The sequence below is a fragment of the Lissotriton vulgaris genome, chromosome 1_1, assembly GCF_964263255.1.
Source record: "Lissotriton vulgaris chromosome 1_1, aLisVul1.2, whole genome shotgun sequence".
Classification (NCBI taxonomy): Eukaryota; Metazoa; Chordata; class Amphibia; order Caudata; family Salamandridae; genus Lissotriton; species Lissotriton vulgaris.
Window position 1 is genome coordinate 257,169,567 of NC_141685.1, and position 72,089 is coordinate 257,241,655.

The 72,089-nt window shown below is 45.4% G+C and overlaps 4 non-coding genes across 4 annotated transcripts; 2 read left to right on the forward strand and 2 right to left on the reverse strand.

Annotated features, from left to right (window-relative positions):
- Nucleotides 1–12,954: 12,954 nt before the first annotated feature.
- Nucleotides 12,955–13,027, reverse strand: TRNAK-UUU (transfer RNA lysine (anticodon UUU)). Its single transcript has one exon. It is a non-coding gene; the product is annotated as a tRNA-Lys (tRNA).
- Nucleotides 13,028–37,689: 24,662 nt separating this feature from the next.
- TRNAQ-CUG (transfer RNA glutamine (anticodon CUG)) lies at nucleotides 37,690–37,761 on the forward strand. Its single transcript has one exon. It is a non-coding gene; the product is annotated as a tRNA-Gln (tRNA).
- Nucleotides 37,762–38,342: 581 nt separating this feature from the next.
- Nucleotides 38,343–38,415, forward strand: TRNAT-UGU (transfer RNA threonine (anticodon UGU)). Its single transcript has one exon. It is a non-coding gene; the product is annotated as a tRNA-Thr (tRNA).
- A 255-nt stretch (nucleotides 38,416–38,670) lies between these two features.
- On the reverse strand, nucleotides 38,671–38,743 carry TRNAV-UAC (transfer RNA valine (anticodon UAC)). Its single transcript has one exon. It is a non-coding gene; the product is annotated as a tRNA-Val (tRNA).
- Between the last annotated feature and the right edge of the window lie 33,346 nt (nucleotides 38,744–72,089).

A 72,089-nucleotide genomic window follows, 5' to 3' on the forward strand; every position in this document is an offset into this window, starting at 1 on the left:
TTCAATTTGGGGTCAAAAAAGGCCTCTGCCAAGTCACAATTTCTGAAATGTTTGCTTAAGTTAAACAAAACTTAAAAATTCTGCGTTTTGGCTTAGGCTGCAAAATATGTTTGTTATATATTTGGGGGCTCCCAAGAACATGAATTCCCAAAGACAAGGCAGTGCACGCATCTGCACCAAATGTTGACAGCTTCCAGGATAGTGTCAATGGTTTCGATACCTTCAGGTGAATCTAAACATGAAGCTTGGCGTATCATCCTTTTACACTCATAGCAGCCTCTACAATTTGACGTGTCTGTGCGAAGTTCGACCCTCCTTGCTGTGAGGCAAAGGCTTCTGGTTCATCCATTGGTAAAGCCTAGATAAGATGGCTGCCACAGGTTGCTTCATTAGAATAGCATAATTTAGTTGTCACACTTCCAAGCCAGAGAGCAATGCCATCTCTTGGAATACCCTGATGCTTCCTGCAACTTTATGAGGGTAAAGTGTGGCAAGGTGCTTGCTGTGTTCTCCCCACAGCAGAGTCCTTGTGAATTCTCACTCACCCGATGTTTTAAGTTGCAGCCTATTCTGTGTGAGCTTGCAGTTAGGTCTATAAGCTGCAATGGGTGGCTTTTTAGGATTCGTCTGAAAAAAACACATGCTTGTAAGCAAAATCGATTGATCACAAAAAAGAAAAGCTTAAAATGGACTTAGATCCCGCCCATTTGTTACCATTAGTTGGCTTCCACGTCACTCGAATTTTCTTGCTTCTGATTGGTCAGCACCTCCTGCTCATTTCTGCTTCCTCTTGGTGCTTCCAGAGTTTTCCCTGCCGCGGAAAATAGACCAAGTCCATCTTCCTGTCTGTAGCCAGTGTTCTTCCACTGCCTGCATGTTCCTTTGGGTACTTTTTTTATTTACTTTTTTACAAGCACTCTGTAGGAGTTCATGTGTCTCCAGTCCCTTCCTCCATTCTTGGTGCTCCCTCCTTCCCTGCATCTCCCTAGTTTTGTTTCCCCATACCGCCTCCCAATGTCTGTTATTGCAGCCCCCTCCCCCACACCTCACTTGTGTTGCTTTTCTCCCTGCTCCCCTGTTTTTCAACATATTGCACAGTCGCTCTTGCAAGAAAAAAGTGCTCCTCAAGGTTGACAAAGAGTTAAGTAGCCTCCTGGCCCACGGAGGTTAGTTTCCTACTTCTTGACTTTGGTCGAAGTGGGAGTGAGAGGGGGGAGAGGCTATTTTCATCTCCTTCCATGTAGACCAACATGCTGGGTACCCCATCTTTAAAGATCTGCCATGCCCGCATGTGCCTAAATCCTTCTACGAGGGGCCAAGGCTGGACTACACTATGCAAGCAAGTCCTGTACCTTAGGCAAAGCCAAAATAATCCATGGGGCTTGCTAACCTGGAAGCTCCCAAACAGGAATTCCACAGATGCAGCAAGGTGTCAGCTCACACTGTATCCTAAGAAAGAGCACGAGGCAGTGCTTCATATTTACTAATGGGTGGATAAGAGGAGCATTTGACATGGACCAATAAAAATATTCCCGGTTGTTATCCAGGGTAGGAATATAAATTAATGTTCTACACCCGGCATACAGGAGGAAGGTTGTGGCTCTTGCTTCTCCCTACCATTTCTTTGCAGTTAACAGATGCCACCCATTGTTCAAATACACATTACATTTAACAAAAACTGCCCTAGTGTCAATGACTGATAGCATAAAACGTTTTCTCGATCAAGGACACTCTGCCACTTTGGTCTTATTAGATCTATCGGCAGCCTTCAACACTGTGTCTCATTCCTTCTTGAGGAGTATCCTTCGCATTAAGGGTGATGCAATGAGGTGCTTCAATGGATTACCACCTTTTGCCTCCAGTAGATCCCAGTCTATTAGTTTGCCTCATTCTTGAACTTTGGTGTACCTCAAGGACTGTCCTTGAGTGCCATTATCTATTGCTTATCTATCCCAGTTGCTAATCTTAATTGATCTTTTGTACTGAATACTATTGTGTACACTGATGATATCCAAGCCATAGTTTCTATTTCCAATAACCCAGATTTGGTTCAGTCAAGTCTCCATTTATGCCTGTGCGCTGAGGCTTTCTGGATGCAACAGAATTGTCTCTAGCTTACAAAGGACAAGACCGAAGAGCTCTTGTTTGGCAACCTGCTCCCTGTCTGGCCTGCTCCTTGATGGCCTCTGAATTAGGTCACTCTCTGGTCCCTATTTTATCTGCAAAAAACCTTGGCGTCATGGTATTTCTTTCACCCTTCAGATTATGTATGTAGCCAATACCTGCTTCAATCTTCTTAGCATGCTAAGGAAGACCGTAGCATTACTCCCCTTATCTGCGCATAAAACAGTTGTACGTTCACTTGTGACTTCCCCCATAGATTGCTGCAACTCAATCCATCTAGGCCTTCCTAAATGCATCTTACATTGTATTTAGATCATTCAAAACTCTGCAGCAAGACTCATTCTAAACCTACCAGTTTCTGTTCCTATCAGTTCTCGCCTTCGGGAACTTCACTGGTTGCTCTTCAGACAACAACGAGAGTTAAAGGCTATTTGCCTGGTCCATTGAGCAGTATACAAATCTGGCCCCAGTAGCCAAAAGATTGCCCCTCTCTAGCTCTCTTCGGTCCTGGTCTTCCAAACAGCTTTTGCTACCCTGTATTTAGTAGACGTGTTAAGAGGCCACACTCTTTCATTTCTTGTTTCTAACCTTTGGAAGGATTCTCCCCCTTTGCCTGCACCCCCACTCAACAAATCCATATCTAGCCCCTCAGTATTTAGGAAGGAACAGAATATCTTCCTTATTAAATAGTGAGTTCATTTTTCCTATGTGGTGTTCTGTATTTAACCTTTTGTGCAGGGTTTTAGTATCCAGGTAATGATGTAAGGGATTTCGAATGTGGGTTGGTTGCTATTTTGGAAAATGGATTTCTGTCATCAAGGCAGTTGGATCTGGCATTGATGTGGATGGGGCCTCTGCTGCTGAGCCTCTTAATAAACCAGTAGTTATCACTACTTCTGGAGCCTCTGTCTTCTTCTGAGATAAGGACCCACCTTTACAGCTGCACTCTTTCATTTCTTGTTTCTAAGCTTTGGAAGGATTCTCCTCCTTTGCCCGCACCCCCACCTCCACCCAACAAATCCATAACTGGCCCCTCTGTATTAGGAAGAAACCGAATATCTTCCTTTTTAAACAGTGAGTTCATTTTCCTTTGTATTCTGCTGTTAATTGCCCCCCCCCCATTTAGCCCCAGGCATGCCCCGATGGGGTAATCATTTTGCTTTACAAAATTATTAACATGATGTTTCTGAGGATTGCCCTTTACACTAACCTAAATTCCTACACAATGCGTGTGTGAGTAGAGGACAGCTAGAGGTCACTTGTGTACATTGGGTAGTTTAGAACAATGGGCTGAGATCAGAAGCAGTGCCCAGAGCCAGTGCTTGGAGTGTTGTGGGTACAGGACCTCAAAGGCCAGCTAGTGGCAGGGAACTGGAGGGTTTGCTGTCCAGAAACCCTCCTAGGAGTCAAACACTGCCCCAAGAAGGAACTTCCTTGTCTCAGATAAAACAGAGGGTGGGCACAGCAGGCACCCTTCTACCAACAGTTAGCAGAAAGGAAGGGTAATGAACCTCGTGCCGTGGAGGTCCTAGGAACCTATATAGGACCTGCGCGTATAGACAACATTGACTGAGATTGGTGTCCGGACTGATTCTAGACACCCCCTCCAGGTATGTTAGCCTGTATAGCAGCTACTTCACAGTGCCACTAGAAATCCCTCTTACCAAAGACAGAATAGTTCTTGGAAACTATCAAACATGACAACTCTGATCTCTCAGGATCGTGGAAACAGTGTGATAATTTTTGCTCAGTCATTCGTGCTCACTTTGTCTCAGAAAGATACACAGAATAAATGGTGGGGAAGTTTTCCAATAAGTATTTATTAAACCAGCGTCATTCCAGCGTAAAATAGGTGTGCTGAAACAACCATCAGACAGAAGCAGATATAAATGATCGTAAGCACCAATAGAGTAAAAGGATGGTAGATTTCTACCAATGTGCTAAAACAATAAATACAGGCAAGTATATAAAATACATCACAGTAATAAAAGCGTACTCCTATGATGCAAGCCTAACTAGATGTACCTAGCATGTATGAAGCTGTAGAAGCCAAGAATCCCTCTAGGATAAAGTCAACCCCATTACCTGAAGTGAGATAATGTGGGTCTTGAGATGGACACCCCGTAAGGGATGTCAGACCACTGTGAGCTTGAGTGTCTGCAGGAACCTCAGCGTCTTGCGAAAGTGTGTCAGCATAGAAGTCTTTTTCTCCTCTCTCGCCTCAGCACAGATATGGTGTTTATATACCCAATGGGGTCCCCCCAGGGTATGTACCTTGCTGTTTCATGTCGGACTAGGATGATGGAAGGAATGACCCTTATACATTGTTATTATGCAGGAGATGGTGTCCTTCCAAGAATGCTCACGCATAATGAATGAGGCTAGTTTTCAGAGAAAAACCCCATGTCATTTAAGCATTACCGCAACTAGGTAAAAGGTCAGTATTAAAACCGTTATGTAGAGTAGTGGCAGGAGAAATATAGGTGAAAGGTCGGGTTGCTACCTGAGCCGATATTGGGCACCTGCATGAAACATAACACGCTGAGCTTCAGTTGGCCAGGTAGTTCACAATATGTTAAGAATAAATTACAAGGTGCAGAAGTCTTTGTGCAGATGCTGTTTGATCCCACTCAATAAATGAAATCATGAAAAATTCTTTGAATTTCCAGCTTAATCCATAAAATATTTCATCAATTTCTCTTCACTGGTACTAGGAGGCTGTTGCAACCTTAGCTTCTGACCTGCATGAAGTCACAGTTGGAAGAGAAGAAAGCCCAAAAAGCTGTCAAACTCTGTCATTGACTTTGTTTCACCCTGATTTTCTGTGCTCCACCGAGGGCACAATGGAGAGAAAAAAGGAGCAAAAATTCAGAAATAAAGATAAAAAATGTATCAGAATTAATATTCCCTAGCAAGAGGGGAGGTATGAGGTTTATGATAAATCTGAAACAATGTCACAGAAGGTAATGAACAGTCTTCTGGTGGATACCCTTTGCCCCAGATGCCTCATCATGAACCACACCTATACACTAATCATGCAAAGAGGCGGGGCTGCGGCAAACCCAGTTAATTATGAACCACTAAACTATGCAGGACTGCATGTCCCAAGGGTGACTCAATGCGAAGCTTCACATCAAGGCAGTAGTGCCTTGAACAGGTCTGAAAAGTTGTCAGATTAGCTGCCTGACACAATTTAAGGACAGGCACTCACCTGCGAAGTGGTATATTGACCCCAATACAATCTGGCAGCGCCTTGCATGCTAGCAGGCAAAGGTTTTTGATAAATACAGAGGCTTGTCTAAAAAGTGACTACTTGCAGTTGGTTTTGACTTTCTTGAAGTCACAAAACAACAAAGAAAACTCATCATTAACTATAAACCCATTATCAAACTGCTAGTAAAAGCGACAGCTCCCTTAGGTTCGATGTACTAATCCACTCCTGATGGACGGATTAGGAGAATACAAATGCAAACCTTTCTTCCCCTTCCATCCCTCTACAACCCTTCTCATTCCAAATAACTGACTAATATCCACCACTCAAATTACTTTCATATTTCACCATACTAATTCACCACTAATCCTTTATGGGTTTACGGACTAGCGTGCTACTCGCCAAACAAAGCGCTTCAACACCCCATAAGGGGTAACAAGCGCTATATAAATACAAACCTTTTTTTCCTCTTCTAGCCTTCTGCTTGCCTTTCAAATCCAAATAACTGACTAACCTATGCACCACTTAAATTACTTTCATATTACTCTATACTAATTCAACACTAATCCTTTATGGGTCCCGGAGTAGCGCGCTACTCGCCAAAAAAGCAATTTGACGCCTCGGGGTAGTAAGCGCTATATAAATGCAATTACAATACAATACAATACAAAAGCCAGAAGTTACATCTTTTGGTGAGAGAAGAGAGTCTGAAAAGAACTTAGGAAGAAAAGTGGGCTTTGCTCCTAGTTGCACCCCACTGTGTTAAAAGGAGGAGTGCAAACGGTAAGAGCGATACCTCTTTTAATGCAAGTTGTAACATTGAGAAGCAATGCTCATGTTCGAATAAAGACCCACCACAAAAGGCAAGAATGAATGAAAATGCCAAGTCTGCACTGCCAATGGTGGTGCTGAGAAGATGTTCTGCAGACTCCTAAGAGACTTGCTAAAGACAGGCATTTGAAATAGAGAGTCTTGATTGGGTGAGCAACTGAGGGCAAAATGGTTTCTAGAGCAGGTCACAGAACCAGCTCTCCTGCCTTTTCTTCTGTCAACCTTTATTCCTGCATGCTTCTCCCGTTTTGCCCCTCTTTGACCATTGTCTTCTCTTCTACCAGCCTTTGTTCACGCTCATTTCCCTGTTGCCTTCTTGACACATCTCGATCTTCCGCCCAATCCATGCCCACCGCCACCCCTTCCTTCGCCCAAGTACCACTTAATGGAGGCCACAGTGCGACTCCATTGAGCAGGTCCAAGAACCAGCTCATCCGCGTGCTGCCAGCCTGGATGCTGCATCGCTCTTCCGCCCAGGCTGCTGTTAACCTCCGACTTCCTCCAGCCCATTTTCTCCTGATTGCCTTTCTGTGACCCTTGCCTTTCTCTTCTGTTAGCCTTTGTTCCCGCTCTTTATTTCCTGTTTTGCCATTCTTTGAGCCTTACCTTTCATTCTTTCAGCTTTTGCTCCTTTTTGTTTCTCCTGTTTGGACTCTGTTCGACCTTTGCCTTCTTTTCTGTCAGCCTTTTTTCCTGCTCTTTACTGCTTCTTGACCTGTAACGCACCTTTTCCTGCCTCAAAACATTCACCACCACTAGAGCCCCTCCATCCTCCCAGGACCTACTTAATGGAGGCTGCAGCGCGGGCATGCTGCTGATGTGCCAAAGGAAAACCCATCGGCACCCGTCCGTGGCAGGACCGCACCCAGCGCCAGGACGCAAGGCTCCTTGCCCTCCCACAAATACGACATAGTCAACCTTCACGGCCTGAACACCAGACGCCACCGCGAACCCTGCTGCCATGGCGCAACGCACTCTGCGGTAGGACCGTTCTCCTGCTCCAGCTGCACCTTCTTCTGTACCAGCACGCCTGCAAACACTTTGCAGAGCACCATGTCAACCTCTCACCACAACTCCTGAAGTGACCAACCGACTCCCCTGCTTATTCCTCAACACACGCTCTATGTGCGAGCACTCCACAGAGTTATGGGACATCATCACCACCCTCGCATCCAACATCGACTTCCTCAGTGAAACCTGGCTCCACCCCTGACATGGCGCCTCCCCTGATATTGCCATAGCAATCCCCGACAGATACAAATTCTAGCACCAGGAACGGACCAACAAACTGGGAGGAAGAATAGCCATCATCCGCAGAGAGGCCATACAGCGCACCACTACCACCGACAACACCACCACCATTTTAAGTTCCACACAGACAACAAGGTAACCATCAGAGGCACCCCAAGTCCGCGAACCAGCTTCTTCAACACCATCGCAGATTTCATGGCCCCCCTAGCCTTGTACTCCAATGACTACATCTTCCTCAGTGTCCTAAATTTCCATATTGATGACAGCAACAACAACCCTGCTCACCTCTTTGATAGTATGAGCAGCCTCAGACTGACCCAAATTGCCCACAACCTCCCGCACACCACAGGTCACTTACTGGACCCCATTTTTACCTTCACCAACCGCGTCATATATAGTCACATCACAGAACTTACGTGGACCGTTCACTCCATCGTCCACTTCAGCATCTCCAGCCCTCATGCTGCCACCCCAAAAATTGCCAGCGCACCCCACCACAGCCGGAGCACAATTTCAAAAACCAGTTGGCCTGACACTCTCAACACCTTCAACCCAGCTGTCGCCACCAACCTGGAACAGGGTATTAAGAGCTTCAACACCCGGTTCACCTACTGAGATGACAGCATCACCCCCATGAAGAGCAATAAACAAAGAAAATTCAGTCAAAATGGCCAGCTGGTACATCCACAAACTAAAAATAGCGAAGCGTGACAGCAAATAGCTAAAGAGGAGATGGCGCGCCAGCAGGACACCTCTGACAGAGCAGCCTTTGAGACCTCCCTTAACATCTACCACCACCTATTGAGGAAAACAAAGTAGACAGTCCTAGACGCACACCTTGAAACCAGTACCAACAACAGCAAGGTCATTTTCAACATTTTTAGGGAGTTCTCCAACCCGGCTGCCCCCGGAAACAACATCACACCCTCGCAAAAGCTGTGCGATAACCCCGATGATTTTTTCCACAATAAAATCGCAACCAAATACAGAAACTTTGAACCTCAGCTTCCACCCATGGACTTCCTCAACAGACACACTCCCACCGCAACTGACACGAACCACAGACTAACCAACTCCCCACCCAGGACCCCACCTCCATCATGAAATCCATTCACTCATGACTCCCCACAGATCCATGCCCACATCACATCTTCAACTCAATCCACCTTGCAACATTTCCTGACACCTGTAAACAAACCAAAGTCAGACCACTACTCAAAAACCATCGGATGAACCCAGTGGACTAAAAAATGGAGACATTCAGGCAGTATGAAGAGCACTGCACTAGCACGGCACCAAGACCAGCATAACCCAGGGGGGCCCAGCACAGCAACAGTAGTTCATGCTCGCTAGAGGTTTGCTGCCGCCTACAAGAGAAAATAAATGACTTTTCATTGAGGTAGAAAGTAAAGACTAGCTAATAGTGCTCCACATGCCCCTGGTTGCTGCATATTGTTTGGAGGGGAGAGACTGCAATCCCCTGCGGAGGGAGAGCCCTAAGAAACACAAAGCTGCCACAGCCAAGCATAGTACAAGCCAACGTAGTGAAGCAAAGCCAAGCCAAGGTGGTGAAGCCACTGAACCACAGGCTACAGCGCCTATGGGAAAGTGGAGCAAGGCTGCCCCACCTCCAGAGGGAGCAAAAACATTTGCACCTAGACTAAACTCCCGAAAGGTCCTGTTCATCAGCCAGCAAGTACCGCTGCCACTGCAGGTTGCCAGAGGAGGGTCGATGTGGATTGGCGCCACCTGCAGAGAGAGACTGTCTACCAACCCCTGAAAAGAGAGAGCCCCCAAAGGATTAGAAAGAAAGTTGATGAACGAGGTTGCACCAGTCGGCCACCCCAGAACCGAATGGCCATTGTTGGCCCGTCATTGCACATGTCGTACGGAGTGACTGACCCTGCCAAGCATGCCTGCACGTAAGCAGGACCAAGTGCCACAATGGCGTAATTATGAGGTGAGCAAACACATGTAGATGATGGACGGAGGGCCGAAACTTTTCAGACACTCACCGACCTGGGTTGAATCCATTATCATTCTTTAGCTCACTTTGCCACCTCTGTTCAGACCCAGCTATATGCAAATCAGTCATGACCCTGTGCCTCATGGGAACAGTCCAGCCCAAACTGCCAAGCCAGGTCTTTCCTGAACTGGAAACAAGCATCCTGGGACCGGTTTCTGGGTAACACCCTTCATCAGCCAGGCTAGCTTGAATCCAGTGGCAAAGTGAGCAAGGGACCTACGTCTGGGGATACCCTGCCAACTTAGCACGAACAAAGCAAACACAAAGAGATAATGGACGGAGCGCTGAAACTTTTCAGACACTCACCCGCAGTCACAGATCTGGGTTGAATCCATCATTGTTCTTTAGCTCACTTTGCAATCTCAGTTCAGACCCAGCTATATGCAAATCAGTCTTGACCCTGTGCCTCAATGGAACAGTCCAGCTCGAACTGCCAAGCCAGGTCTTTCCTGAACTGGAAACAAGCATCCTGGGACCGGTTTCTGGGTAACACCCTTCATCAGGCAGGCTAGCTTGAATTCAGTGGCAAAGTGAGGAAGGGACCCACATCTGGGGATACCCTGCCAACTTAGGGCAAACAAAGAAAACACAAGGAGATGATGGACGGAGCGCTGAAACTTTTCAGACACTCACCCCCAATCACAGATCTGGATACAAATTTTGAGTTGCAAACACTACGCCCTTGAGGTGAAAAGAGGTGAAGGAAGAAAGGTGACCATCTATTCAGGGAGCAGTGCACCAAGAAGATCCCAGAGGAACGGACAGCACCTGTAAAAGGTCCATGAGGAAGTGAAAGAGCCAAGTCCTTTTGACAGGACTGGGCCTGAGAGAGGCCACAATGGAAGTAGAGAAGCAGTCCTATGACCAGGACGTGACCAGGGAGGTCCCTTTGGAGAGAACATCACAGCGAGAAGCCTGGGGAGAAGAGAGGAGATGAGAGGAGAGTGGCACGAGGCCATGTTGTGAAAGAGTCAAGGAGAAGAAAGTGACACAATGTCACATCGCAAGAAAACATTGAGGAGCAGAAGAGTGTGACAAGGCCACATTGCCATATCGCGAAGATGATGAAAGAAGTGGAGAGAAAGGCATACGACAGACCCGTCATATGGAAGATCACTGATTGTCATTGGTGTTTGTCATCATTCTCCAGTGCATCACCGGAACCACATAAAGAGCAATGCAGATCTAGCGTGGAGTCTTATGCCTGCGAAACACCCGGACAGTAACAAGGCCTCCCTGGCGCTGTGGGAGACTGGCCACCCAAAAACCATCTGTTAGACCCCAGTGAACCTGAGTCCAGCTGAAAACAGCACAGTCCACCATTGTACCATTTACCCTTAGGGTTGGACGAACAACTTGGACGTGGCCCTAGTGGGAGTTACCGGGAGACCCTTCTATCTGCCTAAATGAGGACCTGCACATCCCATGCAGTCCCGTGGCAACCCTGGGGACAGGGCATTGAGGGAATTCTGGTGTGAGGGAATCCTGGCATGAGAGATGCTCCTGCAGCCGCTCCACGGCAGCCACAGAGAGTCACTGAGGTTGTGGAGGGAGACTGGCCACCAAAAGACCATCTGGTAGATGACCGTGCACCGGAGTCCTGATGGCAAGAGCACACAGACCCTGAGACAACCACCCTGAGTGGATGAACGAGCGACTTGGATGTAGTCCTTTTAGTGGTTCCTCAGCTACCCCTGTGCGTGGCCTATGAGAAAGTCCACACAGTCCTGTGCAGCGAAAATGGACTCAAGGAAATTCCCATGTGAGAGAATCCTTGTATGAGAGAGAAGTCTGAAGCTACTTCACCAACGGGTACCGGGAAGCATCGATGCCTCAAAGGAAGACTCCAAACCATTGCGCTGTCTTCCTCAGTCTTTCTGACAGGGCTCGAGTCGGGGGTCCACGAGGGTGGACGGCGTCCCCCTACTCTTTTCACAGGGTGGACGCCGTCCCCCCTTCCAAGAACTTGGGCCCCACGTGTCGTGGATGGAAAAGGAAACCGTTCGTGTAAGCAGTATTGTCCTAATTTCAGTAAAATGAAAAGGCGTTCATTTGCCGGCCTGTGAATTAAAACACAAATCGGCGAAGGACTGGGTTAATTGCGTAGCATTCACGGCGATTCTTTGCTATCTAGTGTGTGTTAGAATTTGATTTAGCCACTGGGCAGCTTCCTCTAGTAATGCAGAGTCCCCAGCTTTCCCAGAGTCTTGCGTGAGTAGTTCCCTCACTCCAGGTTTTTTTACTTTGTATACAATGTCTTTATTTGCACATTTTCTAATGGGATAAGCAGGACTACAAGTTCCAGAATACAGAGTAAAAACTTGGACTGGTAGGAAACGTTCGAGGACTGCTTTTCATGACGTCATGAGGTCATTTGCATATTGTCAGTCCCCCCACTTCTTTTTATAGGACTTGTGCCCTGCTTTCTGAGTTTGCCATTCATGGAGCCTAGGCGCCTTCAAACAAGTCTCTGCAGTGGACTCCGCCATCGCTCCTGATGCACTCCTCCGTTTGAACTATGTGAATTACTACAACACCGTAAGGCGGAATCAAACAACACCGCGTAGAGGGACTGTGACCCTGTGAACATGGGATCGAGAGAATTCCAGGACTCCGTCCACGCCGCATTCGTGCCAGAGTCATCAGGTGAAACCAAGGGTGCAGGCCATTATGCCGGAGCTCCCAGCTGCACCTATTTGCCAATCCTGTACTGTCCTGCGGACTGCCTGAAGAGACTCAGTGGAGTATTGTTTTGTTGTTTGTTCACTCCCAGGTCCAGGTTAGACTTGTTTGTTTCTTGTCAATAAAGTTTGGGAGGGATGTAGTGTCCTGTGGTACAAATTCTAGTGTTCAGGAAATGTATGGCGTCAGCAGCCACTCCCTGAGAGCTGGCTTCCACGCTCACCCCACACCCATCCATCACAGGTTGACCCTGCCAATAAAAGGGGCGTGCACGTGCCCCGAGCCCGTTGTATGAACAGTAACTGGGTGTCAGCGTGATCCTTTGTTCTGCACATGGCGCCTAGGGCCCAAGCTACCACAGATGGCAACCTTGTATATCAAGTGTAGTGAGTAATATATTCCCTGTGAAATCAGAAGCCAGGGTTACAACATCAGGAACTGAAACTCAGATGAGCACGTTGTAAAATGTATATGCACCGTGCTTTAAACGTGACTATTTCAGCCAAGGCCACACACAATATTCGAAAAAGGCTGGCTAACAATTAGAGAATCGCTTTTTTCAGTTCAGCTTTTTATCCATTCTACTTCCTACCATGTTGCCGAGTGCTTAAAAGCGTTGTCTGCAGCGCCCTCGTGTGGTCCTCTTCATATTGACAAGTACAGGGGCGCCAGAGGTTTGTTACAGCGGCCTGCACAATGGCAGGCAAGGCAATCCAAATAATTACAAAATACAGTTTACACCATGTAGAGACCATTTATTTATTTATAATAAAATGTAATCTCTTTTAAATTTTATTTTAGAAGGAAAATGTAATGGAAAAAAATGTACCGCCCGAACAGGGACTTGAACCCTGGACCCTCAGATTAAAAGTCTGATGCTCTACCGACTGAGCTATCCGGGCTTCTGAAAGAAGAGGTGTCATACACAGTCTATGTGGTTAAAAGGAGCAGTATTCAATGTAAAATAAGTCATCTCACGGTGTTTGCTGAAACATTCATCATTACAGGCGGCGCAGACAACAGATGAGCCTGACTGGACAAAGCATTTAATTAAATAAACTAGCGCAGTCCTCCCTTTCCCCCATAGGCTACCCTTAGTGTTTAATAAATAGTGCTTCTGAAGTTCAATACTAACGAAAATAGTAGAAGGCAGCCCCACTGTTGTGGGAAGGGCCGACTAAGAGTCACGTGGGCCTCAGTGGCTTCCTGCACAGGTCGGTGCCAGTCAGCAGCACAGCAGACGCTGAAGGTCACCTGTAGGACGCAGAGGCAATGAACGAGTGACTGTCCTTTCCACATAGTCACCTCTCAAACCGCTGGATGTGTCTTTGTTTGTGTTCATTTTCCATAAAGCCCTAAAAGTTCCAAAACTTCCAGCTAGCCCTCGTCGCCAATCAGCCCCTTGTAACCAATCCCGATGAGTTTAACCAAATGCTGGGGCCAGCAAACACTTGCATATAATTTAAAAAGAGAACATTGAAGTCCCTGCAAGAAATTGTGTTTGTCTAAAAAACCAGGACTGGGGGGTCCCAAGTACGTGAGACCGGCTGGAAACTAATGTTTGAGGTTTGCCTTCCCATCACACCCACGGTCAGAATGTATAGGACAGCAGTATAACCTGTTCTGGGGTGGCCGAAATCGTGCCAGTTTCAGAATATCTACCGAAGATAGATTTGCACACAACTAATCTAGTTATGACCTACATATTCATTGGTTATCTTTGCAACTTTACATGGCTCTGCCAATTGGGTGACAACAGTGTACATCTCTACCCCTACCAACAGGACCAATGGGGTGCTCAGCTTCCATGTGAAGCATCTGTATTCTCTTGCTTGCAGCAGGAGACAACTAACAAGGTAGTAGCTATTTGGTAAAATCCTGTGGTACAGTAACTACAAACCAGCAGCAACAATATTTAGGATTGCCAGAACCGGGAACACAATGTATTTATGTATGTGTTTTTATGTAGCGCGTGCTTTACCCGAAGGTGTCAGAGCGCTTTACAATAGAACCGGTGACATTACTTAAAGACTTCAGCGAACATGAATTATAAACAAGCATTTACAATGCAATGGTTTTGCCTTTGTTAAAGTTAGAGCTATTGGCATTGCTCTTGACATTATTTTTATTTATGTTTTTTTTAACATAAATAAATGGCATTGTCATTTACAATGCCAATAGCTTAATCTCTCGCAAATGCCACACACAAACACCCACAGAGAGCCCCCCCACACACACACACAGCGCCCCCCCACACAACCACACAGCGCCCTCCACACATACACCCACACAGAGCCCCCCCCACACAGAGCAGAAGTATGCTACATTTAATGCGAGTCACAGGGCTTTAGATCTCATCCACAGAGGATACCAGACCCTTCTGGTGTGGATTAGTTATCATTCTGCGCAGTCTGTATTCGATCCATCAATCTCGGCGTCACTGGAGAGCGCGAGATACCCGGAAAAATAAACTGCGCGCGCATGACGCAGCCCCCACCTCCCAATCCTGACAGGAGCCGTTCAACACCCCCTTCGTACGCTGCGCTAGCCTCCGCAAGAGGCTGATGTGGCGTAAAACAATGCAGCATTGCAGCTCTGGTGACCCATAATAACCTCCTGGCTTGCAGGCTAGCGAGGCAGCTCAGCGGGTCAATGCGCCCACTTAAAAGAGGTTGGCGCAACCGGCATGCGAAAAATTCCAGGCCCAAGGGCCGACTCACTCATTATTTTTAATGTAGATGAAATAAGTAAACGCCTGATCAGTTTTACTGCTCGAGAGTTTGATTTTGGACTTGCTTTACAAAACCGGGGAAAGTGCGTCTATATTTATGATCGCTATTTATTGGCCGAAAAATTTTGTTTTGCTAATAAATCTGAAGCCATTTGACAGAAATATATAATTTTACAACAAACACAACCAAACTGTTGTTGTATATGCAGTCAAAGCGACCACGAGTACGGTTACTACGCTTCAGAGCGCTGTGGAGGCAGGGTCAGAGACAAGGACCAAAAAAAAAAAAACTTTTTAAACATATTCATCAAAGCGCAGATTGCTACAATTCCAATCCAACCCACATAATTCCAGTACACACCACATGCATACACTCCATAACACAATGCTAAAAGACATTGCAATTTACAATGCCATTAGCTCTTACTCAAATAAATCCGAGACCTATTGCATTTCCAATGCTTGTTATTCATGTACTGCAGAAGCAGTTAACCTTCTCTTGACAAAGCTCATTCACCCCTAAATCAAGGACACTAGGAGTTGTTCAATGTATCCATTGTGTTGGTGGAAAAACAATCACGTATAAAGGAAAGTCTTAGGAGTCACAGGGTGGGGGTGAAGGGCAGAAAAACGGAGGCGGGGTGATATATAAAAATATTTGTACACAGACAACCCAAAAAAGGATCACGAGGAAAAATTGTTGAGTTAAGATGGTGCTGCAACTAAACCACCGCTACACAAAAGGCAAACAGAACCGATTAACATAAGTAATCAGGAAACTGTAGCAGAAAACACGGACAAAAACTCTAAACAATTTTAAAGAGCAGTTTAGCTAAGAAATGGCACTTAAGTGAGGCACACTGATATATCCGCGGTAAACACAAGTACAATAACCGAGAATATGAAAATATATTTTTTTTAAACCCAGCAATAGAAGCTAAAGAATTGAAGCACTGAACATACAAAGTAAACTGTCGTAGTAGGTGAATGCACAACAATACACAGTGGGCAAAACTGGACTGCAAACCACAGGAAGACTGTCACAGATTGGGACGTCCTCCAGGATGTGAACAGGAGATACCACGCCACCAACAGAGATAAGAACACCACTTCGCCGAGGACACAAAGCAAAACGCACTTTAATAAAAAGCTGCCAACAACAACATTACTGTTTAAGCCGGATTTGTTTATTTTTATCTGTGTGCCTGCCAAAAAAGCTGCATTTCTAGCGCGACTACCACGCCCCGGGTAAAATTATTCCCTATTCTGCTTAAAATAACGTTTCCCATTCAGTGAAGTAATTTTCGGGGGGGGGGGGGGGGGCGGTGGCCCCTCCACGCTGAATGTGTCCTTTTATCCATTTCAAAGTTCAGATAAATGTACTAATAAACACGGTGACTCAAAGTGGAGCATTTCCTGAATAACAGTGAAAAACGCAGGCAACGCCTGATGACAGATCTCAAGTGGTCACGTCAGGTGTGGATTCGTTTCCAGGGACTGTTTACCTGGGAATTCTGGAACGTGTGGTTGTGTATTTATTGCCATGGCGAAATGCACGTGTACAACAAGACGTTTGGCTTTTCCTGGCAAAAAAATGTAGTTTTCCAACAACAACTATAACTGACATAGAAACGACTGCATGAGCTTCTGACGCCTGGCAACTTGCGATCTTCGAGTGCTGACTCACAACTGATACACACTTACTGGTGATAGCAGCGGTGCGTGTGCTACAGACCAGATTTCCTGGAACACGCCATTCTTTCCCAGGACCATGAACCTTTAGCCCTGTACAAGAAACAGCAGCTTCAATTTTCATTAAAAAGAAATAATTTCTTTCAGAGTGAAGGGCAATTCAACATCACGCAAAGAGGAGGTCTCTCGTTAACTGATAGAGCTATGTGTGTCTATATCCTCGAGCCACAATCAAAACAGCAACACGAGGGTCCGACTGAACACCAACCCCCATCCCCACAACATTAATAGACAAGAGCTGGATTGTAATCAAAAGTACTTGCAATGCCTGTTGCTCAGCAAAAACTCGCTCCGGGACCACGGTTGACACGAAGAAAACAGACAACAGCACAAGGCAAATTAGCTGTAACCCTGTTACTGCTGCCTGGTGTTTCAGGCAAGGAGTTTGTTTACACTACAGCATGTGATCTAAACTTGAACGCCGTACACTTTACGGAAACGTTACCGGTTTCCAGGGAAGAAGAAGTGAAAGCGCGATAAACAGGCTTCTAAAACAGGCACACGCATTCATTGTTTGCCCTTTTTTCAGATTCAAGTGAAGTAAGTAAAGTTCAGACTTGGTTTTGGAGATGTCTGGCTACGTACACACGGAGACACTTAGGCGGCACCAGCCATTTGTTCATTTGTAGTGGACCAAGGATGGAGAGGATTGCTGTTTACTGGTCACCAGCGGGAGGGGGGCGGGAACGGGGACGGGAGACGCTGCGAGCAGGAGAGGGGGTGGGAACAACGGAGACCAGGGGGAGGGGAGTCTGCGGGGAGCGGGCCTGGCTGAGACAACAGGAAAGCACGGTCACCAGCGGGAGGGGGGCGGGAACGGGGACGGGAGACGCTGCGAGCAGGAGAGGGGGTGGGAACAGCGGGAAATTAAAGCAAGCACTCACCTGGACTTCTTCCGGGTGCCTTCAATGCCGGACCGGATTCGGGGGCGTTCCCGGCTTTCGGCTGACGTCGCGTGACGTCGGCAAAAGCCAAAGAATCTCGGGAACGCCCCCGTGTCTGGTCCGGCATTGACGGACAGGCCCCTCATCCAATGGCTAGGCTCCATTTATGGAGCCAGCCAATGAATGACGAGGGCCGACCCAAAGCCACACTACAGTTCTCATTAGGTTTTTGCTGCGCAAAAAAGATGCGCAGAGCGCATCTTTTTGGCGAGGCAAAACCTAAAAATGGGAAACAGATATGTGCATCTAAACGCAAAAAAAAACGTTACAATGGTGTGTACGAGAGATGTGCACAATTTAAACTAACAGCGTAGATATAATCAGGGCACAAGTCCTAAACAAACATTTACAATGCAATGGTCTCGGCATTATTAAAGGTAGAGCTATTGGCATTGCTTATGATTTTTTTTAAATCATAAATAAATGGCATTGTTATTTACATTGCAATAGCTTAATCGTTAAATAAATGGCATTGTCATTTACAATGCCAATAGCTTAATCGCTCGCCCGCAAGCACAGCCAGGGGGCAGGCAAGCAAGCACAGGCAGGGGAGCAAGCACATAACAGAAGCTGAATCCACAGCTATTCAGTGGAAGAGCTCAACATACAACAAGCAGGGAAACAGAGGCACAAAAACGGCAGGCACGATCACCGGATCACAAGCAGGGAGACAGAGGCACGAAAACGGCAGGCACAATCACCAGATCACAAGCAGGGAAACAGAGGCACGAAAACGGCGGGCACAATCACCGGATCACAAGCAGGGAAACAGAGGGATGAAAACGGCGGGCACAATCACCGGATCACAATCAGGGAAACAGAGGCACGAAAACGGCGGGCACAATCACTGGATCATAAGCAGGGAAACAGAGGGACGAAAATGGCGGGCACAATCACCGGATCACAATTTGGCTCAGGAACCAAAAAACTCAAAATAAAAAAACAGACAAGTCTGTAACACAGATTAGATTGAATTTGACATATGCCATGCGCAAAAACTCAAGACCAGTCACCTATTAAGCGATCCATCAGAATTCCAAAAAGACAAAAAAAGCAAGTACAATTCAAACGTTTTGGATGAAAACAAAAAGGCCCTTTATCTCCCCCAGTGTAGCAACCAGAATTGGTAACAGATAATGCAGCTTATACTCAGTTGAGATGACCAGTACGTTTGCAACATCCGACCATTTATCCCACTCAATCCACACTGCACCACTCCTAGCAGCACAACATAACATGACTACCACACTCTTTACTTCTACAGGCCCTGGAAAGGTTGCTGACACACACCACATCCACCCAAAATTATCAGTCCTGCAAACCCTCAATCACGTTTATTATTGTACTGAGATTCTACAAAGAGACAGGAAGCAGAGTATGCTGTAATACATAAAACGGAGTCCTGCAAGCCACTGGTTTACAGTATTGAAAATCAATGTATCAGTAAAGACAGTCACTGCATCTACCAGTACCTTGTACTGCAAAACCACAGAAAAACATAGCGTGACAGTAAACAAGCATTTATGCATACTTCACACCATGGTAAGAAAGCATGCATTAACACATACACTCATGCACACACACAGCAGTCCATACGTTTATGCAGACTCACACCATGATAAGAAAGCATGCATTCACACATACACCCATGCACACACACATAGCCGTCCATGCAGTTATGCAGACACACACACACCATGGTTAGAAAACACGCATTGACACAGACACCCATGGGGACACACACAAAGCCGTCCATGCGTTTATGCAGAGTCACGTCATGGTAAGAAAGTCTGCATTCACACATGCACCCATGCGCACACACATACAGCGGCACGCAGGCACGCACTTACACACACACACACATCCATCCGTTTCTGCATACACACACACCCAGAGCCACACACAACCGCTCACCCACAGGCGGCACCGGAGAGGGAAAGACACTAAAAGTACATTGGCTAACACCCGCAGGCCACCGTACCGAGGGCGAGGGGGGGCATAAGGGGGGAAGAGAGGTGACGCGGAGGAGAGTATTGACGGAGCAGGGATGAGGGGAGCCTGGCAGGGAAGGTGAGCTATGGCAGACTCTGGGGTGGGAGCTGTGGGGGGTGGGATGGGTGCCGGCTCTCCCGCTGTGCTGCTGATGGATTCCAGTGGTGTCTCCCGTAGGAGAGCGGCCCCGGCTCCGCCGAGGGATCTCCCTGCTACCTGTTGGGGGTTCGGTGGGAAGGCGACTTAGAGGGTTAAGGGTGGGGGGGTCTTGTGACTCCTGGCGGGGTCTCCTGCTTGGGTAGGGTCGCGGGCACCTCTGCGGGGATAGACGGGTTCCCCAGTGCTGGCGGGGGCAGTGCAGGGGGCTAGTTCCCGTCCCTGTGAGGGGCTGTACCTGTTGCTTCCTTGGCTGATGGCGTGAGGGAGGAGAGGTGACACAGAGGCACGGGTGTGTGGGGGAGGTGGGGGTCTGTGAGGATTGACGGAGCAGGGATGAGGGGAGCCTGGCAGGGAAGGTGAGCCATGGCAGACTAAGAGTATTCCGTCTGTGCGTCTTGCACCTGAACATAACAATTACATTACATTACAGTTCTCTTTACTTCAATAAAAATTGATTGAACTAAAAAAATATGTTTGTGCCTAAATTAATAATTGGTTACATTTGCATTGAATGAAATATTTAACAAGATGCCAATGCAAACGGCCCTGTAAAAACATGCAGGCGATCAGTAGCTCAGACACGAAGCTTTTCACATACAGATTTAGCATGCTGCACGTTTGTAATGCTGGTTCCTGTAGTAGCATCTCGCGGAGTGCTGGCACATTCAATCGAGAAGTGTGCGATTTCTGACCTCTCTAGCACAGGCATGGCGGCACCGGTGAAGGAGATGGTGGGACAGGTGGTGCTGCCCGGGTATGTATTGGTGCTTCCCTCGTCCGGCCGAGAGCCGGGTGTTGCGCTTGGGCTGCAGCTGAATTCTGTGGCGGCGAATGCAAGGGTGCGAACAGCTGAAGCCTCCAGATTATTATCACTGTGGCGAGTGAGAGGGGGGCAGGCGAGAAGACGGGAGGGGGAGAGGGGAGAGGACGGTGAACCAGCGTTCACCGAGAAAAAAAATGGCGGCCGCAAGCTTCCGAACATTTTTGGATTCGGGGGCGTGTTCGGCGTTCTAAAAAGGGGTGTGGCTAAAAAGTGGAAAGAACAGCACGAACACGCCTCTGAATCCGAAAGAGACTGAGCTTCTTTCGAGGGACGCCACTCTCCTCCAATGGCTTGCCTCCGAGACCTAAAAAACAAGTGCACAGCTCACACAGCTTTCACAGCCCACACAGCTCTCACAGCCCACACACCTCTCACAGCCCACACACCTCTCACAGCCCACACACCTCTCACAGCCCACACACCTCTCACAGCCCACACACCTCTCACAGCCCACACCTCTCACAGCCCACACATTTCACAGCCCACACAGCCTACACAGCTCTCACAGCCCACAGCTCTCACAGCCCACACAGCTCTCACAGCCACACAGCTCTCACAGCCTAAAAACGAAAGGAGAAATCTGCTGCAAAATGTTCATTTAAGTCGTGAACCCCCACGTAAATAGTGCTAAATGTACAGTTGCACTGTTATTCATCAATAAAATACTCCTGAATGCTTGCAAATTGGAAGAGTCTGTAAGACACAATAACCAATTAAAAATTAACAAGTTCGATTTATCCTTTTCCAACGGCTGCGGGACGCCGATCGAGATCACTGGCGCGGCGCCCGCAGGTTGAAGTCACAGACCGGATTCGATCGTTTTTCGGAAGAAACACGTGTAAACCAACGGCTGTGAGACGCCGCTAAAGACCCTAAGAGACGGAGTTATCCTTGGCGTCTTACAGGTTGAAGTTACGGCTCGCATTCCTTTTATTCTCGGAACCGACACACATATACCAACGGCTGCGAGACGCCAGTAAAATACCACATACTGTGACCTATTTGGCTCTTGACAGGTTGAAGCCACGGCTCGCCTTTCTATTGTTTTCGCATGTTTTAACTACACCGGCACTACAGAGGATTTCTGAGTGGTGATCGCTTTGATACCGACACACAGTCGAATATATATGACTAAAACTTTTAACCAGGCGACTTAGAGTACTGCTAAGAAAACAGATGTCGGACTTTATCCAGAACCAATAGAGAACACCTATCTCGTGTTCACTAGATTGAATGTGGCTCCTGATGAAGGCGTTCTGTTAACGCCGAAACGCGCGTCGATAATTTTTATTGTTTGCCACCGATGTTTTTTATGTATTTTCTTGTATAATTATGTCACAAATATTTCTTTCATACATTATTTTGTGTATTTTTATAGAAACATTGTATTGATTGTGTTTTTAAAGACTGGTAATGTATCTTCACCAATAAATCGAACTTGTTAATTTTTAATTGGTTATTGTGTCTTACATACTGTTTTGCTCCCTAGTTATATCATCAAGTGCGTTTTTCTCTTCACACCTTGTCTATTTCCCTGCATTACAAATTCAGTATTTGAACAGGGGGTCCTTGTTGTTCACATTGCAAATTGGAAGAGGCCACTGCATTTCATTAAATAGCGAATGGTCGGTGGGCACCTTCCCAAGTTATTATTATTACTATTTTATTTTGTATTTATAACTTGCGCTCAATTATACACATAGGAGGGTAGAGTTGAAGTTTAGCAAACATTCTTTGCGAATGTGGGCAGCGATCTAGGTACTCAGACTCATAACTTCCCCGTCTGCTGCTCCCCATGGACTTAGGCCGGGCGTATTGGCAAAACTACGGCAACCATCCTGTACGACGGGGCGGTTGGGTATCCCACGATCATTCCATCCCCCTTCACTCACCCTGATCTGGCCCGGGAGGTGCCCGGCCATCATGCTTGCAATCACACTGCTCCGAGAAAATGCCATAACCTTTACCCACCAGGCAAGAAAACTGTCAAATAGACGCCCGGGCCTGTGCTTATGGGAGTGTCCGTGCTTGCGCCGCTGCATTGCGAAACCCCCTGGACAGAGGACTGGCTCGCTTGCAAAGGGGGGCAGCGGCATAGCGCCCCTCCTTTCCTCAACGGCTACCATGTCGCTACACGTGCTTTGCCACACAGGGCAGCGCGGGAGGCAACGAGATTCACTGCACCCCCTGCACGCGTGGGGTGCCCCCAAGCATGGCTCTGCCTTGAAGTCCCTGCCCCCGGCGCTGATGCCGGGGGCTCGTTTGCACACAGCTTGGCTGGCAATGCGACTCACTCACCGCCCCCCACCTCACAACACATAGCGGTGTCCCACTTGCCTTTGCTCCGATGAGAATACCCCGACCCTCAGCGCTGATGCCGGGGTCGGCTGCTTGCCTTAACTAAGCAAACACGGTCATCGTGATATTCGTATTCCGTGGCTTGCAGATCATACTTTTTGCCCTAACACGCAGCCAGCAATGCACGGTCAAGAGTGGCAACCTGACCCCCGTGGGGGGAATAGACTCTTGACATTAAGGAGAAGAGAAGTACTTTGGCTAATTAAATTGAAAGCTGTTGAATGTGGCCTTAATGTTGACCATGAATATGAATTCTTCCTAGGACAGTAGAATTATGTATATGCTATATTTGCAAAATTGTCAATGACAAATGGAATATTTAGTTGAATTGTATGTATCTTCTGTCCCTTCTTCTGAAAGATGATGTATCAGAATTAATGTATATCTTGTCTCCTCGTGTGAACAGCCCTATGGAATGAATGTTATGTTTTGCTGTTCCCTCGAAAAATTCACTATTACTTGGAAAGGATTTGTACATATGTCATTTGAAAACTACGTAATTAGGATTTTATCCACCATCCAACCTATCTATCTTGACGATTTGCAATTCATTAACATACTAGTTGATGTTTTGGTTGTGGACCAATTGTGGATATCACGAGTGTCCGGATTCACATATAGTGAGTATATTGAATTTACAGTTATAGAACATCTCCACTGATAAGAGTAAATATGGACTTTATAGAATTTTATTTTAATGTTCCTCACAATATGAACCCAGGATTACAAGCAGTGACAGCAAAAGACCTTAACACAGAGATCGACTATAGATTAAGTTCGCTCGTTTTCTATTGAATAACCAAGCGTCTTGACCAATCCAAGATGGCGCGTGCTAAGTTACTGGTATTAGTGCTTGTATTATCAAACAATTCTTACTACGTTCAATATAATATAATTTATTGGACAGATAATTTGTAACAAGTATCAGTATTGAATAGAGAGAATTGTTCAATACTTTAAATTAGGTTGTACGTTATATAACATCTGAACGTCTTGACCGATCTAAGATGGCGCTCGTTCATGCTATCGAGAAAAGAGGGTTTTACTGACATTCCCTTTACATCATTACTTTTAATTTGTTAAATAATAATTATTACTTATGATTTGAAGTTAGTACATAAGACGCTTCGGATTATATTATAAGACTAGCGTAAGCTATACACCACTCAAGTATGGCGGCACGCTGCTTTCTCAATAAATAGCCATTACAATATGGCGCGGGTGTAGAACGCTACTTCATGCTCGTGAAACTGGCAGCGAACGGTAAGCTTGGGAATACTGTTGGGAACTTAGATCTTATACTTAGCTACCAGCAATACGCTGTACTGATGTATACCTTTGGTTACAGACACGTACTCGTGACGTACCGAAGGAGTAGTTACTTACATGATGTGGCGACGAATTCCCGAATATTGCCGATTACTTAGAAGGTGAGGTACTGATATATGATGATTATTCTTAACTAGACTGCCATTTTAACGCGCGATTAAGTTACCCATCCTGACTGTCGAGCATAAGAGATATGCTACTAGACAGTAATAGTTATTATTATTTTATAAATTTTAGGAGAATCACTCGTACCATTGCTCAGATACAGGCTGAAGTTCGGTTAATGGATATTTGGACCACTGGAGGTGAGGGCAATGGGATTAAAATAAACATGTGTTGACTATAATTGACGTTACAGTACTCCTTAACTAAGAGGTGTTGTTTATTTAAAGGTTTACATATACTGGGCTAGAGACTCTCAGAGGACACCAATTTTAAAATATTGGTGAGTTAATTTGTTATCATTAGGAAGACTTAAACCTCACTATGCGTGATTCGGGTAATAGTGGTGTTGCCGGTAACTCACAACCACAACGCTTGAATAGCTTAGAACCATGGTTCTTAAATAATTATTTACATGAAGGCTTTTTAGTTTATTTTCCGATACGAGCACGAATTTGGTGTAATGTGTTCCTTCTTTCAACATTCACTATGAAATATTTACATGATAATTTTCTATGATGGTTTGAGGGTGTGTCCCTTTAGTTTGCTCTCTTAATAGACGTAATGGGAGAGCTACTGATCTTGTTATTATGTACTAAAATTGTAATTTATTGTAAATATTTTGGGTTGCAGCCCTGAAGAAGTAATTTGTCTTACTGACTTGACGAAACACGTGTTGGCTGCGTCTTATCAATTGGTGGATCTAGGATGTAAATACATTTGAAGGATTGGACATTAAATTGATCTGTGAAAACTATACAAAGACTTTGTACGATTGGACTGAGTGCTCGGAGGAATACCCAATTGCCCTTTCTACACACCTGATCAACAAAGCCACTGCCAGGTGGATCCCTGTCCTACCCAACGTAAGAGGTACGGAGTGAAGCCCCCACCCCCTTAATCTCAGGACCCTGTGTGCCTAAGCCCATACGAGGCCCCCCGGCACGGAACAGCAGGTGGGGGGTGCCTTGCCCCATCGATGCCACCCACGCACCTCTTAGCCAATTACTGGATGCGCCAAATGTGAGTGACTGGCTCTGGGGCAGAGGGAGCAACGTGAGTGGGCTGCTCTATCCCCCCTTCCCCATCGGGCACACACCGGTCCACCCCCTGAAATTATGACCAAGCCTAACCCACACTTGGCGTGGCCCTCGAGCTCTGTGCAGCCCCTCCAACTGAACGGAGGACAACGAGAGCCCCTCCCCCAATCGACCACAGCCAAGGCAATGGCCGGACCAGCAGCCCTGCCCCCGAAGGGGTGGGAAGGAGAAATACATTCACTACACAACACAGGACAGCTGTAGGAGGTCGACGATCCAAACGGGCATTTTGAAGTAGATGCGACCTTGATGAGCACGCTCTCCTGGCAGGGCTCGGGGGGCAAGGAGAGCAAGGGTTTTGTAGTGGTCACTGACAATCGTTCCGTGTATGTAGTGGACAAGTACTCCGGACGCCTTGCGTGTTGGTTTAAAGAAACTTTAACAATATAGTTGTCGACATAACCCTCCCTGACAGTGAATATTTTTTGCTGATTTATATAGCGCTAATTCGCCCGGAAGGTATCAGAGCGCTTTACATGAGGACCAGATCCGTTAAACAAGGACACGTTAATTTTTTGGTAGGTGCAGGGAGATTAAGTGGTTTACCCAAATACACAGGGTGTTGAACCGATGCTCTCTGACCGTTAAGGCAGCCCGTAACACAACTCAGGCCATCTGTTTATGCTGGGAGACGACATAATGGGAGACAGGGGGGGAGGGTGGGCGATTTCCACAAGAGAGCGTTGCTGTTGTTGGGGGATGCCGGGCGGGAGATACATGAGTCGTGTGCGTGGCACTCACCGAAAGGACAGCCGCACATTCCAAACAACAATGGCGGCCGCAAAGCTCCTCAAATTTCGGATTTGGGGGCGCGTTCGGCCGTCCCCAAAAGGGGCGTGGCTAAAAAGTGGAAAGAACGGCACGAACACACCCCAGAATCCGAAAGAGACGGAGCTTCTTTCGAGGGACGCTTCTCTTCTCCAATGGCTGGGCTCCGCTTAGGAAGCCAGCCAATGGAGGAGAGACAAAGAGAGAGGCGGGTTTAAAGCACACACTGAAAAACATTAATTCTCCGACTTCCGGCTGGCAAGCCAGCCGTCGGTCCGAGACCTAAATAAGAAGTAGGGGGACTAACCTAATTAATCAGTATGCAAGTGGTATCACTGCGCGTGCCATCGCGACACATGAGGCGTGTGACATCACATCGCGTGACATCACAGGAAGTGGCATCACAAGAAGTGACATCAGATCTTAAGCCCTCACATATATGCTTAGCAGGTCTGTCATGATTACTTTTGAGCACAATTTGAGTATACTTGTAAACGCTCCTGATTTAGGCAGAAGATTCAGACTTTTGTAAGTTTCACATAAACCAATGCTGCCTTCTGTCAGCGTAAAGCTTCCTCTAACCAACAGTGCTTTAAAAGAAAAAATTGTGTTATTTAAATTATTACAACGCCTCCTCAGGGGTAGTAAGCACTATGTAAATGCTACTTATTTTGTGCAAAAACAGAGAAAGATCAACACATCTGACGTTCTTACAGACATGCATATCTCCTAAACAGAGCCTGAACAAAGTGAAAATGTACCACTCTTAGGTATGTGTGAAGTGCTAACAAGGTGTGAGCCTTTATTTCCCCTCTGCCGCATTTGCTTCTAGGTGGGAGGCTCCTGACTGCAGCCAGCCTGGAGTCTTGAACAAAAGGAGGCCTGATGTCCCCTCAGATCTGGCCTTTGTTATGGGCCCAGCAGGAGTCAGAAATGAGAGATCCCCATCCTGTCCCCGACTGCACATTGTTGCAGATCAAAAGCAGGCGGAAAGTCCTTTACAACAAAACTTTTACAACGAAGTACCGTTAAGACGCAGGTTTTACAACGAAAGTCATTACAACGACTTTAGCTGGAGGGCGCTCTAGGATAGGTAATAGTTTAATTTACTATCCAACACCTTCCCTACTATCCACGGGGACTAGCGTTAGAAAAGTAAATTAAACTATTCACTATCCAGCGCCCCCCAACGCAAGTCGTTGTAACGACTTGCGTCATAACGGTACGCGTTGTAATAGCACGTGTTGTACCGTCATACATCCCGAAAGCAGATAATGTGCAGGCGCTGCTGAAAGTGTCCCGGTGTTTGGAAATTACACTGGGACAAATTCTGCATCTTTTTCAGAGGGGCCTAACTTCTTGGCAGGGTGGACAGCGTGGGTGGATGCCGTCCACCCGCGTGTACCCCTGACTTGTGCCCTGGATATAATCTACCAATAATGGTGAGAATGGAGCACAAAGTATTGTCAGGAAGTGAGCGCAAAGAATATAAAAATAGCATAATGATATTATATAGCATAGCATTATGATTAGGGCTCCCGGTTTTATGGTATTTATTTTTTTGCCATTTCCGTCTGTATTTATCCATATTTTTTTGGGGGGCATTTTTTCTGTATTTATCCACATTTATTTTTTCCACAAGCAAAAGATGACGCTACAGCTAGTGTTTTGCCGCCTTTATTTAAATTGACAATGCACACATGCGCTCGGTTGTGATTGGTCAACACTACATTCATCTGAAGACTTTGCCATTTGCGGAATGTCCCAAATATGCTTTAACCCCTTGCATGCTGATGACGGAGCGGTTCCGTCATCAGCTACGGGTGAGCTGTGCTGATGACGGAACCGTTCCGTCATGACTCCGCCCGCGCAAGGCGGAGTCAGCATGGGCGGGGAATTCCCGCCGCACGCAAGGGGTTAAAGTGCTATGACAAGCCATTTGTCTCAGAACCTTGCAGTTTCTGTCATCCGCAGGGTGCCACATCCTCTTCCCCACTGAACACCATACTGCCCCATTGAGAGACACTCACACTGCCTTCAGCTACAGCCCATTTGTGCCCCGCTATAAACACTTGGAAGAAATTCAATTCAAATTATGCTCTATACTATAGTAATATGCTGCCTGAAAAAACGTAACAATATACTGGAAAAAAGCAAACACTCTTTGGGAATACAACTTAACGCTTTTACACGAATTATTCAGAAATCAATGAGTGTTTTTGCTTGAAAAGCAAATGACATGAAAAGAAAAGGTGCGCTTCACTGGCGCAGGGTATACTCAGATGTGAGTCCCTTGCTCATTGCACCATCAGGATTCAAGCAAGCCGGGCCGAAGACGGCTGAAATGCCAGAAACCGGTCCCCGGAAGCTTGTTTCCTTCCCAGTATAAGAATTGGCTTGGTAGTTTGGTCTGCCCTGTTCCCATGATGCACTGGGCCAGGGTCAGACTAATTTGCATATAGCCAAGTTCTGAGCTGGGATGGTGCAGTGAGCTAAAAAACGGTGATGGATCAAGCCCTGATCTTTGGACTGGGTAAGAGTGGTCTGCTTAATTCAGACACTCTGTTCATCACCACCCCCTTTTCTGAATCGCAGTCTGTAAGGTGGCGCTAATGTGTTGAGTGTAAATAAAACCAATTTGGCCACTTTGCGACCACTCGGTCTTTCTTTATTTAGTTATGTATTTATTGGTTGTATTTTCAGGGTGGGAGGGCTAATAAAAATTTCGGGGGGGGGGGGGAGTTAATTCTTCAATAAACTGGCATGTTTTTTCCCCTGTCAGCTCGGGACACTTTTCTCTTAGTTCCGCTCAGCATACCAGGCTCGTTATTGCACACAGGAGAGTTGGTTTTTTAAAGTTCTTGAAAGTTTGCAGTGCTTATGGAAATTCAAACTCCCACTGGAACTGAATTATTAATCCTGTTCCCGATCTCTTTGCTTCAACTTCTTGCCACCAGTGTCTGGCGGAGATGGTTTTATTTATTTTTATTTATTTAATGCGTTTTTATATAGCGCGAACTTTACCCGAAGGGGTCAGAGCGCTTCACAATAGAACTGTAATGATACATGAGGAGAAAATTACAAGTGAGCATGTTACAAAAGCACACGTTACGTTACATGTGGCATTAGTGACAATGGTTCATGTGTTCCTGCTTTGCAATGTTGCTCTGCAAAGACATACATAACAACTGTTTCAGCCTCTGTTTTGCATTAGGTTGTGTGCCTGCCCTGGATGAATAACAAATACCAGAAAAGTTTGGTACCAATTCGCTACAGCACCGAAGCAATTCAAACATTCAAGGTTGTCCCATATATTCTGGTGTGCCGCTAATTGAATAGATAACTACGAGTTCCAAAATGCAAAATAAAAAAGAGCTACTCAAGCCTGCCACGGCACATCTCGACTTGGTAAACTGTCTTTTAATAGATTGAAAAAGAAAGGCATTTTATTTGGATAGCAGAAAAAAGGCAGTTCATCTGGTGACCTCTGAAACCGTCTCTCGTCTGCTATAAATCAAATTGTGCAGGTACGCCATCGACGTGTTGTCACCTCATCTCATGCATTTAAACAGTTTTTTGGGGTTTAATATTTATCAATTTTTATTCTTGTAATCAAATGAAAGTTAAGTGGCTGGACAAGAACAATCAATTACTCGGAAATATATGACAGCAACTTTAATTCGATGATGGAAAAGCTTGTCTGGCCGTAGTAATGAAAGCAGCACTCAGTCTCCTACTTATTGTCCGTCTTTCTCTCTCTTTTATAGGTAATCTTTTGGTGTCTTCCTGTCTCTTAATTTCCTTTCGATCATTGTGCTCCCAGGCAATCGGCAGAGTGAAGAGGCAGGCAGGGGCTCTAAGAAGGGGCGTAAGAACAACAAAGCCTTATTAACGTGTAATTGGTCCTTCAAAGACCTGTGAAGTACTAGGGTGCGCCCGGGAAGCTGTCTCAGCCCAGGCTGACACCTCTTAACCCTCTAAGGAGGGGGAGACACCAGATGGCTGTGGGTGTGATTTTACTGACTTCAATGAAGACCTCACTCGAGCGTTGTTACTGAAGGCTAGTCTGCTGGAGCACGGTGCCACAAAATGTACTAGTATTTTCCCGTTTTTACATATAAATACAGATAAAGGAAAACTTGTTTTCCGTCTGTATATATATGTAAAAATCCATTTAAACGGAAAACCGGGAGCCCTAATTATGATAGACAGGTTGGTCAAGCTACTCTCAGGATGGAAGTATGCCCAAACAGTGGCAAGTTCTATATCATGGGTTCTGGAGGTGGAGGGGAGCTGTTTGATGTAGTACACACTCAGCATGAGGATGATGATGTGGTCTCCTCCGGCACGAAAGGCAGCTCCAAGGCAGCAGCAGAGATCCCAAGTTGCCTGCAGGGTGTCAATAAGGGTATTGTAGTTGCCTTTTGTGTTGCTTAATCCCAGCAGACGGACTGGGGGTCGAGACAGGGGGGGAGGGGCAGCTGAGAGGGACTATCTGCAGGGATGTCAAAGTCAGAGCGGGCCGCAGGCTCATCTTTGATGCTGAGTTGGTGTTTCCATGTTGGTTACCGCAGTCTCCTGACTACCAATCGGCTGGGCACAGTGGGGCACCAGCAGTGGACCTAAGGACACACACCAGAAGATCAGTGGCAGTCTCTTGACCACTAGTCAGCCGTGCACAGCATGGTTAAAACCTTTACGATTCCCCTAGTGACTTCTAAGCGTAGGCTGGCAATATCTCTTACGTTGATCCATGCATTCGCTCAGATGACAAACCTGTCCCGTCCCTGCTCCATATTTAACCTACTATCAATTGCACTGGAGCCTAGAGATGGGGTAGAGATGGGTGACTGGAATATGAGGAGAAAGGTGATTGGCCCAAATAAAAAAAGACAATGAAGTGAGTGCCTAGAGTCTGATAGATCTTCCATTCTTAAAGTTTGAGGACACTGAGTGCCCAATAATACAGTACCTAAACCATGTACTGCAAAACAATGGAGATAGTAAACAAGGTTGGTCGCACACATCACTATCTCCAAAGAAAGCAACAGACTATATTTGCTTTTAAAAACAGATTGGAGCTAAAAGTGGGTTATGGCAAAAAGCGTTCTCTGCCGAAAACAGAACATAGCATCATGTCCACCAAACCTTTGGTCTGCCTGCCTCATTTATAGTTTAACAAACCAGCAGCATAATGCCAATGTAGCACCCATTGGCTTTGACAATAGAAAACTTTGTCTGACATCCAGACAGAGCAGGGACCTTTGGAGGAAGGGCATTACATTGGGGGTGGTGTAATAGTAGCAAGTATTTAGGCAGGTGTTCCTTATTTTAAAAATGTTCTCTTTTCACTCTTTTGAGTACCAATTAAAGTGTGAACACTCTAGCCACCTAATATTATGGTGGTCAGCACACAAGAGCTGCACTAAATTAATGTAGTAAAAGGATTACAGACACAAGTGCTTTGACCTGCGCCATCTGCTACTAATGGTATCACAACATTCCTGATTCAGTCAGATGCTCACAAATACATTTTGCCCTTAGCGACTAAAACAATTCCTGATGTGTACACATGTAGCATCCTGTGAAATTAAGTATGTAATTATTTGTATTTGTACAGCACAAACCTAGCTGAAAAGCACTGGAGCACTGTACTATTGACAATCATAATTCGGCCACTTCAGTTAAAAGAGTGGATACTGAAGATGCAGATGGGTGCCCGGGGTTATGAGTGGATACAAGGACTTGGACTTGATGCTAGGGCATTGTTTGTGTGGATATGTATTTATTAAGCCATTCTTTTATAGCGCTCTGTGAGGTATTTGAAAGTGTGGTTGGAGTAAAAATGCGTGTAAAGGGGGGCAAGTGAGTGTACTGACGGAGCCACCCGGCCCGTCCACACATGCATACACGCACGCACACACTCCGAGGGCGGGCTCGCCCGAGGGTATAAATAAACAGGCACGAGACCGCTCGTGATCTTCGGCCCATAGTAATAGACTGTCTCTGCGTGCATCTTTACTGTGTATTTTAGGCCCCACTCTGTGGCATAGGTTTTCCCAGCCCCGTGACACCAGACACCACATTGGCGACGAGGCGGGTCAACCCCACGCCTCGCACACGTCGGCGTGTTGGCCTTGTGTCCACAGTGCTCACCCCCTGCTCGTTTGAGCTGGCGCGACCGACAGACCATCGCGGGTGCCCACCCCGCAGCTTGATTGCACCCGTCCGGTGCCCTGGCCAGCATCATCCGCCGGCAGCGAGAGCCCGCCCTGCATCCTCCGGCCTGGCCAATGCGCCTGGCCCGGCGCTAAGGTGAGACCTCCCTGAGTGGAGGCGTCCGCCTGCATCTGCCTCCCGGTTCGCGCCGCCGGCGACCGGATCACAGGGCCCGCCCCCGCCTTCCTGCGGCCTGTGTATGCACCGGAGCCCACGTACGTGCCTCCTGAAATCTCGCTTGGGGGGGACTGGCTCGGCCCCTGCGTGTTCGGTGTCTACTGTGCATGTGCCCCAGCACCCCCCCTGAGGGTAGAGTGACCCGCGACCCGGCACCCGGCCCCAGCGCCTACAGAACCGCCCAGTGGCCCGCACATCCACGTTCCTCCATCCACTGGCCGTGGATGCGAACACAGCCTGAAAAAAAAAGCATATCGAGGAGAGGAAGAAAGGACACATAGCAGTGAGGCTGTGCCCTCGCGCTCTGCTCCAGGCCGCCAACAGCACTGCACGACCAAGGGCATCCCATGACCGGCGCTGCGCCCAGAGCCACACAACACGCGCAGTCGCGCCCCCAGGGCCCTGGCTATCATCCCGTGCCAGCCTGTACTGCACCTGCCCGGAAAGGAAGCAGAAGTGGTAGCGCAGCAGCAACCACGCACCTAGAGTCCCCGCTGGGCCACGCGGCCGGACAGCCCACGAGATGAGTACTCTTGCTGCCACTGGAGGCGTCTCGCCATCAACAGCACCAGCCCACCAGCCAGCTGTACTTCAGAATCCTGCGCCTCAACAGGCCCCTGCCCATGCTCCAATCCACGCCGGGCCCAACGTGCCCCCCCCACCCCCCCCCCCCCCCCCGGCCACGGAACCGCTGCCCCGCTACCGCCGTTCAGCGAACTCTCCGACCCATCCACTGCGGGCATGGTGGCGCTCCTGGATCGGTCCCCTTGACCATTATTTCGTCGGCGTCAGGGAAACAGATGGGAAAGTGAAACGGTCTTTGCTTATGTGCTACGGCGGAGCCGAACTCTATGACCTCTTCGAGCCATTACCGGACAGAGGCAACGATGATGACGTCACTGGAGCGATTAATGCCCTGAATCGCCACTTCGACCCGCAAATCAACCCTGATTACGAGTCGGTCAAATTGTGGCCCACCAAAGAGAGACAGAGACCGTCGACGCCTACTATGAGAACACTTGCTACGGCCTGTGAACTGCCTGATCAAAGACTAGAAATCCGTGCACAGCTCATTCAAGGCTGCAGATCTGTTGAACTCAGGCGCCTCATACTCAGACAACCCCGCATCTCACTCAACGACATCCTTTTCTTCGCCAGATCTCACGAACTGTCCAATGCGCGTGCGGACAAGATGGAGGCAGCCCTAAATCGCCCCGGAACGGTGGCACGTGCGCCCGTGATCAAAGAAGAGAGGCTGGATGTGATCCGCAAACAGCCACAACTGCTGAGAGGAGGCACGAAGACTGCACAGAACTCCACATGCGGCAACTGCGGAATGGACCACCCGGCTGGGGGGAAGTGTTATGCAAAAGGAAAGACGTGCTCTCGCTGTGGAAAACTCAACCACTTTGCAAAAGTGTGCCGAAGCAGCGGCAGTCGTTGTTCCAATCCTGGTGTGGGAGGGCCCACACAGGGCATACACCAGCTAACACTCGAAAACCCGGGGCCTTGCAGTGACACGTCGCGTTCAGTGTTCAACCTGGAAGACGATGATGACGACGTGTTTTTCGTGTCGTTTGTCGTCACAGAAGGCTCCAGGAGGCGACCGCCACCGATGTGCGATATCACCATTGCATGCTCTCTGGTGCAAGCCCTGATAGATACAGGGGCCTCAGTCAATGTGATGGACAGCGTCCAATACGACAAACTGTCTCCTCGGCCGCCCCTCTGGCCGTCTAAAGCCAAGATCTACACCTATGACAGCGATGACCCACTCCCGCTACGAGGGGTAATGGAGGTGATGGTGGCCAGTAACAGCCAGGAGCTGAATACGAAGTTTCACGATACCAGAGGAAAACGTTAGACCCTTCTCAGCTGCCACACAGCGGAGGACCTTCAACTAGTTCTCTTCACGAATCAAGTACACGAGCTACACGCAGAGGAGAAGCTAAAGGACTTTCCCGCGCTTTTCAAAGGCCATGGCTGCCTGAAAGGAAAACCTTCAAGCTGCACGTAGACCACACAGTCAGGCCGACGGCGTTGAGGCACAAGAGGGTGCCATTCCCACTGCGGCCGCAGGTGGAGGAGGAGCTTCGGAAGCTGGAAAACTGGGGGTCATCAAAAAGGTGTCCCTTGTAGTCGCCCCGAAACCGAAGCAGCCTGTGCGTTGATATGCGCCTTCCGAACAAAGCAGTTAAGAGGCAACGGCACCTGACGCCCACGATGGACGACATTGTCGCGGATTTAAACGGAGCCCGTTGGTTCAACAAATTGGATCTCAACACGGGATACCACCAATTGCAGCTCCACCCAGACAGCCGCAACATAATGACGTTCTCGACACACGTCGGCCTGCGCCGATACAAAAGGTTGCGTTTTGGCGTCTCTTCGGCTGCAGAGGTTTTTCAGAACGCTATAAGAGAGACACCCTCCAGGCTGTCAGGCGCCATCAACTTGAGTGATGATATTCTAGTTTTCTCCAAGACATTTGAGGAGCATCATGTCCACCTTAGAGCCACCCTGCAACGCCTGGCGGACCACGGCCTCACCCTGCACAAAGCCAAGTGCTCTTTTTACCAAGAATCTGTGGACTTATTTGGTTACATTTTCTCAAGAGAAGGGCTACGTGTCGACCCAAAAAAGGTGGAAGCCATCCGCTCCGCGCCGAGAACGACGACTGTGACAGAAGTCAGAAGCTTCTTGGGAATGGCCACATACTGTGGCCATTTCATCCCCAACCTTGCATCCCTCTCCGAACCTCTTTGGCCCCTGACCAAAGCTGGGCTATCATGGACATGGTCAGCAAAGGAGGATGATGCGTTCACTGCAGTCAAGAATGCCCTCATAGATGACAAAGTCATGGCCTACTTCCGCCCAAACAGGCGCACCAAGGTCGTCGGGGATGCAAGCCCGGTCGGACTCGGGCTGTTCTCATGCAAGAAACAGAGGCCCGGATGTGGGTGCCCACCGCATACGCAAGCCTGGTCGCTGACTGCCACGGAGATGTGCTACGCACAGATTGAACAGGAGGCCCTCGCAATCAAGTGGGCCAGCACTTCCACTTATACCTGTATGGCCACGAATTTCGGGTGGTCACAGACCACGAACCGCTGGTACCACTATTCGCGGGGACTGCCAGACTCGCCCCTCCGCTGATAGAGAGGTGGGCCGTCCAGCTGCAGACATATCCCTTTGACGTTGTCTTCCAACCAGGTGCTGATAATCAGGCGGATTTTCTGTTGCGTCACCCGAACGCCACTCCTCCCACTCCACTACAGGATGAGACAGAGGAGGTCGAAGAATTTGTCTGAATGATATTGCAGGAAGCATGCCCTATTGCCCTTACACTGGAGGACATTGGGAAAGCCACCGAAGTAGACGAGTGCCTCAGCAAAGTGAAAACTACGTTGGTGGACCAGAGCTGGAGTATTTTAATGTCCTTGTTGTTAGAAAAATAAGGATAATCATTTAAATTTGTTTTTCCCTTATCAGTACATACACTAAATAGCATATGTAAGAAGATAATGCTTTAAAATGTGTTCTGCAGTTGCCTTAATGACCCTTGGCTGATTATCAGGGTAAACAAAGACAAAAAGGTTATGTTACAAATTAACACTGACTATTTATTCTAAGATTATATTTAAGAATCATGTCAGGCCTTTGCAGAATCTGAGAGAGACTGTTCCCGTGGGGAGCAGGGTCAAGACTGATTTGCATATAGCTGGATCCAAACAGGGGTGGGCTGGTGAGCAAAAAAAGGATGGAGTTAGCCCAGATCCGTGGCCGGGGGTGAATGTTTGACAATGTTCAGCATTCCGTCCATCATTTCTTAGTGTTGCTAGAATCTTTAAAAGTAAAAAGATGGATGGTACCTTTCTCTAGGAAAGGTGGCAATCCTAAAATTACATCAGATCTCGTGAACAAGTGGGTTTGAGAAGTCAAGTAGTTCTCATAATTTTTTTTAAATTTCTAGTCACATGAATTTAATCTCTTAAAAACACGTAATAGGCTGCTAATTAGTAGTGGTCTGCAATTTATAAACTAAAAGCAAGTCTCCCTTGTCAAAAACTTAGTTTGAACCCCTGCACTTGAACGTCATAAAATGCAGTAAAACGAGCAATGTCTTGTTTGCGACAGTTTTATCAAGAGTGACTGCTTATGAAAAAAAAATCTAAAAATAGAGACCCTTAGCTAATGGTTGGCCCCGTGTACTATTCGTTATACCTATTTCTCGGCGAAAGTTTGTATAAAGTCAGTGTAATTGATGACCTCTCTTGATACCTCTGCATTGTGCACGTGTGGCGTTCTCCGGAACCGAACCGTTACCAAATCGGTATCCACAAGTATCCATTTCCATGAACATCTTCAGAACCCTTAACAAACCAGAGTGGGGTGTTATAAAATTGCGCATGCGCAATGGGCATAACCGTTCACGCGCCGTGTTCCTTGGGAACTTGTCTCTGTATTCTTTAGGGCGGGGTAATAGTTGCATTTACTGCGCATGCCCAAATTGCACATGCTTAGTGCGCTCTTGCGTGTCGTTTTCTTTGTTTTTACGTATGAAATATTAATCGGTTTTGTTTTGGCCCTGAGGGTCGGATATCGTTATTAGTGTTATCCTGAACGCTAAGCTGCGTGTACGCCATTTTAGAACACACAGAGGAGAAGCGTCATCAGGCGCCATCTTGAGGTAGAGGCCCCGACGAAAATGAGCAGACAGCGCTTTGCTCACGCACTGTCTCGCGTGCCGGGGGATAGCGCGCGCCCAAATTGTATTTTATTTATTTATTATATGGGATACACGAAGGGATGGGTGCGGGTGGTCCTTCTTTTTTATTGCAGTAGTATTATTACATTAGAGTATAAATCAATTTGCGATAAAAAAAATTGATAAAGGATATTTATTTTGCAGCTAACCAAAAAGTTTGTGGTTACGTGCAACATTTGGTTGCGTTGTGAATTCCTTATAGTATACTTCAGAACAGTTATGAATTACACACGTTTTACTCGTTTCATTTATAAATAGTACAAAGCCGTTGTGATATCAGGTGGTTCCATGGTGTAATGGTTAGCACTCTGGACTCTGAATCCAGCGATCCGAGTTCAAATCTCGGTGGGACCTGTAGAATTTTTTTTTACTGTAAGCCTAAATAACGTTAATTAATTAATTAGCCGAATTAAAAGTTTTCTTATGAATATTTTGTTGCCATAGTTTCTTCCTTGGCCACTGGCCGGATTTATTGAAATAAAACTCTCCAACTCAGACTTCCCGACCAGTCTCAGAATTTTTTACACCGATTAATTTTCACCCCACGTTAACATTACAGCCAGGTGTCCGCTTCGCATAATATGTACTTTGTTGAACTGTGTCTACACACCCTTTTCAAATACACAAATAGAGAATTGTCAAAACTGTAACCCTTGAAGGGGCTCCTCTCGCAACTTTGTTTTCATCTCGTTCTCTTGAAAGTGCCATCCTATTTTCGTGTCTGAGTTATACCCCTCATGGAAGGATTGTGCGTCTGACCTTTATTTTCTTTTACATATAATGTTCCATTTCGAAGCAATATGGGGGTAAAGTGCAGGGGGGCGTAAACTCAAGCCTCTGTTGATTTTTTAGACACAATTTGAGCATCTTCTGCATGGGTGGAACGTGTTTATAGTGGGCAAGAAATAAATGAGCACTGGCTCGGTGTGCAACATGGCTCCATAGCTCAGGGGTTAGAGCACTGGTCTTGTAAACCAGGGGTCGCGAGTTCAAATCTCGCTGGGGCCTCGTTCACTTTTAATTTTTTTTGTCATACAATATTTACAGATATTTTTTATATATAACATCACAATACATCATCAAACAGAATTAGCCGAGACGCTTTTGGAAACACAAGCAGCTTCATTACATTTATTGCTAAAACGGTTACGGGCTTGATATAGTATATGTTTTTGATTGTTGCTGATAAAATTTACATTTTGACTATTGGAACAATATTTATAAACTAAGTACAAATTGTTTTAATGAAAAGGAAAAAAAAGGTGGTTCCACTGGGGATCGAACCCAGGACCTTCTGCGTGTAAAGCAGACGTGATAACCACTACACTATGGAACCTGCCGTGTACTGGAGCGTCGCTGATCGTATGTAATGCTGTGTGAACCAGTGTACAGTTCATGTTTTATTTCCATATATATAAATATTATAATCAGGCAATTAGATGAAGTAGCTGTGGAAGAGAGAGACAGGGAAATGTGCTGGAGGGATAAGACTACAACTAGAAAGGAGGAACACTAGAGCAATTTCAGAAAGTGAGACAATAAACTAAAGGCAATACATCTAAACAATGCTTTCTACCAGACCCAGCCAAAGCAGAGGAGGAAAGGGCTAGACCAAAAAGAGGCATAAGGCTTCTGGTTTCCAAACGAATAATTCAAAGAACAATTACACAAACTGAAATTACACAACATGACCTTTGGCCTGATAAGTATTATCATGCTGGACAAATATGATGTAATCTTTCAATGACTAAAATAGAATGAAGATCAATTAAAAATGGTATTATGTTGCTAATGGCATGCCATTGCTTTGGAGCACTGCCTCTCTAGTCTGAAAGGGTTGCCATCTTTCCTAGAGAAACACACCAGGCCATTTTTCACTTTTTGAGATTCTGCAAAGCCTCAGACTCTCTACTCGAATAGAACTTTGTATGAACTCGTCTGTATCCATTTTTAAAATGGACATTCTGTCTCAGTTTACTTTAATTAGCAGTGGGGTATTATTTGTTTAACGTTTATACTTTATACTGATAAAGGGCAAAACTCATGCTTTCGAAAGTTTTTAAAATGTTTGTACCAGATGGGACATTAAAATGACAGTTATGCCAGTAAAAAAATATCCAGGTGGCGCCCCTATATAATGTACGCCTCAAATAAAAAGGATTCCCTAAATTTGTGTCAGATTTCCACTACGTAAAACTAGCCCACGAGTCATCTGCCTGCTACATCTGTCAGACACTGCCTCCCAAGGACTGGGCCCAGAGTCAATATGTTCAGCAATGATGGCATTGAAGGGCGTCATATCATGCACAATATTTCAAAGTGATTACAGCACATGTTGACAAATAATACAGTACTAAAGTGGCACCATGGGGCTAGTTGTTTATATAGGTCACGTCTACAAAACGTCGGCAGCTGGCTGATCGCGAAAATACCTACTGTCAGCATACAGTGGTGGTTAGAACTCCCCATTTCTTACCAATGGTTGGCATTATTTTCACTCTCATTTGCTTGCTTTTCATTCATTTGGTTGTGTAGAGCTTTCCTCCTCTTATTTTATTAGTCTGTCCCCTGGAGCATAGACTCATTACATATGTCCATTTACTGCTTACTTTTAAGGCACTACTTTTTTTCTTTTTGGTTAAAAATTCCAAAATAGTGCATGTGGTTTCAAGCTGTCTATCTTGTGTACTTCTCTTAACCCCTCCACCACACTCCGTTTTGCTTTCTCTCGCCTGAGGGATTCTCATACATGCCCAACGTGTTGTGTGAGGGGGGTAACACACCTGGGACACAATCTGGAGCAACAGCTAGGCCTTAAGAATAGCACTTGGCCAATAATGACTACTCGTTATTTTTCTGGTATGGACCGGAAGTCTTGAGCGACTCCGGCCCCTTTATTTAAGCCCTCTGGCCACGCCTGGCCAGAGAGTGCTACAATGTTAGGTGGTGCTTCCGGGGCTCTGCCCCGCTGGGACATAACCACTAGACCGTTACATCCCATCCCAAATTAGTCCTTTAACAAAATAAAGAAAACTTTAACATGCAAAATCTGCGAGTCTCTGGTTGGGCCATGGATTCGGCCTAAGATTATATGGACGCTGGCAGACTTCCTGATCTTGTCCATGGTTCACCAGCCGTCGGTCACTCGTCACACAGTCAAGGCTGGTAATCCTAGATGGCGATGGCCTTGTGGGACTTGCTGCTGATGTGTCACTAGGATTGCCTCCAGAAGTCTCCAATTGAGGTTCCACATTCAGTGACTTTTCAGTGGCTTGAAGTGTTCGGGTCACTGGCGGAACTTGTTTGAACCAGGATACGTTTTTTTGTTATTTCTTCCCCATCTCGTTCCACGGTGATGGCCGTTCCCTTCGTTGCCTTCACGATCCATGGCCCAGGCTCATATGGGGTTCGGAACTTTCCACCAGGCCGTCGGGTCCGTATTAGCACGGAGCTCCCTGGGATCATCAAGCGGGTGTGCGCCCTCCGTCGCCAACTGGCCCTGTTGTTGGTACTGCGTCTTCTTTCTTGTGTGTCTGCCGGGTTGTATGGTTCAGGAACCCAGTTGTCCGCCATGGGTAGCAGGTCACGCCGAGTGCCTGTCAGAATGAGTGACCAGGGGGATTTTTGCGTTGTGTAGTGTGGTGTGCTTCTGTATTCTCTCACGAAATGTTGGAGAGCTACTTCCGCATCCTTCTCCTCCGCTGTTGCTATGCGCAGAACTTTGTTGATGGTGCGCATAAACCGCTCAACCTCTCCATTGGCTTGTGGCCACTGCGGAGTAATCCAGTGGTGTTTTATTTCGAGTTCTTTCAGAAAGTCTTTGAATTCGCTGCCTTGGAACGTGTGGAATAGTGTAGAGGTAACAATTACTATTCTAACTCCAGGAAGGTACATCAGTAGGGAAAGTGTAGGATGGTGTAGAGGTATCAATTACTATTCTAACTCCAGCGAGGTGCAACAGCAGGGAAAATGTGGGATGATGTAGAAAGAACCAATCACTACTCTAACACCAGGAAGGTGCAGCAGTAGGAAAATTGTAGGATGCTATAGGAGTATGAATTACTAATCTAACTCCAGGAAGGAACAAAAGAAGGGAAAGTGTAGGATGGTGTAGAGGTAACAATTATAATTCTAATACGAGGAAGGTGCAGCAGTAAGGTAAGTGTGAGATAGTGTACGGGCAACCATTACTATTCTAACTCCAGGAAGGTGAAACGGTAGGGAATGTGTAGGATAATGTAGGGGTAACAATTACTATTCTAACTCCAGAAAGGTGCAACAGTAGAGAAAATGTGGAATGGTGTAGAGGAATCAATTACTATTCTAACTCCAGGAAGGTGCACCAGTAAGGAAAGTGTGGGATGGTGTAGAGGGAAGCTATCACTACTCTAACTCCAGGAAGGTGCAGCGGTAGGGAAATTATGGAATACTGTAGGGGTAATAATTACTATTCTAACTCCATGAAGGTACAACAGTAGGAAAAGTGTGGAATACTAAAGGGGTAACAATTACTAAGATAACTCAAGGAAGGTGAAGCAGTAGGGAAAGAGAAAGATGGTGTAGGGGTAACAATTACTATTCAAACTCCAGAAAGGTATAGCAGTAGGAAAAGTATGGGATGGTGTAGGGTTAACAATTACTATTCTAACTCCAGGAAGGTGCAATGGCAGGGAAAGTGTAGTATAGTATGTAGGTACAGTAAAATAAAATATAACGTATGCACAGAAATGTTGACACTTTTGACTGTATCACAAACCTTGTAATAAAATATAACATTTCCATTTCTTTCACATTTTTTGCAGATAGACACATAAATCTTCTCAACACCAAATCAAAAGTCGAATCAGAGAAGACCAAACAACAAAAAAGACCTTCAAAAGACGAGAAGCCAAACCAGAAACCAGACCAAGAAGAAAACACCTAAATCAAAAGGTATTTAAAATGAACACTCCAAAGTAGGAAACAATTCAATAGGTAAAACTTTTAAAAACATATTCTAGAAACCTACAACAGTACAGAAAGTGTGGAATAGTGTAGGGGTAACAATTACTATTCTATCTTCAGGTTTATGCAACAGTAGAAAAAGTGTAGCATGGTATAGAGGTACCAATTACTATTCCAACTCCTGGTAGGTGCAAATGCAGAGAATCTGTGGGATGATGTAGAGGGAACAAATTACTATTCTAACTCCAGGAAGGTGTAGCAGTAGGGAAAGTGTGAGATGGTGTAGGGGTAAAAATTACTATTCCAACTCCAGGAAGGTGCAACAATAGGGAAAGTGTGGAATGGTGTAGGGGTAACAATTAAAATTCTATCTCCATGTTTATGCAACAATAGGAAAAGTGTAGGATGGCATAGAGATATCAATTACTATTCTAACTTCTGGTAGGTGCAGCAGCAGAGAATGTGAGGGATGATGTAGAGGAAAGCAATTACTATTCTAACTCCAGTAAGGTGCAGCAGTAGGGAAAGTGTGGGATAGTGTAGAAGTAACAATCACTTATTTAACTCAAGGAAGGTGCAGCAGTAGAGAATGTGTGGAATACTGTAGGGGTAACAATTACTATTCTAAGTCAAGGAAGGTACAACAGTAGGGAAACTGTGGAATAATGTAGGGGTAAGAATTACTATTCTTCCTCCAGGAAAGTGCAGCATTAGGAAAAGTGTGAGATAGTGTAGGGGCAGGATTTACTATTCAAACTCTAAGGAGGTGGAACACTATGAAAATTGTGAAATGTTGTAGGGGCAACATTAAATTCTCTAACTACAGGAAAGTGCAGTAGTAGGGAAAATGTAAGATTTTGATCTATCTTAATTGTCATTTAATTCCACATAGTAAAATTGAACCTTTTTTCTTCACAGATAATGTGTGCACAGGAAAAAGCTTCCTACATAAAATCCAGGAAAGGCAACAAATTACTTAAGCATGCAGGATACATATATTCTAAAGAAAGGATACGTTTTCCAAGAAATCATTGGAGGTGTGTGCAGTACTACTCATCCCATTGCAGCGACAGAGCGGTTACCCATGATGATATCATTATTAAAACAACAGATCATAACCACTCTGCCTCTGCAATGGAGATTGATGTAAGGGAAACCTTAAATGAGATAAAGAACTTGCAAGCACCTCCAATGATTCAACTGGATCCATTTTAAGAGAGGATGCACAGCATGTCCCCAGTCATGTTGCTAGTAATATGCCTATAATTCCTAATTTGAGGCGAATTATACAAAGACAAAAGCAGGCAAGTAACACACAAACCACAACACCTCATACCTTTTCTGACATTGTTATTCCACATGAACTTACTATTTCTTTTGCTGATGAACCCTTCCTTCTGCATGACAACGAAAACCCTCAAAAACGTATTCTAATTTTTGGTACACCCCGCAACCTTGTTAAGTTAGAAAATAGTGAAATTTGGATGATGGATGGGACGTTTAAAAGTACACCCCATCCTTTCACTCAAATTTACACTATACACGCTACAATTAACCATAATGTGATCCCCTTAGTATATAGTTTGCTGCCTGATAAGTCTTCTGCAACCTACACTGAACTTTTATCAGTTATTAAAAATTTAACATCCAAAAGTCCTAGGAAAATAATTGTCGATTTTGAATTGAGCATGATCAATGTGATCAGTAAAACGTACACGGATACCCAAATTCAGGGGTGTTTTTTCCATTTTTCACAGGCATTCTGGCGTAAGTTACAAAAAACATCCCTGGTTGCAGAATACTCAACAGATAGCAAACTACAAGTTAAGTTAAAAAATTAACAGCACTTTGTTTTGTTCCTCCCGAAAGTGTAGATGAGTACTACACTGCCATTACAGAATCTGATTATTACAATATTAATGAAGACAAATTGGCACCCATCCTAAATTACTTTGAAGACACATAGATTGGGCACCTAAGCAGATCGGGTCGCAGGAGGAAGCCACGTTTCCATGTGGAGTGGTGGAACTGTTATACGAGCTGTTTCGAGGGATAAGCTAAAACAAATAATGCCATTGAGGGATGGCACAACTCCTTCAACCGTACAATTGGGAAACCACACCCTAATTTCTACTCTTTTTTGGAAACTTTGAAGAAGGAGCAAAGTTTTCAGGAAATGAGACTTTCACAAACATTATCTGGTAGTCTAAACCCACGAGTTACAAAAAAAACGAAGGAAATGTCTGAGGGACTATTGGGTATTATGCAACAGTTTTCGTTGTGTGTGGCTCTAGACTACTTTGAAAATGTTGCTAACATTCTAAGCTTCTAAATAACTTTTTCACCTTACTTTCCTGCTTTGCCCTAAATTAAATAAAAAACTAATTACAATTGGCAATAACATTTTTCTAAAACATTTTAAAAAAAAATATGTCGGGTCAGCCTACCTTTTGTTGCCTTCTTTTTCTTTTCTTCACCATTTTCCACCATAAAAAATCCAATTTTTGTTACAACGAAAAACCCCAAGCAATCCAAAGTATAATGGAGATAAAAAAGTTTCTTTTTTTCCAAAAGTGAAAATCCATTCCAATTTTGCAACCAACAGAAAGCATAATTTGTTTACAAAAAATGCATTTTTATATTAAAAAATATTATCTTCTACTCTTTGTTCAAAAAATTAATCTTGAAAAAGCTTCTTTAAATAACCATGTATTTTTCATCTGAATTTGGTTATAAGCACAAACTTTTTTAACAAAAGGTGATCTTCTTTAAAATCCAAAAATATCTACACAGATATTTTCTGAAACATTATTTGTGTATATTTTGTTTTTAAAAAACTAAACATTTTTTCAATCCATTTTTGAGTCAAACCTCTTAACTTTTCATCTCCTAAAGGAGTTGTTTAAAATACATTTCTTTTTGAAAATGTCTTCCAACTTTGTAATTAAAGAGCAAAAAATCTTCCTTTAATATAAAAAAATAGAAAACGATAAAATCCAAAAAAACAAGTTTTCTTCTTATTTGTGAAATCCTTAAAAATTCTTCTCCATAAGCATCCAGATGAAGACCATGATAAAGAAAAATCCAACTGTTTTGCACTCCTTGTTGATTGAATATATACATCCATCTTCTTGTTTTTTTAAAACAAAACATAGTGCAAAAATATGACAGTACAATAAAAGCATCCTAAAAAAGTACTACCTCCTAGCAGAACATTTTCTCACTATGTCACCCTTGCTATTTACCAATTTGAAGCTGAAATCTGCTTCCATAATTTATAAATAAATCCAAATCTACCTCCAAAGAAACCATATTCTCCCTTTCTCAAAATCTACAAGTTTCCATTTTGCATACAAACGAATTTTGTAATTCTTCTGACCAACCAAGTCCAAAAAAAACAATTATTCCCTCCTACCAAATCATACTCTCACTATGTCAACCATAATTTATTTTTTAAAACAAAGCAAATAATAAACATTATTTATCTTAAAATTGTTTCTAACCAAAATTTCAGTGATAAATCAAAGAAGCTTTTTACCATAGAACAATAACCACATTTCAAACATTTTTATGTTGAACAAAAACTGCATGATTTTTTTTTAAAAATGCACTTTGAAGTAACGTTTTGCGTAAACAAATTCGCAGCTCAAAATATTTGTATTACATTTCTTTTTCTTATTATTGCAACTAATTTTATTCACAAACAACATTTCTCTTTTACTTTTTGCGACCCGACATAGGCATACTCTAATAACACGATCGGCGACATGCTGTTTAACCAGTTTAGCATTACAATCTTAAACTGCAACCTCTCCTTATCCTTTCTTTACAATATATGTATACTTTTTTAACCTAACATGTATAAATAAAGTTTAAGTTGTTTTCTACCTGGACGTAGATCAGCTTCCAGCTGCTTCCTCCATCCATGCTCTTGAAAATGGCCGCTTACGTTCACGTTTACGTGCCTACATCATCGAAAGCTGCAAAGATTGAAAACGGACTATTTAAATATATTTATATTTGAATTAAATATTTTTTAATAAATATTATTTAACATTTAAAAAAAAAGTAAAATATGTGAAAATATCTAAATAAAAAATGCTTTTTCTTCTATATTTTTTAAATAAAAAAAATTCTATACTATGGGGTCGATTCCGATTCGGGAAAAACCGCTCCGAATAGCTGTTCGGAGCGTTTTTCCCGTACGAATCGTACCCTGCAACGTCCCCCGTACGTACGCCGAAGTACGATTCGTACCAGGAGCCGTACTCCGTACGAGTCGTACAAGACACCGTACGACTCTAATCTCCGTACGATTCTCCCTCGGAACCTGCTGTACGCGACATCTGTACGGTTCGTGGCTGGTTTTTACGACCCAGCAAGTACGATACGTGTCGAGTACGCACCGTACGACCCTTTTTCTGCGGGAGCTGAAAACAGCCGTAAAAGCAGAGTTCGTGCCGAAACAGGTACGGAACGGCCCCCCGGGTAAGGTGCGTACCCCCATGATCACAGGGGTACGCACCGTACCCCTGCGATCATGGGGTGTACGAGCCGTACCCCCATTGTACGATCGGTGTACGAGCCGTACCCCCATTGTACGATCGGTGTACGAGCCGTACCCCATGTACGATGGGGGTACGGCTCGTACACCGATCGTACAATGGGGGTACGGCTCGTACACCGATCGTACATGGGGTACGGCTCGTACACCGATCGTACAATGGGGGTACGGCTCGTACACCCCATGATCGCAGGGGTACGTGCCGTACCCCTGCAATCATGGGGGGTACGCGCTGTACGAGGTGTATGTAATCGTGCGCTTTTCCGTACAAATCGCCCTTACCTGACGTGGACCGTACGAATCGCGTCCTGATTCCCCGGTCCGGATCGTACTCGTCGGGTCGTACGGCGTGTGTACGAGTCGTACGGTTCACAGTCTCAGCCTTGCAATACGTACGGATCGCGGCGATTCGGACTGATTCACGGAATGCGAATCGTACTACGCGACTCGGACAGACGGGTACGATTCGTATGGAAAGGGCTACGAATACGAATCGTACGGTGGATTTTTTTACCGGATCGGAATCGAGCCCTTTGTGATCTTGTTTTTTAAAATAATTTAATTTATCTATACATCTAAATTCAATGTTATTACTTGTAAAATAATGTAATTTTATCCTTACCTGTATGCTAATTCCATTTCCTTTCAAAACATCCCCTTTCTTCTTCTTTAACACCTTCCTTTTCAGTTCCGCGGGACAAACTGCTTCATATATGGAAATAAATAAAGGGCAATTTTTACCATTGGAAACAATGTAAAAGCGTGTGAACTTTATTATTAAAATTATTTAAAAATATTTTAACAACAAAATAATTCATTAATAAATATATATATTTAGCATTTCACTTTTAATACATTTTAAAAATGTATAAAATATTTTAATTTATTTTTAAATCATTTTTAATAATAATTTTAATACCTAAGTATTATAATAAATGTGCACTAATTTTTTATATATATTTAAATATAATAATTATTTATGTTAAAATTAAGAATACATTTCAAAATGTACCCAATATAATTTTTTAATAAAAAAATACTAGAGTATTATTTCCAAAAAATTTCAGTTACTACTACATATATATTTTTTTTAAAACTATATAATTAAATTTAAAACCTAAGTTCTTCTACAAATCTTTTTAAATATTTGCTCTCTCTTAAAACTATTTGTTACAAAACAATAACAATTTCAATATACTTGTTAATATTAATACTCTTTTTTTAAATTATTATTACCAAAGTCTTATTTCAAAATACTGTAGTATTTTTACCATATAATTATACAAATTAAAAATAAAATTAGAAATATATTTTATTAAATAATCTATATAATTATATTTAATTCCTGAGTTTAATAACAATACTTGAAATAAATGTGAACACTCTTATAACTATTTTGTTGAAAATATTACATTTTATTAATAATAATAAATTATGATTTCTAAATACTGGAGTGTTTTTAACAATTATTACTTAAAAACATTAATAAAACAACTTCACAAAATAAAATTATTTTTAACTAGAACAAATAAAAAAATCACAAATATAATGTAATAATTTATTTAAAAAAATATTTAAAAAATTTAATAAAAAACATAATACTTGCGTTGTAAAGGTAATTGCGTTGTAAAGGTGCTTGCGTTGTAAAAGCATGCGTTATAAAAGCATGCGTTGTAAAACCACTTGCGTTGTAAAAGTTTTGTTGTAATGGTAGTGCGTTGTAAAAGTTGCGTTGTATAGGTTGTTTACCGAGTGTAGGTCATGTTAATGTAGGAGGGATATAAAAATTGGAAGATAGTTTCTGGAAATCAATGTTGAACCTTCCTTCCGCCAACCCAATAATAAATGCCATTGTCAACACCTCACTGTCCACAGCCAAAGTCCCCCCAGAGTGGAAACTGGCAGCGGTGAAACCACTGCAAAAAAAACAACTCCCTGACCCCACCACATTGTCGAACCTACGACCCATCTCACTACTTCCGGCCCTGTGTAAAGTCACAGAGTCAATTGTAAATAAACAACTTACTCGTTTCTTGGAAGATAGTGATGCATGGCACCCCAACCAGGCAGGTTTCAGGGTCCAACATTCCACCGAATCGGCCCTCCTGTTCACCACAGAAACTATCCGCTCAGCCCTAGACCAAGGCAAGAAGGCCGTCCTGATTTTATTAGACCTATCGGCGGCCTTCGACACGGTCTCACATGCCATCCTATTAGACCGGCTAATAACATCTGGTGTCACAGGGACAGTGCTTGAGTGGATAAGAAACTTTTTAAGTGACAGGAGGCAAGTGGTGACCGTGGGGGAATTCTGCTCCAGTGAAAAAGCGCTGTTGACGGGAGTCCCGCAGGGTTCGAGCCTGAGCCCGACCCTGTTTAATGTTTATACTGCACCCCTGATAAAATTGATTTCGTCATTTGGCATAGACGCCATAGCCTATGCCGATGACACACAACTTATCCTGGTAATGGACAAGGATAACCAAGCCTGGGAGGAAAATCTAAAAGGTTGCCTAACGGCCACCTTTGAATGGATGCGTCTAAACCATCTGAAATGCAACACAGGCAAAACAGAGATCATGCCTATAGGCCCAAATAATGAGTTCATCCCACGATTATGGTGGCCAGAAAAAGCTGAAATACCACCTCATACAACCAACTTGGTCCGTAATCTGGGGGTGCATTTTGACTCTGACCTGTCTTTTAGACAACAAGCGGCTAGAGTGGCAGGCATGTGCTTTGGGGTAATAAAGGGACTGAGAAAGTTCTTTGATCTTCTGCCCCTTGAAGCAAGGAAAACAGTTACGGTTGCACTAGTAACATCACGCATCGATTACTGCAATAGCCTCTACGCTGGTACAAATAAAGCTGTCACACACAAACTTCAGATGGTGCAACATGCAGCTGCGAGGTTGGTTTTAAAATGGCCGAAAAGATCATCTGCAACCAAAGCCCTTAAGGCATTACACTGGCTGCCTATTACAAAAAGGGTTTTGTTCAAAGTACTCTTAATTACTTTTAGAGCTGTTCACAACTTAGGCCCATCCTACCTGAGGAAAAAATTCAGCAGATACTGTCCAACCAGAGCACTGCGTTCTTCAACGGCCAACCTGCTTACCGTCCCAAGTTTCAGACTTAAAACTCGAGGGGGTAAATCCCTGGCGGTACTGGGAGCAAAAGCATGGAATACTCTTCCCCCCCAGTTGAGATTACTGGATAAAGAAATAGATTTCCGTAAACATCTAAAAACCTGGATCTTTAATCTACAAGATATGACTGCCAGAAGCCTAGTGTAATTCGGGTCTCGGTTAAGTAAGCATAGGAACTACCTAACACCTGGTGGTCCTTTCTGGGCGCCTAGATGCTCCTTGGAGCGATTGCCGCGCGTTATAAATTGGCACTTACATTACATTACATTACATAGTAGCTGCTCCAAATTTAAATTACACTAGGAGCAAAACATCCCCTATATAACCAACTAGATAAAAGCAGCTCCTCTTATTCTTTGGCATTCTATATGGTTTAGAGACACTGTGGGGCATATTATCCACAACTAGCGATATTTATCGCTAAATAGGTTTAGCAAATTTTTTGTATCGCCGCGCATGAATAGCACAGATATTTCAAACTATATCAGGAATTACGAATGCAAATTTGTTTTGTAATTCAGAAGTGTGATGCAAAAAAAGATTAAAATAGGAGCAAAACAAATAAGAACACTTTACGTGGGGATGTGCATATGAAATCTATTTGCAAGAACTCAATTTTTATATATTGTACACTACATCATTTTATCAGTAGGTAGCAAATCAGTGGGATATTTTGTGGCCATGTCAATGGAAAATATGCTGATTGCAAATGAGTGTGCTATACCTTCATGCTTTAGGTATGTATTCATTAAAAGTGATATGGGGATATGTACAATGAAGTGGCAGAGCATGTTGTTAGCCCAGTTGGCTTAACGACACGCTTCGCCACTTCAAAAACATAAGGCTGCACCATATTCACAAGAATGTGGTACAGCCTTACATTTCCCTCTGCGCTACGTTTAACAACTTAGCGTCAGCGTAGACATCCTGAAATGCCATTGCGCAGCGGTTAGTAGCAGTGCATGTACCTTGGCAGACTGGCTTATGTTATTACGTTTAGCGCTGTCAGCATAGTTTATCACCATTTTAATCTGAGCATTGTTATTTTTAAATAGGAATTTTACGCTTGCATTTGCATTTTGCACTTTACCTTGTGCCTGCCCCCGTCCTGCCGCAGCTGATTTGCCGATTGTTGCAGAGGGACATGGCTCCTCCCCTCGGCTTCCTCATTTCTTGGGGGTGGAAATTAGATAAAAGAGCCATGCTGAAGAGGATTCACAGCGGACACGCGCAGCGGGCGCTGCCTAAGGCAAGCCCGTCTGTGCCCGTCCGCGCCCGTCTGCGCCCGGACCGTGGCCATGCAGAAGGGCACTCCTTCAGAAGGAATAGTTTGATCTATGGAGTCCATGGGTCCTGAGCTACAGAATACCCTCCCGTTAATAACTGGAAAACTCAGTCATGATGCTTGTGCCTTTAATGGCTAAATTACGTCTGCATTGGACAAAGTAGCTCCAATTAAGACTGAGGGCCCGATTAACAGAATGAACTTAAGACTCAATCCTAAACTTACTTCTATTTTGGTATTCACAGAATACAGTTACTACTTTTGGCATTCACAGAATGAACTTACTACTTTTGGTATTCACAGAAGTTAGGATTTTGTCTTAAGTCTGTTTTAAGACAAATTTAAGACAAAATCCTAACTTCTGTGAATACCAAAAGTAGTAAGTTCATTCTGTGAATGCCAAAAGTAGTAAGTGCATTCTGTGAATACCAAAATAGTAGTAAGTTTAGGATTGAGTCTTAAGTTCATTCTGTGAATCAGGCCCTATGTAACTGGCTAGGAAGAAACCCTCAGCCCCCTACTTTACGACTGAACTTCGCTTGGAAAAAAGTTTATGGAGCGTGCCTGGAGGAAAAATTATAACTCAGAGGCCAAAGGCATATATAGAACAGCTCTTAAAAAAATTCCATAGACTTGAACGCAACACTATTAGGGACTGCGTGGCCAATCAAATCAAAACCTCTGACAACTCTATAAAAGAAGTTTTTAAGATTGTCCAGAGCTTTATAAAGCCACAAGCCATAAGGAGTACTGTTCTCCCTTCAGCCTCTTTATGTGAAGACTTATCTAGCTTCTTTCAGGAAAAGATCCAGTCGATTTACTCTTCGATTAATCTTTTCCCTTGACAGGGACATCAGTTATGCCAGCTGTGAGAAAGTGGCTCTATATATACTGGACCAGAATAAGGTACAGTGTGTATAGAGTCCACAAACCCCAGAGGTGTAACAGAGGTTAAAGCCAGGTGTGACCTTACTCTCTAAAGTGGTAGCTTGGGCGAGCAGTAAGGCAGTACCAGAGGACAGTGTAAAGCATTTGTTGTACACACTCAGTCAGCAAAAGGTTTCACACACTCAAAGACTGAACTCCAGGCCAATTGTTTTTACATCAAAAGATATTGTTATTTTATTTCTAGAACCAACAGGCATAAAAAATATACTGCTCTCAATATGAGAGGCCTCAGATGAGTACTTTTCAGAAAGGCAATAAACTTTATGTTATGTTATGTTATGTTAAAAGGGACTTTTATAGCGCAACGGCTACTCCAAAGGAGTGTCCCGGCGCTTTGTGCTCCAGACCTTAAGAAAGAACTGGAAAACATAACAATAAAAAGACAGAAACCAAAAAAGAGAAACGCTCTAACCAGAAAACAACCAAGTTTTTAAGCCTTTCCTGAAGGCAAGCAGATTCGATGTGGTCCGCAAGGATAACGGTAGGGAGTTCCATAGCTGGGGGGCAAGGAATCTAAAGGACCGACCGCCCAGTCGAGCCCTTTTTATACGTGGCACCACTGCCAGAGCTAAAGATTCCGATCTTAGGGATCGTGTAGGCCGGTAAAAATCCAGTCTCTTCTGGAGATATTTTGCACCATTGGCATGCAGGGCTTTGTGGGCTAAGGTCATGGCTTTAAACATTATCCTCTTCCGTACAGGAAGCCAATGGAGGGATAGAAGAAGGTTTGAGGCACTAGAACGGCGATGCAGGCCAAAAATCGCTCTAGCTGCAGCGTTCTGGGTCACCTGCATGCGCTGTAAAAGATATTCTGGCAGACCCAGATATAGAACATTTGCATAATCCAATCTGGATCCTATAAGTGCCTGGACAGTTATCCTCCGATGTTCCTCGGATAGAAGAGGAAAGAATTTACGCAACATCCTGAGGATCCCGAAGCACGTTCCCGTAAGAGTGGACACCTGGGATTTGAGCGAGAGCTCATTGTCAATTTTGACTCCCAGGTTCTTAGCCCATTTAGATGACTGAGCTGGGGGGAACATGTCTGCGGGCCACCAGCCATGCCAATCTGGTTCCGATGGGCATCCGAAGAATAGTATCTCGGATTTGTCCGAGTTGCACTTGAGGCTGTTGAGATGGAACCAATTAAAAACAGCCCCAAGGCACTCACGGATACTTTCTCCATCGAAATCTTCGCTCTTGCGGCAGTTGAACAGAAGCTGGGTGTCGTCAGCATAAGAGACGATCCGGGCCCCATAGGACTCTGCCAATGTCGCCAGAGGGGTCATGAGGATGTTAAATAGAGTGGGGCTCAGTACGGAGCCCTGAGGGACTCCGACTCCCAATGGCGGCATTTCGGCAGATCCAGGTGGGACCCAGACCGTCTTTGGAAAGACAATAGCTACAGGGGTTGCAGTAGGCAACACAATTCTACACGCAATTTAGCATTGAGCTCAATGGATTTCCTTATATAAACACAGGTGATTACTTTGTAGATTACTTTGGTAATCCCAGGACTGGTTCCGAGGTTCAATCCTGGGGTCTAAGCTGAAACCAATTTAGCAAAAACGTTTTAGGTATTGTAGTGATTTTTCAGGAATAAAAAGCTATTTTAAAAGTTCACACTTAGAAACTTTTCAACAGAAATCTGGCAATGTTATCCAATAGGAGAAAATTCAAGTTGCCGGTAAAGTGCGATCTCGTTACTTTTGCAATCCAGTATTGGTCTCCTGGGGCCAGTACTGGGGTCTCAACTCAAAACAGGTAAGTAATTACGTTTCAGTATTTCGTATGATTTTTAAAGAATATTTCTAGTTTTCAAAAGTAGGCAATGGATTCCTATGGAGAAAATACAAGTTACTAGTATACCCGCTAGGGATTACTTTTGCGTTTCAGCACTGGGCTACAAGGTACAATACTAGCTCCTCTCCTGATCAAAGGTGAGTATTTCCGAATTCAGATGATTTTATATGAATATATCAAGTTTTCAAAAGTAGACACTTAGAAGATTTTTCGAGTCAAACCAGTCAATGGTTTTCAATGGCAGGTAAGTGAGTTACCGGTTTCCTGGTGAGTCCTCAACTGGTGAAGTTGTGGTTCTGGGCATAGACTCAGGGGTCCCCGAGGGTCAGGTAGGTACAGTTGGTTCACCCTCTGGTGGCTAGCAGGCCACGCGGCTGTGGTAGCTGGGCTTCTGGTCACTCGCTCAGAGCAAAGGGGGAAGCAGGATAGGACAAAGGTGGTACAGCCAGCTGTACTCGGGGTCTGGGTGCAGGTTGCTTTTGAGCTGTCGGGTGCTCAATGTTATCCAATGGAAAAGGTCAAAAAGGAACAAAGGCTGCAGGCTCGGGGGCGGAGACTCTCCAGGGGCGACCAGCACGTCGAGAGGTAAGTTGGGATCTTGGAGCACAGGTAGGTACCCCAAAGGGAGGCACAGGGGGCTGTAGGGCGCCAGGTGCAGGGGTGTCTTTGGGTGTCGGAAAAGCTTACCCTCAGCTGGTCGCGGTTGGGGGGGACCTGGTTCTGAGTCTGCAGGCGTCGTCTGGTTCGCCGAGGAGGGTCTTTGGGCACTGGACTTCGGGTCCCAGTCGCCCGGGGGACGTCCTCTGGGTCTTGGATCACGAGGGCATGGGCCGGGCTCAGCGGGTGCAGAGTGGGCTGGTCCGGAGCTTCCTGGCTGGCACCAGGGGGGTTGTTGCAGCAGAGCCTCTGCTGATGGGAGTCCCAGTCTTTAAGAGGGTCAAGGCAGGCAGGTCCTCTGGGTGTCCCAAGGTTGCTGTCCGCATGAGTCACCGGGATTTAGGCAGGAGCATGTTCCAGGATCGACAGGCCGGTAGGGCTGGGGCCAAGTCAGTTGTTGTCGTCCAGCTGTGCAGCGGGTCTTCTTCTTCTTCTTGATCTTCTTTCTTCTTTTGGTATCGGGATCTGAGGAAGGAAGGTTCAGGGAGCCCTTAAATACTGAATTTAGGGCCGTTACAGGTAGGGCAAGGGCAGGGACAGGGCAGGGTCCTGGGGTGGGTACACCCCCTAGACTGCTCCTCTCCTGTGGGAGGGGGGCAGGAGCCTAGCTGGGATTGGGCAGGGCTCCCCATCTTCAAGATGGCTGGAGCCCGGGGTCGTGCTTCACCTCATCTCCTCCACCTGAGGGGAAGGGAGGGGTTGGCACAGGCTGGCACACCCCTCTTCCTGATGTAGTTTTTCCCGCCAATCTTCCCGCCAGAGTGGGAAGTCAGAACTGGTGGGGGCCAGTTGCTGGGTACAGCAAATGGTCTGGGGAAGCTCACAGAGGCCTTTTAAGCTTTCCCCTGCCCATCCTGGGGGAGGAGACCTAGCACCTTGCCCAGGATGTGCATTGTTGCAGGCCAAGGAGAGCGGGGGGCTCTCCACTCAGGGGTCCAGCAACATGTCTGCTGTGTGGCAGCCTCTGCAGCCACTCAGCCCAGATGTGAATTGTAGGTTAGGTTTTCAGAGGGCATCTCTAAGATGCCCTCTGGTGCATTTTACATGAAATCCTACACTGGCATCTGTGCGGGTTTAATGTGCTGAGAATTTTGGTACCAAACTTGTCAGTCTTCAGTGTAGCCATTATGGATCTGTGGAGTTCGTAATGACAACCTCCCAGAACCATATACTCTTAATGTCATCCCTGCACTTACAGTGCCCAGGAATGGCCCTGGGTACTGTAGCAGCACAGGGCTCATGCACCTGTGCCCACACCTCTAGCATAGGGCACCCTGCTAGAGGGGTGACTGAAGTATGCCAGGGCAGTGGGTTTTGTGGGCATGGCACACAGGGTTGTGTGCATGTCGACTCTTGGTTTAGTTCTGTACTTAGACACTTAGCCTGCAAAATCAATGTGTGGGTGTCAGGTACAGGGCCCCTGAGGGTGGCACAATAAGTGCTGCAGTCCTCAGGAGTCTTCTCTGGTCACCATGCCCTGGGTACCTAGAGTACCATTTACTAGGGGCTGACAGGTGGCCAGAGATGCCAATTGGGTTTTAGTTTCAACACACCTCTTAGGGAAGGAACACAGACCCTGGGTACCTGGTTGGCAGGGACCCAGGGCACACTCAGTCAAAGCACATCAGCAGTTCAGAAAAAAGTGGGGGCATACCAGTGCAAGAAAGATGGTACTTTCTCACACCAGCTATACCATCCAATAATCTCCATCACTCTGGCATGTGGTCTGAATTTCATCCTTTTTGTCTAGAGGTATCTCTTGCGGAATTGAGCAAAATTAAATCTGGCTCTCCGGCCGATCCCTTCCCAGCCAGGTTTTTTAAACGCCAGACCCTTGGCTCCATTCCCTATTAAACTCTGTCTAAGGTCAGGGGCCTCATTTATGAAAAGTGACGCATCGCTGCGTGAAAACAGCGATGCGTCACTTTTCACTGCGCACTCCTTGCGACATTCCTGATGCGTCATATTTAATGTATGACGCATCATGTCGCAAGGAGTTACAGATACGTCAGTATTTCTGACGTATCTGTAAGCGCAAAAGTGACGCATTGCTGGAGTGTGTCACAAAAGTGACGCAACTCCAGCAATGCGTCCTTTCACATGGGGAAAGCCCCATGCGAAAGGGCTTGCGTCAGTCTTACGCCTGCTGTGAGGCCGGCGCAAGATTTTGACGCAACAGCGTCCTAAAAGTGACGCAGTGAAATCTCATAGATTTCACTGCGTCACTATTACGAGGCTTTTTGCGGGGGAACGCCCCCTCTGCATACATTATACCTGACGCAGGTATAATGTGGCGCAGGGGTTTAAAAAGTGACGCATCTACCCAGATGCGTCACTTTTTAAATATGGCGCAACGAGGCGCATTTTTTACACCGCTGGTGCGTCACAAAAAGTGACGCACCGGCGGCGCAAAACTGACGCAAGGCCTTCATAAATAAGGCCCTAGGTATTTATACAGGCTCGTGGAAAACTGCATTTGTCCAGCAAATTCTTAAGTAAGAAGGCCCAACAGAACTTAAGAATTGTCGACCTATCTCTTTGCTTCCAGCACCGGCCAAGATGCCTGAGAAAGAAGTTCCGAAACAATTGGTGGAGTCTAATCACTGTCTTCATGACTTCCAGTCTGGATTCAGGTCAGGGTACAGCAAAGAGACTGCTCTGCTTGAAGTGTCAGAAACCATAAGGGAAACTGTGGACCAGGGTAGCTGTGCAATGATAGTGCTGTTGCTCTTGTCTGCAGCTTTTAAAACTGTGTCACACCAGACTCTCTTAGATAGACTTGAGCTCCTGGGAGTGAAGGGACCTACTGTAAACTGTTCCGCTCCTTTCTTGAGGGCTGGTCTCAAAAAGTGTTCCTTCGTCCCTCTGTCTCCTCCGCCAGCCCTCTTGGATGTGGAGTCCCGCTGGGTTCGGCTTTGAGCCTCGCTCTTTTTAATGTTTACCTTACCCCCTTGCTCCGCTAATTGAGCAATGTGTTGTGAATGTTGTCTCATATGCTGACGACACTCAGTTGGTGTTCTCGTTTAAGGTACACACAGAGGCAGCTTTCACTAATTTCAAGCAGTGTCTGCTAAAAATCTCCACTTGAATGACAGACAGCTGTTTGAAGTTGAATGCCGATAAAACAGAGGTTCTATTTTTTAATCAATCCTCTCCCCCAATTTCAGAACTTTGGTGGCCAGCAGAGTTAAATCCCCCTCCTCTTCCAGTGGTGTTGGCTAGGAACCTGGGGTTCAATTTATTTCTCTAACTTTTCAGGCCGAACCCAGATTTGCCAAGTCTCCTCAGCATGCTTCTGGAAACTGAAAACCTTGTGGAGATTTCTACATTTTTTGCTTCTGGACTGCAGAAAAACTGTGGTTCATGCATTAGTCACATCCCAAGTTGACTATGTGAACAGTCTCTATATTGGTCGACCAGGCTATCTGATTAAGAAGCTACAGATTATTAAAAATGCGGCAGCTAGGCTTATCAGAAACGTGCCACTCCGCCGCCACATCTCCCCCCATTTACGGAGCCTACACTGGCTACTGGTCAAGAGAAGGATAGAGTTCAAGGTATTGACCTTGGCTTACAGAGCAACTTGAGACATTGGTCCACTATATCTGAAGCATAGACCAGGTCTCCGAGGTCAAATCACCAGGAACTACTCGTGATTCCACGTTTTGCAAAGGCCAGGATTGGGGGTCGAGCTTTTGCTGTAAAAAAAGCCTCCCTGAGGAATTCCATGCCTGAACATTTACGAAAGGCTAAGTCAGAACCCGTGTTCAGGAAGGCTCTAAAAACCTTTCTTTTTGGCCTAGTCTAGAGCTTCTCCAGTCCCTAAGCCTATGCCGGCTGCAGCTGCTTTTAAATTGCAATAATAATAATAAAATAATAATGCTGCCCTGTACATAAGGCAAGGCCCCTATCACTACCGGAACATCACAAAAAGGGACGTTCCGGTGGCGATAGGGGCTTGTACATATGCCCCATAGTTTTTAACATGATTTAAGAACATTCCTGCCCCACCCAATGGCAATGCTGTTAATGAACTAAGAAGCAAATCAGCGATTATGTGTACCCTATATTGGCTATATTTGTATTATATATGGAACAAAATGTTAGTCTATTGAATCAAACAAAGATGTTTTTTGTACACCACACATTCTGAACTCGAGTATTTGGGTTTAAATCTGTTTTATTGGGTTTTATAACAAATAAAGACGTTACATTATAGCCCACCTAGAGCCATCGGCTTGGAAATTTGGGTATATCTGTCTCAAACATTGTATTTACTGCATCTAGCATCCCAGCCCAAAAGGATTCCAGCTTGGGGCAGTGCCATTAAAGATGTGTGAGTATGCCCTGCTGTCCACATTGTTGCCAACATTGCCACCCTTTTGTGTGATTCCATGTTGCATTATTGCAGGTGTGAGGTACCAGTACTGGGCTATCTTTAAGAGCATCTCCTTACTGGTAGTATTACGCGCGGAGGTTCGCGTCCAGTGTAGAATGTCATTCCATTCCTTGCAGGTAAAGGGACATTCATATTCTCTCTCCCACCTAGCCTGTGTGGGCAAGTCGAGTGTGGGTTGTAGTTTTACCAGGAATGCATAGTTGACAGAGAGTCGTTTCCTGTCTGTGGAAGATGTTAGAATCCACCTTTTCAAAGCTATCAGTTCCCTACTGGCATGTGGATGAATCCAGGGATGGGTCACCCAGTGTACCACCGCTAAGTATTGCCATCTCGTCGTATTCAGGCGATCATAGCATGGGCCTCATTTATGAAAAGTGACGCATCGCTGCGAGAGAAAACAGCGATGCGTCACTTTTCACTGAGCACTCCTTACGACATTCCTTATGCGTCATATTTAATGTATGACGCATCATGTCGCAAGGAGTTACAGATACGTCAGTATTCCTGACGTATCTGTAAGCGCAAAAGTGACGCATTGCTGGAGTGTGTCACAAAAGTGACGCAACTCCAGCAATGCGTCCTTTCACATGGGGAAAGCCCCATGTGAAAGGGCCTGCGTCAGTCTTACGCCTGCTGTGAGGCAGGCGTAAGATTTTGATGCAGCAGCATCCTAAAAGTGACGCAGTGAAATCTCATAGATTTCACTGCGTCACTATTACGAGGCTTTTTGCGGGGGAACACCCCCTCTGCATACATTATACCTAGCGCAGGTATAATGTTGCGCAGGGGTTTAAAAAGTGACGCATCTACCTAGATGTGTCACTTTTTAAATATGGCACAACAAGGCGCATTTTGTACGCCGCTGGTGCGTCACAAAAAGTGACGCACCGGCGGCGCAAAACTGACGCAAGGCCTCATAAATAAGGGACCATGTTTGTAGTGTAGGGAAGTCCACGAGTCCCTCAGCGTCAAACAGGTCTACTATCCTTTTACACAGTTAGCTTCCTGCCATACCATGAATCCCTGTCCAGTGGCTGCCGGCGGGAACTCAGGACGACCAATTAGTGGCGTTTGTGGGAAATTGGTGTGGCAAGGCCATGTCTCAATTGTCTCCTGTCCCAAACCCCAATTGTAGATCTGACGACAGGGGAGACATATACTCCAGAGGGTCGGTGTACTTTAGGTAGCCAAGGCACTTTCCATAAATATATGGCCGCAACAACCTGATCTATGAAGCACCAGTGTTTTCCTATGAGTGTATGGGACCATTCCACCATAGAGTGCTGTTGGGCTGCTTGATAGTAATAGTAGCACTTGTTTGGGATCCCTAGGCCTCCTAGTGACATTGGAAGGAATGCATGTGCTCTAGTTAGTCTTGCTCGCTTACTCTCTCAAATGAAGTCCCGGAGTGTTTTTTGTCATCTAGTCAATAATTGTAGGAGGGGGTTAAAGGGGTAGCGTTTGCATAACATATAGCAATTTGGGGAGTAAGGTAATTTTAATGGCTCCTATACGCCCCAACGACGAAAGGATGTGTGTCTTCCATTTAGAGAGGTCTTTCCTTGTCAGTGTTAGTAGGATCATGCAGTTATAGGCTGCGGTGCGCAAGAGTGTGGCTTGTATCTGTATTCCTAAGAAAGGAATCCTGTTTTCTGGCCATTGAAATGGGAATTGGATGCAAAGTAGGACACACTCCAAGTCAGGGAGATTTAAGTTAAGAATCAAGGACTTCTACAGGTTGACATTAAAATCTGAAGCTTCTCCAAACATGGTTAATTCTGCCATAACCGCTTTCAGGGAATTGCTCAATCAGTGAGGGTCAGGAGGACGTCCTCAGCATATAAGATAATCTTGTGTTCCCTCCCCCCATCAATATGCCAGTCACTTGTGGATTTGCTCTTATCTGTTCTGCAAATGGTTCCATGTATAGTGCAAAAAGTAGAGGTGACAGTGGGCAGCCCACCCTAGTCCCTCATTCTATGGGGAAGGTGGCTGACCTCACTCCGTTAACAAGATGTTAGCCTGGGGAGTAGCGTAGCAGGACTGTATCCATCTGCAGAATCTTGGGCTGAGGCCCAGGCACTCTAGCACCCGATACAGATAAGGCCAGTGCACACAATCAAATGCTTTCTCAGCATCAATCGTCAGTAGAAGGGCAGGCACCCGGGAACATTGCACTTTGTCCAGAAGGTGGCAAAATCTCTTTGTATTATCGCTGCATCCACGCTCTGGCACAAAACCAGCTTGGTCAGGGTCACCTAATCCCTGTATGTACGGAGCCAGTCTGTGGGCTAGGACCCTTGTGAAGAGCTTTGTGTCCTCATTCAACAGGGAGATCGGGCAATATCACACACAACAACTGGTGTCCTTTTCCTGCTTGGGGATCACCGTAGTGGTGGCCAGTCCCATCGAATCGGGTGGGGGGCCTCCTGTATCGAATGAATTGAATAATCCAGTCAGGATCGGCGCCAATTGGGTAGCAAAACGTTTATAAAATGTTGCTACGTAACCATCCGGGCACGGGGACTTGTTAGGTTCCAATTTATTTATCGTATTGTCCCCCCCCCCAAGGCCGTAAAAATAGGGCTTCCGCCTCAGGGGGAACACCCGGGCCAGGTAGGTCACTACATCATAATCCTGCAGTGGATCGGCTGAATAGGGGGCCTTATAAAAGGTCCCAAACGTATTCGCGATATCCTCATCTGAATGAAATATAGGTGCGGTTTCTCTCGAGGGCGTCGGGGCTCCACCCGCGTTACATTTAAGAATAAGAAATGGCAATGCTCATATTTTTTTAAATAAAAAAATACCCCCTTTAATGTAGTCTTCTACTGACTACTAGAACATGGGGCACTGTCTGCCCCACTCACCGATACCACCTCCGTTGTCCAGTGACAATTGTGGACACTGTCACTTAACTCTGATTCCGGGTAGGCCCAAAGAAGCCTAATTGTTTACCGGGCTGTTAACCTCACAGCCCTGAAACCTGTGAGGTCAGCAGCTCGGCAAAGACCCAGCTTCAAGGCTCAGTCTCCACTCCCTGATAGCGTGGAGGTAAAGTTAGCCATAGGTGTTTTAAATACAAGCCTGGTATCGCTAACCCTCATCGTCAATCAGAGATTGCAGAGCTTTTCACCCCACCCTTTCCCAATTTGTTACAGGGTGTGGTGGGATCCATGTCGGGGTGGGGAGGTGGCAGACACATAGGGCCTCATTTCTGAAAAGTGACGCATCGCTGCGTGAAAACAGCGATGCGTCACTTTTCACTGCGCACTCCTTGCGACACCAACGATGCGTCATATTTAATGTATGACGCATCATGTCGCAAGGACTTACAGATATGTCAGTATTTCTGACGCATCTGTAAGCGCAAAAGTGACGCATTGCTGGAGTGTGTCACAAAAGTGACGCAACTCCAGCATGGCGTCCTTTCACATGGGGAAAGCCCCATGTGAAAGGGCTTGCGTCAGTCTTACGCCTGCTGTGAGGCAGGCACAAGATTTTGACACAACAGCGTCCTAAAAGTGACGCAGTAAAATCTCATAGATTTCACTGCGTCACTATTACGAGGCTTTTTGCGGGGGAACGCCCCCTCTGCATACATTATACCTGACGCAGGTATAATGTGGCGCAGGGGTTTAAAAAGTGACGCATCTACCTAGATGCGTCACTTTTTAAATAAGGCGCAACAAGGCGCATGTTGTACGCCGCTGGTGCGTCACAAAAAGTGAGGCACCGGCGGCGCAAAACTGACGCAAGGCCTTCAAAAATAAGGCCCATAGTGCATTGCTTAGGTCTGTGTTAAGTGAATTTGAGTGTGAAACTAAGTAGCATTAAATTCTGCTTTAGGATAAATGTGGACCTGGGGTAAGGAACAACACGAGCAAATGACTTGTAGAGGGCTTTTTACAAAAGGGAATTTAGTTACTGAATATGATAGAGTAAATGGCATTTGAAATATGTAACTATAGAATTATGGGGCATATTATCAAGGAGTGCCTTGGAAAACGCACAACGCACAATCCTGTATCGCTGGCTATCGCCGGATTTCATCGCCGTTTTAGCGTGCAATTATCAATGCGCATAAGGTAGGCGAATTGAAAACCGCCGATAGTCGTCGGTATGGCACATTAGCGCATGAAAACAAGCGTTGTTTTCACGCGCTAAAGTGGGCCTTGATAATATGGGGGGGTGGATTCTGCTCTATGATCCACACCCTCATGTTATCAATGCCCTAACACCTGGTCAGAGCAGGCGTTGGGAGACCTGCGATAAACGAGTTTATCACAGGTCTTTTCCTCCCAACGCTTGCCTTGGTAATAGGGTGTTCCCACCTCCAACCACATTTTTCATGTGGTTGGACGTGGGAACGCCCACTTTGCATGTCATTAGCGATGTTTATCGCCGACATGCAAAGTGGGCTTGGGCCAGGCTTTCAAATGCCCTTGTTAATAGGGCTCTAGCAGTATCGCCGCTTTCTCAGCACAATTCGCCGAAAAAGCGGCGACACTTGCCCTTGGTAATATGCCCCTATGTTTTTTAACTAGGAGAAACTGTTAACTTTGTAATGGAGGTGTGTGTTAATGGAAAGCACATGAGAACATGAAAGGGAAGAAGCTACTATTCAATATGACTCAGCTTTAAAACAGTATTGAATGTGATGAAATGGAGATTGTTTAATGCAGGATGTACATTTTGTAAATTTGTAATTTGAATGCTGCTTTTTGAAATCTGTTACATAATTGATAAAATGTTATATTTTGAGAGATTCTTTTACATCTGCACAACTAAAAAGACACATTTGCAAGTCCGCAGACATCAATATTTTCATGCAAATGAGCAGAGCTAAAAGGATGGTGTAGTGATTACACCAGATATGTAAGTGTAAGAGCATCTACTTTACTGACTGTTCGTCTCCACTGCTTCCAGGAACTGACAAACTCCTGGGGCCTCATTTATGAAAAGTGACGCATCGCTGCGTGAAAACAGCGATGCGTCACTTTTCACTGCGCACTCCCTGCGACACCAATGATGCGCCATATTTAATGTATGACTCATCATGTCGCAAGGACTTACAGATACGTCAGTATTTCTGACGTATCTGTAAGCGCAAAAGTGACGCATTGCTGGAGTGTGTCTCAAAAGTGACGCAACTCCAGCAATGCGTCCTTTCACATGGGGAAAGCCCCATGTGAAAGGACTTGCGTCAGTCTTACGCCTGCTGTGAAGCAGCCGCAAGATTTTGACGCAACAGCATCCTAAAAGTGACGCAGTGAAATCTCATAGATTTCCCTGCGTCACTATTACGAGGCTTTTTGCGGGGGAACGCCCCCTCTGCATACATTATACCTGACGCAGGTATAATGTGGCGCAGGGGTTTAAAAAGTGACGCATCTACCTAGATGCGTCACTTTTTAAATATGGCGCAACAAGGCGCATATTTTACGCCGCTGGTGCGTCACAAAAAGTGACGCACCGGCGGCGCAAAACTGACGCAAGGCCTCATAAATAAGGGCCCTAGGATTCAAACCATAGCATTCCGTTGTCATGACCATGACATCATAGCAGTACAAGGAAGATGGAGAGCATGACTAAGGCGCTGTGGGCATGCTAGAGAAACAGTTTGATGTAGAAAGCAGTTTAGTTGTTGACAGACACAAGTTCTTTACCAGAGAGCAGGAGAGTGAGGAAAGCACAGTGTCTTAGGTAGCTGCTTTGCACATTCTTGTTTCTGGATGGGAATTTAGGGGCATATTATCAAGGACCGGTGTTAAAATTATCGCTGTTTTATCGGCAGGAAACTGCCGATAAAATGGAGATACTAGGCTTGATAATACACCCTTGTTAATTCCCATAGAAGCCCATGTTCTGATGTTAACTTGGGCTTCTATGGAAATTAACAAGGGCGTATTATCAAGCCCATTATCGCCGTATTATCGACAGTTTCCGGCTGATAAAACAGCGATAATTTTAACACCGGTCCTTGATAATATGCCCCTTGAACATTTCACTTCTCAACTCATTCCAGATCAAATTGTGGTGCATTCTAGGGACAAGAATGTCCAAGAGAAATTGCTTACTTTAAAGAATCCGTCTTTGGATGAAATGGGTACCATTGTCTGAGTATTGAGCTCTCTCAACAAGCATCGAAAGAGCTCAAACCTGAGAAGAATGTTGTGGGTTAGGTTAAGGATCATAAGGATATATGTGAAAAAATTCAGACAGCCAAAGCGCTATCTGAACAAAGAGGGATCAGGTTTGTTTCTACAACAACTGACAAAAAAGGTTCTTATTCGAAAAACCTATGTACTAAGTGTGGGTTCCCACCGCACCTTCCCTACTCGAAGGTGTGTCAGGCAAATAATGTTTCTTGTCACAAATGTGGGAAAGAAGGCCATTTCACCAAAATGTGAGGTTTCCGGGAGAGTGTAAATGCTGTGTATTCAGAGGGGTAGACAGTCAAAATATCGAGTTGTAAATATCGACTTACCATAATATCGAGTCTGTAATATCGAAGGAGCATAATATCGAAGGCAAGAATATCGTAGGACAGAATATCGACCCAAGGTAAGTAATATCGAAATACTTAATATCGATGTAAGTAATATCGAAGTTAGTAATATCGATAGCATATATATCGATGTTAATAATTTCGATGACACTAATATCGATATTTGTATTATTTTATAGTTTTTTATTATGTATGTGTTATATGTTTAATTTAAGTATTTAAAATAATTACTATTATATGTGTATACATTTTCTATAATAATATAGAAATTTATAAGTAAATTTGATGTTTTAGTACCGGAGCGGGTTGTGGGTTTATAGGGGAATAGGGTGGGAAGTAATTTAATTATGGTAAGTTGATTAATAATTAGTAGGATTAATTAATTAATTATAATTATTTGCTAATTAATATTGATTAATTGGGAAATAATTAATTGATTAATTGATATATATTTTCTGTAGCGGGATGTGGGTTTATAGGGGAATAGGGTGGGGAGTAATTTAATATTAATTAATTAATTAATATATGTTTTTAAATATTTATAACTAATTAATTGGCAAATAATTAATATTAATTAGTTAATTAATTAATATAATTTGGTACATATTTTAAATTAGTAATTAATTGGTAATTAAATAATATTAGTTAGTTAATTACATTATTAGAGTTATTTATTTATATATAATTTTTAGTTACTGTTAATTAATTAATTGGGGAAAAATGATAATAATTATTAAATTATATTAATTACAGCTTATGTGCTAATATATTTAGTTTATTGTTATTGTTAATTCATTATTAATTGCTAATTAAAAAATATTATTTAACTTTGGGTTAAGGAGTATTTTTAGGGTTCAGGGTCATTTTTGGGTTTTTGGGTAAAGGGGTATTTTGAGTGTTTAGGGGCAGTTTTCAGTTTTTGGGTAAAGGGGTGTTTTTAGGGTTCAGGGTCAGTTTTCAGTTTTTGGGTAAATGGGTATTTTTAGGGTTCAGGGTCAGTTTTCAGTTCATGGGGAAAGGGGTATTTTTAGGGTTCAGGGTCAGTTTTCAGTTCATGGGGAAAGGGGTATTTTTAGGGTTCAGGGTCAGTTTTCAGTTCATGGGTAAAGGGGTATTTTTAGGGTTCAGGGTCAGTTTTCAGTTTTTGGGTAAAGGGGTGTTTTTTTAGGGTTCAGGGTCAGTTTTCAGTTTTTGGGTAAAGGGGTGTTTTTTTAGGGTTCAGGGTCAGTTTTCAGTTTTTGGGTAAAGGGGTGTTTTTTTAGGGTTCAGGGTCAGTTTTCAGTTCATGGGTAAAGGGGTATTTTTAGGGTTCAGGGTCAGTTTTCAGTTCATGGGTAAAGGGGTATTTTTAGGGTTCAGGGTCAGTTTTCAGTTCATGGGGAAAGGGGTATTTTTAGGGTTCAGGGTCAGTTTTCAGTTCATGGGTAAAGGGGTATTTTTAGGGTTCAGGGTCAGTTTTCAGTTCATGGGGAAAGGGGTATTTTTAGGGTTCAGGGTCAGTTTTCAGTTCATGGGTAAAGGGGTATTTTTAGGGTTCTGGGTCAGTTTTCAGTTCATGGGGAAAGGGGTATTTTTAGGGTTCAGGGTCAGTTTTCAGTTCATGGGTAAAGGGGTATTTTTAGGGTTCAGGGTCAGTTTTCAGTTTTTGGGTAAAGGGGTGTTTTTTTAGGGTTCAGGGTCAGTTTTCAGTTTTTGGGTAAAGGGGTATTTTTAGTAAATTAATTATTAATACTTATTGTTTAGTACATATATATTATATCTTTACTGTATATATTTTTATTTATTAATTTTAAACATTATTAGATACTTTTAAATATGTTTATTTTATTTATTAGTGTTATATACTTACTTTTACATTTATATATATTTAAAAAAAAATCGATATTTTTAACATCGATATTTTTTACAACGATATTATTTTTTCGATATTTTTGTACTTACCATGTTGTAGATAGGATGTCGATATTTTTGCCCTCGATATTGTTGACTCGATATTCTTGTAGGTCGATATTTTTGTAGTCGATATTCTGTCATAGATCCATTCAGAGGAACCTAAGAGTGATCTTCTATGCGAACTTGTTAGCTCTCTTACTGATTTTGTAATGGATGTTAAAGATGAATCCGAAGATGGAGTTGATCACATTGTAGATGTGTTGATGGATGGGAAGTGTCTGCAACTGCTGGTGGATTCAGGGGCGCGCATGACTATGATTACGGAGGAGTTGTTTGAGAGCACTTAGGGGAAAATACCTCTTAATCCTCCTGACAGAAGTCCCATCTCTTATGAAGGGAGAAAAATTGATTTGACGGGGTTCTTTGTGACTGCTTTAGACTTTAAAGACAGGCACATCCAAGGTAGGGTTTATGTTGCCAAGAAGGGTCTTAGCAGACTTCACGGCATTGAAAGAGACCTGGCAAGCATCTGTCTGTCCAGATCACCTTCTTGGGCTGTTTCTTGGAAGTCAGTTGCATCAAAGGGGCCACCATGGTGCCATACCCCTTTACGAACCGTCAGTAATACCCAATGAGTCACAGAAAGACCCTCACTCCTGTCTGTGTCTTGGGGGGTTCCCAAGCCAAGATGTTATCAATCTTTGCCTGACCCACTTTTACTGGCCCCAGATGCGCAAGTGTTGTGATAATTCTTGCAGGACCTGTCAGACTTGCCAGGCGAGTGGTAAGGATAGAAGGAAGCGAACGACTCCCCTCCAACCCTTCCCTGTGGTCAGCACACCCTTTGAGTTGGTGGGCATTGACATTGTGGGGCCTCTGGATCCCAAGGCATCCATGGGCAACAGGGTTATCCTGATGTTGGTGGACCATGACACACGGTATCTGGAGGCCATCCCCCTCCGGACGGTGATGGCCCCGATGGTGGGTTGTTCCCTGATGGGGACTTTTTCCCAGGCGAGGTTTCCCAGAGAGGTGTTGTCTGACAGTGGCACTAATTTCATGTCACGGTATATGAAACCTCTGTGGAAGGAGTGCGGTGTAACCTACAAGTTCACCACACCATACCACCCCCAGGGCAATGGTCTGGTTGAGAGGTTTAACCGCACCTTGAAGAGCATTATTGTGGGTCTGGGGGAATCCATGAGGCATAAGTGGGACGTCCTCTTGCCCTGCCTGTTGTTTGCATGCAGGGAAGATTTGGTGGTAATAAGCATGGTAAATGATATGGAGGGGTTGTCTAGTATGGCCCCAGGGGAGGCTAGGCTCAGGCATTATTTCCAAGGTTTACGTCACCCAGGGTTGGGGAGTGGGCTCTTTGATTCCGGGGAGCCTGCCCAAGAGCCAAACCCCTGGTCACAGGTCCCAGGGCCTTGAAAGTTCCAAGAGAGGGAAGGAGCGCCAGGAGGTGCAAGTAGATCCCAGAGTAGTGAGGAAAGGTGGCAGGCAAAGCCCTTGTCTCCAAGGAGGGTAGGAAGCCTAAGCATTATCCCCAGGAAACTGGGGGGCCGTGGGAAAGCCCCCGGGTGGAGGCCTTGTACTTGGTTGCCACCAGGGTGGGGAAGAACACCCAGCATCAGGAGGGCCAAGGGCGTCGGTCACCAGAGTCCCTGCATTCCTGAAGTTTATAGGTGCCATTCCTAAGTGGCAGGCCCAGAAAACCAAGTGGAAGGTTAAAAGAGGGTGGTTCCCCAGAGGGAACACAGGAGGGACAGTGTCCAGCCCCCAGGGCTGGGTCCCATGGAGGGGATCAAGGTAGGCCCCCTTTTAATCTGTCGGGCAGGATTTCTAGTAGCAGTGTCCTGTCTGAAGGATAATCCCAGGGTACTGCTACAGGTGGGAGTGGGCATCGGACCAGCAGCCCTGGAGGGGTCTCCCCGGCCAAGAAGTATCCATGGAACAGCATAGGCGACTCAGGAGGTATTGATTAAGAGGATCTTCTGGGGTCAGGGAGGTGAGGAACAGGAGAGTATCCCTGTGGTAGCAGGCCTGCGTCCTTATTCTATTGCCCTAAGCAGGGGAGTCCATCATGGGAGGGGGTTGTGTTGGACTTGGCCTTGTTGGGTAAAGTTCACTTAAACTTTTAGCTTTTCCCTTAGACCATTTTCCTGACAGAGAGTAGTGAAGTTAAATGCTGTAGGTACTTGCCACTGGTAAGCAGTGTGCAAGTACAGATGTTCCCTGTATAAATTGCAGTGGTGATTGGTTGTCTCTGGTTGGTATGTTTGCCTTACTAACAACATCCCTAAGTGATGTGCACTGTGTGTGCCAGAGCTAGTACTAAAGAAATGCGCAGAGAGGGAACATAGGTCTTCAGTATATGGCCTGCGCGCATTATACTAAATTAGCATGTTGTCCTGACAAGTACTACCACTTGTTAGGCCTGACTTTCCCTTTTGCATACACATGGGGCACCCCTGTAGAATGTCCTGGGTAATCCCGAGCCAGGGTACAGTGTAGGTAAAAGGCAGGACTGGTGCCAGTGTGGGTGCTAGGCCCTGACAGTGGAAAATACTCCATTTCATTTTCCCTGGTGAAAGACCATCCTGCCCATAGGACAGAATGGGGGAGGTTGGGTGTAGTATTGTTAGTTAGCTTTGTTTCCCAAGAATTAGAAATGGAACAGTGAAGTTTGGTATGTCTGAACTCACAGCGTCATAGCGCATCTTTTTGGGTAGATTGTTTTGACGCTGTGTGTCCAGAGACATTTTTGTGTGTCTCAGGAGAATGTGAATTGCCTGAATGATTCAGTGGTAGTCCCATCCTCTTAGGACCACCCCAAGCACAGTTATTATGGGCAAAAAAACAATCCCAACCAAAGGCCTTGCAAAACATTATGTGATGAGATTAGCAGTGGGCAGTGAATATTTTAGTATCCAATACCAAAATAATTCTACAAAGAGCTGCAGTTCAACTCGTTGTTACTCGGTGTCCCTCACGAGTCAAATGCAAAAGCATTGAAACTATTACATCAAGCTGCAGTTCCACTAGTCGTTACTAGATGTCCCTCACGTGTCAAATGCGAAAGCATTAAAACCCTTTCATGAAGCTGCAGTTCAGATCTTTGTAAAATTTATAGCATTAGCTCTCAGCTCAGGGTTTCAGTGCTTTTGCATTTGACTTGTGAGGGACATCTAGTAACGACTAGTGGAACTGCAGCTTGATGTAATAGTTTCAATGCTTTTGCATTTGACTCGCGAGGGACACATAGTCTAAAGCACGGGTACTCATAGTACGGCCCGCGGGCCAGGGGCGGCCCGGCAAGCCTTCCCTGGTGGCCCGCGGACCTTGCAGACATGCACCCGTGTTTAATGTTTTTTTTTTTTTAACAGTGTCGGCAAAAACCCCTGCGCAGCGCGACTCAGACTGCTGCTCTGTGGGGGCCGGGCGATTCCCTTCGTAGTCAGAGTGGGGCTGCAGGGGGGCTAAGAGGTGACAAAGCCTCATTAACATACGAAGTGTCTTTGAAGAAGTGTGAAGTGCTCCGGTGAGGCTATGTTTGTGTGTGTGCCTGCCCAGAAGCTGTCTCAGCCCGGGCACACACGGGCAAGGTGGAGGGAGGGAGGCAGGGAGGGAAAGGGAGGGCGAGAGACAGGGAGGGAGAGGGAGGGAGAGGGAGGGAAGGAGAGTGATGGCAGGAGAGTGAGGGCAGGAGAGTGAGGGCAGGAGAGTGAGGGCGAGGGAGAGGTAGAGCGAGGGAAGGAGAGAGTGAGGACGAGGGAGAGGGAGGGAGAGCAAGGGAAGGAGAGAGTCAGGGAAGGAGAGAGTGAGGGAAGGAGAAAGTGAGGGAGGGAGAGTTAGGGAGGGAGAGGGAAGGAGAATGAGAGAGCGAAGGAAGGAGAGAGTGAGGGAGAGGGAGGTCGAGGGAGAGGGAGGATGAGGGAGAGGGAGGGAGAGCAAGGGAAGGAGAGAGCGAGGGAAGGAGAGAGTGAGGAAGGGAGAGAGCGAGGGAGGGAGAGAGCGAGGGAAGGAGAGAGTGAGGGAGAGGGAGGTCGAGGGAAGGAGAGAGTGAGGGAGAGGGAGGTCGAGGGAGAGGGAGGACGAGGGAGAGGGAGGGAGAGCAAGGGAAGGAGAGAGCGAGGGAAGGAGAGAGCGAGGAAGGGAGAGAGTGAGGGAGGGAGAAAGTGAGGGAGGGAGAGAGCGAGGGAGGGAGAGAGAGAGAATGAGGGAGAGTGAGGGAAGGAGAGTGAGGGAGGGAGAGGGAGGGAGGGAGAGGGAAGGAGAGTGAGGGAAGGAGAGAGCGAGGGAAGGAGAGTGAGGGAGGGAGAGTGAGGGAAGAAGAGAGTGAGGGAGAGTGAGGGAAGGAGGGAGAGGGAAAGAGGGGGATGGAAGGAGGGAAGGAGGGGGAGGGAAGGAGGGGGATGGAAGGAGGGGGAGGGAAGGAGGGGGAGGAATGAGAGAGCGAGGCAAGGAGAGAGCGAGGGAAGGAGAGCGTGGGAGGGAGAGGGAGGGAGAGTGAGGGAGGAGAGAGT